We start from the raw sequence: 72,089 nt of genomic DNA, 5'->3' as shown, positions 1-72,089 counted from the left end.
TCACCACTTTCTAGGTGCATTGTTTCTTGTATCACCTCTCATCTGGAGTCTCCAAATGCAATCCACATAATGGAGGAAAACAGCAACCACAGTGTAATACAGTCCCACCTCTGAACACCCAAGCCAAGAGGAGGAACCTACACATTTGCACCATTGCACAGGCACTTCTGTCTTTAAAAGAGGAGCATCAATCTCAGGCTTGCCTCATGCTTTCCTGGTGTAGAGGACAGGCTACTGTCAAGAGGGACCTTCAATTCCTCACCAAGGAGAGGTCAGGAGACCAGATTGCCTCCTTTGACTTTAGAGTGAATCAGAACAATAAGTTCCTCCCAGGGCCAGTCAGCATAGGAGTGACAGAATCACAAAAGGGACCCCTGCACAGACAAAGGTAGCACCACAGGTGGTTGTGACTTCTTGCACTTCTGGTTTAATTCTTGGAGCCCTTTCCCCAGAGAACATAAGCATAAAACATCTCCAGGAACTCTTATTTTGCAAAGGGCCTTCAAAATCTGAAACAAATCCCTTGGCATTTTTGAATGCTTGGAATATCTTCATTTTGTTTGGGCAAGATTTGATTTTGGGGTGAGGAGAAGATATTGAGAATCCAAATTGGTGAATGATGTTAATGACTGATCTGTGAGTGACCCTTTGAAGAAAAACCAAGCATGTCTGTGTGTGTCTCTGTGTGTGCATACCCATTCCACCTCTAAGGAAAGATGAAGACAGATTCTTAACCTGGGTTGAGCCATAGACCCATGGAAATGATATGTATAGAGCTTCCCTTGGGAGGTTGAAGCATGACATTTTCTTGGATGAGTACATTATCAAGAGCAAGATTAGTCTCAGGACCCACCACAAGGACACAGGGGGACCACAGTATCAGGGACTTTGCACAGGTTATGGGGACATATACACGCACATGCTCACCCACGGATATCTAGCAGGTTTCAGAAACTGATAGCCATTCTTCTCTTGAGTGTGCCTGACTTGCTCTTCTGTCTCTGACTCCACCATGTCTGCCAATGTGAGCCTACCATCTCTGAGCCTTTCGCTCCAAGTTCCAAATATATTTATATATAAAAAATTGTAAAAGTTCTAGAGAAAATACGAAGGATTCGTGAAGAGAGGCACAGTAAGTGCAAACTCTTCAAGAGCTTCTTCCCTTTGCCTTCGTCTCATCCCGTTTCTTTTTCTCTGAGGAGTGCCAGAAGAGGTTAGAGTATTACATTAGATAATGATTCCTGACTTTCAGTTCTTGCTATATGACCGCCTTGGATATAGAACTGTGTTTGCTCAGGGAAAATGGGTCACAGATTACTAAACTAGCTTCTCGCCGTGCAGTGGTTAAGAGCTGTTTGTTTTTCAAATACCTTAATTGTATGGTCTACCAGAAAAGGGCAGCACTGAAAATTATACCTCTGCCCTAACTGCAACCAGATGGGCAAAAACAACAAGGCGTTTGAAAAAGATAAATGCCCCACAATTCCCCTGCGGTCGGTTTTATCGCCAGTTAATTTTGTGATGGCTTCTTCTGGAGCAGGGGAGATATTCCCCTGGGGTAGGAGCCGTCCCTCAGCAAAACCCAGGCAGCTTCCAGAGGGAGGGTCCCCCTTGCAGCCTATTTGGCTAGAACTGTCATAAATGTGTTGGTTTGGGAATGGGGTGATGGGTGGAGCTGCTGGGAGAGTGGAATTCGAAGCCCCAGAAGAGCAATACTTCCCTCTTCATTTTATTCTTCTTAGTGGTTTTCATTTTGCAGTGCCTTTTGGTGAATACAAAGCAAGGGTTTTAGGTTGGTGCTGGTGACTAGAGCTGAGGAGGTGGGAAACAGAGTATTGAAAAATCTAGTTGGTCAATTGGCAGGTGACAGTTCCAGAACTCAAAGTTGCTATGGGAAGAATATTTCACGTTGGCTGAGGGTCACGTGGCCCGGTCAATGGACTAGGTTGAGGCTGACCTCTGGATCTGCCTTCCTCTTCCCAGGACCATAGTGTCCAAGCTAAACGCCAGTGACCCAGATACCCTGTGGGTATGCTTAAATCCAAACAACTGGACGGCTGGACTCTTTTCAAGCCATAAGTAGTTATTACATATCATTTTTTGTAGTATATAGTAAATATACTGGACTCAGAGTTGGGCAGTGAAGGAGATGTGGGGAAGAAATCCGGAAAGAAATGTAGAAAGAACTTATTGACCCTCTTTTCATGAAACAGCGTGATTTGGGGGGAATTGGTTGAAGGGTCTCATTTTGGAAAAGAGCTCTCCCTCTCCCTCCGCATCCTCAATTCTGCACCCAACATAACCAATGGGAAATCCCTGAAAATGGTGGGCAAGGAATTTAAGCTGTTCTGAGCATCTGTATTAAAGAAAATAGATGAGTTGAAACAGTGAGGCCTGGGCTGTTTTGAGACTGAAATAGATGGGTAGAGCTAAAGTGAAATGGCCATACAATTCACATTTCTTCTTCATTCCTTCTGGAACAGTCTCTATTATAGACTTTGGGTCTTTATGCTGACCTAATTTCTGTATTGATCCTTTTTATACATGACAAGAGAATCCATTTTGATATAATTATATAAGCATGAATTATATCTTATTCTAATTAGTACTCCATTCTTATGGATGTACATGATGGTGGGATTCACTGTGGTGTATTCATGTAAGCAGGCAGGAAAATGATCTCAGATTCACTCCACGTCTTTCCTTTTCCTGTCCCCCTTTCTTTCCTTCATCCCCCTTTTTCTAATATGCTGAACTTCTATTCTTCCCCTTCTCACCCCTTCTTGTGGGTTAGCTTCCACATATCAGAGAAAACATTTGACCTTCCTGGTTTTTTTATTTTCTTTTTTAGTTTTTGGAGTTGGCTTATTTCACCTAGCATGCTTACATAATTTGATTATTATATGCAAACTGTCCCCACTACCTTCAGAATATCTTTGCCTCTCAGAAGTCTCCCTTGATACCCTTGCTCAAGAGTTCCCTTCCACCAGAAAACTCATCAGACTATGGATATTAAAAGCATCACTTTGTTGTATGTCAGTTATAGCTCAATAATTCTGTTTCTTTTTAAAGGCTTGAACTTTATAGTATAATCTTATGTTGAGTCATAATCTTCCTTGAGACTTTAAAAAAATTACTCATTTACATACAACAAGATACACAGTTCTCTCTACTATAAAATTGATGAGTTTTGATAAATGTTTATGTTCATATGGCTGCCATCCCCAACATGCTCAATCACCTTAAAAATATTTTTGCTTGTGTGTACCTTCCAATGAAACTCCACATCTTGTAAAGCAACACTTCTGATTTATAATCACTACATATATTAATTTTGCCTGTTCTTAAACTTATAAAAAATGGAAGTACACAATAAGAACTTTTGCGTGTGTTCTGTTTCATTCAAGTTACTGGTCCTGGGCATATTGTGACAGTTAATTCCTTTATATGACTGCATAGTATATCATTGTATGAATAATCTACAATTTGTGTATTCACTTTTCTGTTCAAAAACATTTGAACCACTTCTAATTCAAAGCAGACCTGAACCTTCTCAGATAAGTCTTTTTGTAGATGTATGTTTTATTTTCTATTGGATAAATATATGAGGGTTGTATTGCAGTATTATAGGAAAGGTGGATGATGTTTAATTTTTTGAAATGTAATTCACATACTTAATTTGAAATGTAATTCACATACTTAATTTAAAAAAGACCTTTTCTTATACTTCATTTCTCACTAGACATGTGGGTTCCCTCCCCCACCCCACATCCAACAATTCTCCAAAACTAGGTAGGCATCCTGCAATTCAATTATGACACTAACTCCCTGTCATTTTGCAAACCCCACTAGATGAGGACTCAGTCTCACAAAACTGTTCCCCATTTTAGGTGCCAATCGCAAGCAGTAGGTTTCCAGATACACACATTCTGACTTAAATGGGGGATCCCGTGGCTTTGTCCTTTGGTTCTCTCATTTTCTATTACAATGTACAGTACTCAGAGAAACATTTATGTTTACTGGTTTGTTATTAAGTAGATGATAAAGGATACAGATGAACAGCCAAGTGGAGAGGCACATAGTATGAAACTTGGAAGGTTCCAAGCACAGAAGCTTGTATCTCACCGGGTCTGAGTATGCTACCGTCTGACACATAGATGTGTTCACTTAAAAGCTCTACAAACTGCACTTTAGGGATTTTTAGGAAGATTTCATCACGTCGGCCTGATGGGTTATTAACTCAATCTCTAGCCTCTCTCCCCTCCCTGGAGGATAGAGGTGAGGTGAAAAATTCCAAGTTTTTAATCATTGCTTTCTTACAGGCTCCCCCATCCTAGAACTCTCCAAGAGTCCATTGAGAGCCACCTCATTAGAATAAGAGATATTCCTAAGAAGACTGGGATCCAGGGGGTTGCAATGTTTTTAAGAGCCAATGTGCCAGGAATGGGGGTAGAGACGAATGTGCACATACTTCTTATTATTTCACACATGTAATAAAACATACTCTTCTGGTCATCAGAGAAATGCAGATCCAAGCCACAATGAAATACCGCTTCATATCCAATAGGTTGACTCCAAGTCCATGTTCTCCAAAACACGGACAATAGCAAGTGTTGGGAGAAATTGAATCCCTTACACCTTGCTGATAGATATGCAAACTGGTGCAGCTGCTTTAGAGAACAGTTTGGCAGTTCCAGATTAAACAATTTAGTAGTTTTTTGTATATTTATAAGGCTGTCCAATGATCATGACCATCGGATTCCAGAATACTTTCATCACCTAAAATAGAAACCCCATACCATTATCAGTCATTCCTTACTCCTGTATACCCCCAATCCTTGGATACTACTAATTTATTTTGTGTCTTTATATTTTCCTTATTTTATATAACTTGAACCATACAGTATGTGTTCTTATGTTGTATGGATCCTTTTATGAAAGATAAAGTTTTCAAAACTCTCCTGGGTTACAGCATGCAACTTCATTTATTTTAATTGCTTAATAATATTTCATCGAATGGATGCATCACATATTGTTAATCCATTAACCAATAATTGGACATATTTCCACTTTTTATGTATTTTGAAGAATGCTGCAACGAACACTTATGGACAAGTTTTTATTTGAACATAAGTTTTCAGTTATTTGGGGTATGTATCTAGGAGTGGAAATGCTGGATTATACAATAATTCAGCAACTGACAAAGTCTTTTCTAAAGCAGCCACATCATTTTGCACTTCCACCAGTAAAGTATGTGGGCACCAGTTCCTCCTAGCACTTGCTGTTGTCTGTATTTTAATAAGAGCCAAGTGCATTTCCCTAATGATGGATACCTATGATGTTTATATATCTATCATTTATATATCTTCTTTGAAGAAATGTCTTCAAATACTTGATATCCATTTTGTAAGTAGGTTGCATGTCTCTTCATTATTTAGTTATTCTTTATATACATGTGAATACATATGAATCTATGTTTATGTGTGTAGATATACATATTGTTTGTTTTCATTGATTTGTGTAGGAGTGTGTGTATACAGATACCTGTATCAGATATGTGATTTTAAAAATTTTCTACCAACCTGTGGGTTGCACTTTAACTTTCTCAATAGTATTCTTTGAAGTGCAAAAGTTTTAAATTTTAATAAATGAGTCTTATTTATGTATTTTTGTGGTTGTTGTTGTTGCTTATACTTTTGGAGTCTGGTATATGATATTGTTTAAACCAATGTTATGGCAATTTACTCTTATGTTTTCTTTCAAGAATGCTCTAGCTTTAGCTCTTATATTTAACTTTTGATCATTTTGAGTTAATTTTTACATCTGTTGTGAGGAAGATATTCAACTTCAGTCTTTTGCATATGCATATCTGGTTGTCCCAGGATTATTTGTTGAAAACATTCTTCTTCTCCCCATCGAATTGTCCTGGCACATTTGTTGAAAATCAAGGAAGCAGAAATTTACAGATTTACTTTTGAACTCTCAGTTTTATATCAAGGTCAATATAAGATGTGTCTTTTGCCAGTAACATACAGTTTTGAATACAGTAACTTTGAACTAAAATTTGAATTAGGGAGGCATGAATCTTCTAACTTTGTTCTTTTTCAAGCTTGGTTTGGTTTCTAGGCCTCTTGTGTTGCCATGTGAATTTTATTATCATCTTGTCAATTTTTGAGAAGCAGCTGAAATTTTGATAGAATTACATTAAATCTATAGGTCCATTTGGCAAATGATTTTATGTTAATATTACATCTTATATTCCATAACCCAGACATTTTTCCATTTATTTGGGTCTTCTTTAATTTATTTTTAGTGTGAAAGCTGTGTACTCTTTTGCTAAATATAGTTTTAAGAATTTTATTTATTAATGCTATCATAAACTAAAAATTGTACTCAGTTTTCTTTTCAATGTCTATTTTCATTGATTTATGTATATCTATCTTGCATGTTAACCATTTGTGGTGTATGCAGACTGCTTAGGATTTTCTAGATATAAGATCACATCATATGCAAACACACATAGTCTTTAACTTTGATCCAACATTGGTGCCTTTTATTTCTTTTTCTGCCTACTTTGCTTGGCTAAAATTTTCAGTACAATGTTGAATAGAGGTAGCCAGAGGAGACATCCTTGTCTTTTTTCTAATCTGAGGAGAAAAGCTTTGGGGTTTTCATTAGGTGACATTGGCTTTGGGTTCTTATAGATGCCCTTCTAATCTTAGTTGGTTTTTATTATGATTTTGTCACATGATTTTTTACATCTATGAAGTTGATGTGTGATTTTTGTCCTTTATTCTGTTCCTATTGTGAATTACGTTGATTAATTGTCATATGTTGAGTGAAACTTGAATGCTTGGGATAATCCTATTTTTGTCAAAGTGCATAATCCTTTTTGTACGTTTCTAGATTGAGTTTCTCAGTGTATTTTGAGAATTTTTAAGCTTATATCCATAGGGATATTGTCCTGCATGTTTCTTTCCTTGATATGTCTTTGTGCCAAGTTAACACCAGCCTCAAAGAATGTATAACAAAGTCTTACATCTTCTGTTTTTGGAAGAATTTGTTAAATGTTTATGCTAATTATTTAAATATTTGGCAGAATTCACCAGTGAAGTAATCCAGTCCTGGGCTTTTCTCTGTGGGAAGTTTTTTGATTACTAATCCTATCTCTTTACTTGTTATAAGTCCATTCAAGTTTTCTTTGTCAGTGAGCTGGTTTGGGTAGATTGTACATATCTAGAGTGTCCACATCATCTAGCCTGTCTGTTTTGTTGGCCTAAATTGTTCGTAGTTGTCCCTTATAGTTGTTTTATTTCTGAAAGTTTAGTAGGAATGTGATCTCTTTCATTCCAGAGTTTAGCGATTTGAATCATTTTTTTTTTCATGTCAGTGTAGCTGTGGGTTTGTCATCTTGTTGATCTTTTTAAAGAATTAATTTTGGTTTTGTCGATTCTCTATATTGTTTATTATTGTTTATTTCATTTATTTCTAAACATATTATTTCCTTCCTTCATTTGATTTGGTTTGGTTCTCTCTTTTTCTTCTACTTTCATAAAGTGGAAAATTCAACTACTGATTTACATTTTTCTTTTCAATTAGATGTATATACAGCTATAAATTTCCCTTTGAACATTGCTTTGCCTGCATCCCATGATTTTTGATGTACTGCATTTTTTCATTATCTCAAAGTATTATTTGATATTCCAGGTGATTTCTTTTTTGACTGATTGATTATATAGATCATGTTTTCTTGATTTTCATGTATGTGAATTTTCTAAATTTATTTTTGTAATTGATTTCTACTTTTATGCCATTGTGGTTGAACAACATGCAGACTTGTTTCAATTCTAGTAAGTTTAACACTTAAATCGAGATTTCTTTATGGCCTAATATATAATATATCCTGGACAGTGTCCCATGTGTACTTGAGAAGGTGTGTATCCTGCTGCTGTTGGGTGAAGTACTCTATGTGTGTCTGTTAGTTGCTTGAGTCTTTAGTTCCCTTGTTGATATTCTACCTCTTCATTTTTCGATCCATTAATGAAGTTGGAGCATTGGTATCTCCAATTATTATTGCTGAATTGCCTTTTTCTCCCTTAAATTCCATTTTTGTTTCATGTGTTTGGGGCTCTGTATTTATTTTTGTTATATTTTCTTGATGAATAGATTCTTTTATTATTATAAAATATTTTTATTTGTCACCAGGAACGATTTTTTACTCTTGAGTCTACTTTTAATTTAATTCAACCACAGGCAAAAATAACAAAACAACAACAACAAAAAAAACCTGTGTTTCTATACAGCTTTGTTCCATCCACCTTCCTTTGGGTCATTATCATCATGCAAATTATATCTTTATATACCATTTGCTGATTTGTAAAATTTTTTAGACAAAGGAGTTACACGCAAAAATATATTAATAGAGATTTTCATATTTACCTGCACAGTTCTCTTTCCTTGTGCTTTTCATTTCTTCAAGTAGTGAATTTTCATTTCCTGAAGAACTCATGTTAATATATATTGTAAGGCAATGAATTACCTCAATGTTGGTTTATCTTTTTTCTCTTACTTTCTTCTAAAATTTTGATGAATAGTTTTACTGAATATAGGATTCTTTGGTGACATTTTTTCTTTCAGTACTTTAAAAATGTCATTCCATTGGTCTTTGGTTTCCATTATTTCTGGCGAAAAATCAGTAGTATACTGAGAAGGCCTCAGTTGTTTCTTCTTATTAAAATATGTTTCTTTTATTTTGACTTTTGGCAGTTTGATAATATATGTAGTTATGGATCCCTTTCAGTTTTTCTGGCTTAGTTTTTAAATTTATGGGATATTTAGAGTAATATTTTCATAAAATTTCTAAATTTGGGATCATTATTAATATTCATCATTATCAATATTGCTCAAATATTCTTTCTCTCCCATTTTCTTTCTCCTATCCTGAGATTTCCATTTGTGCATATTGTTACTAGTGTACAGAACTCCTATGCTCTGATTATTTTTCTTTGTTCTTCTTTCTTCTGTTTCTCAGACTGGATAATCTTCAATTTTACTGATTTTTTTTTCCACCTGCTCAAATCTATTGAGACCCTCCAGTAAATATTTTACATCTATCACAGTATTTTTCAACCTAGGAATTGCTATTTTTATGACATAATTTCTATCTTTTTATTGATATTCTCTGTTTAGTGAGACAGCCTCTGGAATTATAGACATGGTTTCCTTTAGTTTTTAAAAATGTGTTTAAAATAGTTGAGGCAGTTTACAACTGCCTCAGCTTCACTTCCTGTTTGCCCAGCAGCAGCCAGCCAAAAATGAGAGCTCCGGCATTCTTAGGTCTTCTGAGCACGCACGCACAGTCCTGGGTATGTGCACAACCCGATGAATGCATTTGGCCTTCTAGAGTCTCAAAAATATGTCACTGATTTTCAAAACCTTACGCAAACTTATTCTGTAGATGTTCCAATTCATATTTTTGACCAGTCTATTATTTCCCCACTCTGTTATCCACTGCTTCAAGCAACCACAAAGATTAAAAAAAAAAAAAAGTCTTATAACTGTTTTCAACAAACATGACTAGAGGGGAAAAGGGAAGAGACTTCTTCTAGAAGATTTACAATTTGAGATTTTGCATTTAGATCTATTGATCAGCTCAAATCACTTTATATGCATTGTGAGGTATATGTAGAGTTTGGGGGGGTATTATTTTAGTTCATGATTTCAGAGGTTTGGTCTGTGGTGGGTCAACTGCATCTCTCTAGGTCCAAGGTGAGGCAGAACATGGTGGCAGAGGGTATTTTGGAAGGCCACTTCTCTGTTCACATGGCTAGGAAGCAGAGAGAGCTTGTTGGTTTCCATATGTTTTATTTGTTTCAGCATTCTTTAAAAAGTTTTGGATCAGAATCTAGGTTTTGCAATTAATTTATTTAAGCAAATCCACTAATCTTTCTACTTGAATTTGCTTGGCCCTCTGTGTCATTATCAATTGACATGTATGTATTAATCTAATTCTGGAATCTCTAATCAGTTTCATTAATCTGTCTATCCTCCTATTATTTCTATATCATATTAACTACCAAAGATATGTAGTAAGTCTTGAAATGAAGTTATGTGAGCTACTTGACTTTTTTTTAATTCAAAATTGTTATATATGACAGCAGACTGCATTACAATTCATGTTTCACATAGAGCACAATTTCTCATATCTCTGGTTGTATATAAAGTATATTCACACCATTTGTGACCTCATACATGTATTTAGGGTAATGATATCCTTCTCACTCAACCATCTTTTCCACCCCCATGCCCTGTCCCTTCCTTTTCCACCCCTTTCCCCTATCTAGAGTTCATTTAATCCTCCCATGCTACCCCTCCCATCCCCACTAAGAATCAGCCTCCTTATATCAGAGAAAACATGAAGCATTTGATTTTATGGGATTGGTTAACTTCATTTAGCATTATATTCTCCAGTTCCATCCATTTATCTGTAAATGCCATGATTTTATTCTCTTTTATTGCTGAATAATATTCCATGTGTATATATACCACATTTTCTTTTCTATTCATCTATTAAGGGGCATCTAGGTTGGTTCCATAGTTTATCTATTGTGAATTGTGCTCTGTAAACATTGATGTGGCTGTGTCCCTGTAGTATGCTGTTTTAAAGTCCTTTGGGTATAGACCGAAGAGTGGGATAGCTGGGTCAAATGGTGGTTCCATTCTCAGATTTCCAAGGAATCTCCGTACTGCTTTCCATATTGGCTGTACCAATTTGCAGCCCCACCATCAATATATGAGTATGCCTTCCCCGCCACATCCTCGCTACCACTTATTGTTGTTTGTGTTCTTAATAGCTTCCATTCTGACTGGAGTGAGATGAAATTATAGAGTAGTTTTCATTGCATTTCTCTGATTGCTAGTGATGATGAACATTTTTTCATATATTTGTTGATTGATTGTATATCTTGTATATTCTGAGTGGTGTCTGTTCAGTTCTTTGGCCCATTTATTGATTGGACTATTTGTTTGTTTGTTTGTTTTTTGGTGTTTAGCTTTTTGAGTTCTTTATATACCCTAGAGATTAGTGCTGTATCTGATGTGTGAGTGGTAAAATTTGCTCCCAAGATGTAGGCTCTCTGTTTACCTCTCTGATTGTTTATTTTGCTGAGAAGAAGTTCTTTCGTTTGAATCCATGCCCTTTATTGATTCTTGATTTTAATTCTTATGCCATATTATTAAGGAAGTTGAGGGTTAATCTGACATGATGGAGATTTGGGCCTACTTTTTCTTCTAGTAGGCACAGTGTCTCTGCTTTAATTCCTAGGTCCTTGAACTACTTTGAGTTGAGTTTTGTGCATGATGAAAGATAGGGGCTTAATTTTATTTTGCTGCAAATGGATTTCCAGTTTTCCCAGCACCATTTGTTGAAGAGACTATCTTTTCTCCAATGTATGTTTTTGGCACCTTTGTCCAATATAAATAACTATAAATATGTGGGTTAGTCTCTTTATCCTTTATTCTTTACCATAGGTCTACCAGTCTATTTTGGTGCGAGTACTATGCTGTTTTTTTGTCACTATTATTCTATAGTATAGTTTAAAGTCTGATATAGTGATATCACCTGCTTCACTCTTCTTGCTAAGGGTTGCTTTAGCTATTCTGGGTCTCTCATTTTTCCAGATGAATTTCATGATGGCTTTTTCTATTTCTATGAGGAATGTCATTGGGATTTTGATTGGAATTGCATTAAATCTATATAGTGCTTTTGGTAGTATGGTCATTTTGAAAATATTAATTCTGCATATCCAAGAATAAAGGAGATCTTTCCATCTTCTAAGGTCTTCTTTATCTTGTTTCTTTAGCAATCTGTAATTTTCATTGTAGAGGTCTTTCACCTCTTTTGTTAGGTTGATTTCCAAGTATTTTATTTATTTATTTATTTTTTTGAGACTATCGTAAATGGGGTAGTTTTTCTTGTTTCTCTTTCAGAGGATTTGTCACTTATATACAGAAATGCCTTTGATTTATGGGTGTTGATTTTGTATCCTGCTTCTTTGCTGAAATCATTTACTAGTTCTAGAAATTTTCTGGTGTGGAATATTTTGGGTCTTCTAGGTATAGAATCATGATCGGCAAATAGTGCTAATTCGAGTTCTTCTTTTCCTGTCCATATATCTTTAATTTCTTTCATCTAGTTGCTCTGGCCAGTGTTTCAAGAATTATGTTACACAGGAGTGGTAAAAGAGGGTCTCCCTATCTTATTCCAGGTTTTAGAGGGAATGCTTTCAATTTTCCTCCATTTAGAACGATGTTGGCCTGGGTCTTAGCATAGATAGCTTTTATGACGTTGAGACATGTTCCTGTTATCCCTAGCTTTTGTAGTGTTATGAACATGTATGGGTGCTATACTTTGTTGATTGCTTTTTCTGCATCTATTGAGATGATCATATGATTCTTATTTTTAAGTCTACTGATGTGATGAATTACATTTATTGATTTCCATATGTTGAACCAGCCTTGCATACCTGGGATGAACCCCAATTGATTGTGTTACACTATCTTTAGGGGATCTCTTTGTATTCAATTTGCCCAAATTTTATTGAGAATTTTTGCATCTATGTTCATTAGAGATATTGGTCTGAAGTTTTCTTTCTTTGATGTGTCTTTGCCTGGTTTTAGAATCAGGATGATATTAGCCTCGTAAAATGAGTTTGGAAGTGCTCTTCTTTTTCTATTTCACAAAACAATTTGTAGAGTATAGGTGTTAGTTCTTCTTGATGGGTATTGTAGAACTCAGCTGTTCCATCTGGTCCCGGACTTTTCTTGGTTGGTAGGCTTCCGATGGCGTCTTCTTTTTCATTGCTTGAAATTGATCTGTTTAAATTGTGTATATCATTCTGACTCAATTTGGGCAACTCATATGCTTCTAGAAATTTGTTAATGCCTTCAGTATTCTCTATTTTATTGGAGTAAAAATAATTTTTCAAAATAATCCAAATAAAAGTTTTCAAAATAATTTCTAATTATCTTCTGTGTTTTTGAAGTGTCTGTTGTGATATTTCCTTTTTCACCAAGTATGTTAATGATTTGTGTTTTCTCTCTTCTTCTCTTAGCATGGCTAAGGGTCTGTCAATTTTATTTAATTATTTATTTTTTTGAAGCACCAACTTTTTGTTTTCTCAATTTTTTCAATTGTTTCTTTTGTTTCAATTTCATTGATTTCGGCTCTGATTTTAATTATTTCCTGTCTTCTACTGTTTTGGTGTTGATTTGTTCTTCTTTTTTTAGGGCTTTGGGATGTAATGTTAGGTCATTTATTTGTTGAATTTTTCTTCTTTTAAGGAATGAACTCCATGGAATGAACTTTCCTCTTAGTACTGCCTTCATAATGTCCCAGAGATTTTGATATGTTGTGTCAGTGTTCTCACTTACCTCTAAGAATTTTTTATCTCCTCCTTGATGTCTTTTGTAACCCATTGTTCATTCAGTAGCATATTATTGTGTCTCCAGTGTTGGAGTATTTTTAATTTTGTTATTAATTTCTAATTTCATTCCATTGTGATCTGATAGTATTCAGGGTAGTATTTCTGCTTTTTTATATTTGCTAAGAATTGCTTTGTAGCATAATATATGGTCTATTTTAGAGAATGATCCATGTGCTGCTGAAAAGAAGGTGTATTTGCTTGTTGAAGGATGAAATATTCTATATATGTCAGTTAAGTTTAAGTTATTAATTGTATTATTGAGTTCTATAGTTTATTTGTTCAACTTTTGTTTGGAAGATCTATCCAGCGGTGAAAGAGGTGTGTTAAAGTCACCCAAAATTATTGTGTTGTGGTAAATTTAACTCTTGAACTTGAGAAGAGTTTGTTTAATAAACACAGATGCTCCATTGTTTGGGGCATATATATATTTATAGTTGTTATATCTTGTTGGTGTATGGTTCCCTTGAGCAGTATGAAATGTCTTTCTTTGCCCCTTTTGATTAACTTTTGCTTAAAGTCTACTTTATTTGATATGAGAATAGAATCCCCTCCTTGCTTCCACAGTCCATGTGAGTGGTATGATTTTTCCCAACCTTTCACCTTTAGACTGTGTGTGTCTTTTCCTATGAGATGAGTCTCTTGGAGGCAGCATATTGTTGGGACTTTTGTTTTTCTTTTTTTTGTGTGTTTTTTGTTTGTTTGTTTGTTTTTTGGCCCAATCATCTAGCTTATGTCTTTTGATTGGTGAGTTTAGGCCATTAACAGTCAGGGTTATTATTGAGACATGATTTGTATTCCCAGCCACTTTTGTTTATTTTATTTTATTTATTTATTTTTGTGTATGTGGTGCTAGGGATTGAACCCAGGGCCTTGTGCATGTGAGGCAAGCACTGTACCAACTGAGCTAAATCCCAGCCCCATTTTTGTTATATAACTTAACTTGATTTCTTCTTTGATTAGCTTTTCCTTTAGTGTAACACCTCCCTCTACTAATTTTCTTTGTTGTTTTTCATTTTCTTTTCATAGAATATTTTGCCAAGGATATTCTGTAGTGCAGGTTTTCTAGCTGTAAATTCTTTTAACTTTTGTTTATCATGGAAGGTTTTTATTTCATCATCAAATCTAAAGCTTAATTTTGCTGGATACAAAATTCTTGGTTGGCATCCGTTTTCTTTCAGAGCTTAATAAATGTTGTTCCAGATCTTCTAGCTCTCAGGGTCTGGGTTGAAAAATCTGCACATAACCTAATTGGTTTCCCACTATATGTAATCTGATTCCTTTCTCTTATGGCTTTTAATATTCTCTTCTTATTCTGTATGTTAGGGATTTTCATTATAATGTGGCTTGGTGTGGATCTGTTGTGATTTTGTACATTTGGTGTTCTGTAAACCTCTTAAATTTGGTTTTCCAATTTGTTCTTCACGTTTGGAAAATTTTCTGATATTATTTTGTTGAATAGATTGTTCATTCCTTTGGTTTGGAACTCTATGCCTTCCTCTATTCCAATAACTTAAATTTATTCTTTTATGCTATCCTATATTTCTTCAATATTCTGCTCATGTTTTCTTACCATTTTCACTGTGTGGTCTGCATTCTTTTCAAGATTATATATTTTGTCTTCATTGTCTGAGGTCCTGTCTTCCAAGTGGTCTAATCTGTTGGTGATGTTTTCAATTGAACTTTTAATTTGTTTTATTGTTTCTTTCATTTCAAGGATTTCTCTTTGGATTTTCTTTAGAACCTCTATCTCCCTATTGAAGTAATCTTTGCTTCCTATATTTGCTTATGTAGCTCTTTGTCAAAATGATATTTTGCTACCTGTATTTGCTCTCTTATATCATCCTTTAATTCACAGAACATTTTAATTATGTACATCCTGAATTCCTTCTCTGTCATTTAAACTTCTGTGCTGGCCATGGATTCTAATAATGTGGTATCTTGATTTGTTTGGGGAACTTTCTTCCCTTGTCTTTTCATGTTGCTCATGTGTCTTTCTTTCTAGCTTGGGGAATCCAAGGTGTTACCATTTTTACCCTATAGGTTTGTAGTGCCCCTGTAGGTTTCCAATACCTCTCCTTTGAGGGGAAGAACAATGTTGACAGATCCCAATGTAAATAATATACCATCTAAAAACAAATAGTTGTTATTAATATGTTTACAGTTAGGTCATAATGCACAGAAATGGTGAATTCAATTATTATCTACAATATAATCATTAGGTTTGTAAAAAGGTTTACAGTTTTTGATGGTGGACAAAGAACTGGGGTGAGGTATAGGAAGATATGCTGAGGAGATATGAGATAAGGATATAGAGCTACTATATCTTAAGAAGTGTGAAAGAGAAATGTAAAGAAGAAGGCCAGTAGCAGAAGAATAGAGAGGTAGTAATTTTGGGTAGACAAGTAAGAAGGAAGACAGTAGAGTACATTAAACACACACACACACACACACACACACACACACACATATATATATATATATATATATATATAAATAAAAATGTTAAAATAGTAAAAATTGAAGAGAAAAAAAGAAAAAAACACAAAACAGGAAAAAAAAGAATACACAATACAGTTGTGTATTCATCTCAGTCCTCAATATCCTAATTGATTCAAAGTATTTGGCTTCACATATGTTGGGGATGTGAGGGTGAAAGAATAAAGAGGGAGAAGAATCAAAATCTCAAAGGAAGACATAAGGATTGTTTTGGTTGAAGATCAGTATCTTTCCTACTTCCCTTCTTACCTATTGATGGGGTTGTCTGTTCTTAGTTGGTATCTCTGCCCTCAGTATGGTGGGAGTTAACAGGGTGTGAAAGTTGGTCTTGGGTGCACCTGAAAGTGGGGTATGGCACTCACCGGTCCCATTGGGAGATTGCACCTCAAGTTCTCCTTTGGGGTCTGCTCTTGTGATGTGGGTACCGAGTCTTATCTCCTCATCTTGCCTGTAGATCTCACAGTTCCTGCCCTCTAAATTATCTCTAAAGTGTATCTCCTTCACCCTCTCCCTTTCTACTTTTTAATCAGGAACCTTTGGGAGGGGGTCTTGTGTGTTGAACTCTGGTGGCTGCACACCTGTCGTAGAGGGCATTTTGAATTGGGCAGTGACTCTGGGCTACTGAGAATTGGGGGGAATTAGAAAACTATGGGTACCAGGCTATCCAGTGTTCCAAACTAGTAGTTACCCCGACTAAAGATGGTGATGGAGGTGACTCAAGATGGCAGTGGATGCTTTCAGCGATGGGGTACCAGGTAGGATGGGGGGAGCCGGGTGATGGCGTTGTGCAAAGTGTTCAGAGAGGAGCTCCGTGGGTGCAGTGTTGTGGCTGTCAGCTGTCTTCAGAACCTGTGATGTCCCCAGGTGCAGGCAGGCTACCACGAGTAGGGGACTATGGCAGTAGCTGCCACGTTGGTAGATGGGGGTCCACACAGGAGTGGCGGCCAGAGTTCCTGCACGTGGGTAGTGGCTGAGTGTCCTTCCTGAGAGCGGTGCCTGGGAAATCTGTGCTGGTGCTGACGTGGGTGGTCCTGCTAAGGCACTCGCGAGCCCTGGAGTCGGGAGTCCTGCTCTAGTTGAGGCCCGAGCCCTGGGCGGCTCGGTGGCCGATTCCTGCCCCAGAGCAGAGCAGCTGTGGAGGGGTCCTCTATCACTCTCAGTAAAGCAGTATTCCCAACAGTGAGACCCGGTCCCTGAGTGACACAGAATGCTGCCTTGCTCTGGCCTGCAATCTTCGATCCCCCTGCAAAACAGAGCTACTTGACTTTGTTCTGTTTTTTATAAGTTTTTTTTTTTTTTTTTTTTTTAATGATTTTTGGGGTTTTTTGTTTGTTTCTCTTTTGGCTAAGTTTGTTAGTTTGTTTGGTTGTTATACACATTTTAGAATTAAATATGAATTTCTCAAAAACTGGTATAATTGAAACATTTTACCATTGGACCAACACTTCCCCATGGGGCAGCATGGTGACCATAGTTAATAATGATACATTGTGCTTTGAAAAATCGCTAAAGAGTAGATTCTAAATGTTCTCACCACAAATGAATGGTGCGTTTGTGAGGTAACAAATATGTTAATTACCATAATTTGGTCATTTCACAACATACACATCTACCAAAACATCACATTGTTCCACATAAATATATACAATTATTATATTTAACCATTTACGGATTTGGTGTTGAGGACAGAACCCAGAACCTCACATTTCTTAGGCAAGTGTTTTTCCACTGAGTTACATCCTGGCTTCCAAATAACCTTTTATTCATTTATTGGTACATTATGATTATACATAATATTGGGATTCATTAGGCTCTATTTGTATATCCATGTAACATAATCTGATCTACCCCATTCCCCAGTACCTTCTCTTTCCTTCCACTCCTCCCTTCCTCAATCCATTTGCTCTCCTCTACTGAGCTCCCTTCTGTGTTTGCTATTGTTATTTTAATTAATGTGTGATTCATTGTGGTATATTTGTTTACAGACATAGCATAATTTGGTAGATTTTATTCCTCAGCACTTCCCGTGGCCTCCCATCCTCCACTCCTCTCAATCCTCTGCCTCTGCTCTATTGGTCTTTTCGTTTTATCTATTAAGAAACTCATGTAATTGATTTTTGTATTTAATATTTTTTGTGGATGTATTGAATTACATCCACAAATATTATTAAAATATTATCAATTTTTCATTCCTGTGATAAACCTCACATGCTTTTTTAATATGTCATTCAGTTTGATTTGCTGATTTATTTTAAAGAATTTTTGTTCATGTGTTTTCAAGGAGATATCAGTATTATTTTTCTAATAGGATTTGCCATTTCTGATATTAAAGATATTAGGATTTCTGATAGTAAAGATATTAGGATCATATTGTCCTCATAAAAAAAATTGAGCCTATTCATTCCTTCTCTCTTTTCTGAAGCATTTTCCATATGATTGCTAATTATTTGTCCTTATCAGTTTACTGGAATTCACCAGTAAAACCATCTGGGCCTGGGGATTTGAGGGGGAAAGATATTTTTGTGGTGAATTTAGGTGAATTTAATTTCTTTAATAGACAAAGAGTTATTGAAATTTTCTCCCTTTTCTTTTCTCAATTTCAGGGAGCTGCATTTTTAAAGGAATGTGTCCATTTATTTTAAAGATAAGTGTTCTTTGACTCTCAGCTGAGTTGACTCTCAGTTTTCAGTTGGTTAATGTTGAGCAAAATAGATCTGCCTCTGGGGTTTAACAGGCCATTGATTAGGCTATTGAACAAGATCATGCTACATGTCTCTCTCTTTCCATGGTGGCACCGAGTCTAGGAGTGGCAAGGGAGCAAACTCCAATTAGGAGGTTCTTTCTAACTTTCCATTAGTGTCACACTTGCTAGTGTACCGTTGGTGAAAACAAGTGATTTGGCCCATCCTGATTTACAGAAGTCATTTGCTGGGGGTCTGCTGGAAAGAATACAGGCCTCCCCCCCCCCCCGCGCCCCCCCACATCTTCCACTTTGGCTCTGGGCTCTGGATATAGGAGGAATAACATAAGGCTATAAAGGGCCACTCATTAATATCTCCAGGATGTTAACAAAAGCATGTCTGATATCAGAAGGATAACTGGAACAAGCCCTATATCATCATTCCACTAATGCTTTAATTTATGATAGTTTTTTCTGGTAAATAAAAACTACTTAGAAACTTCTAGAAACATGTTTGATTCTTCTGACAGCAAGAATATAAACTTTTCTATTGTATCTCCCTGTTCTTTCTCTTTCCTCCCACCAACCTGTTTCTCAGCCCATTTGATGTTTTTTAACAAAAGCCTGTCACTGACTATCCTAGCTTTCATCCCTGGGAATGATTAGGAGAACTGCTAAATACCTGTTGATCTATCTGAAATAGGGCATAAGGCATAAGTCCAAAACTAAGATCAAAGAGATCTGACAGGCCAGGCTAAATCCCCAAATTCAACTTCAGACTCTTTTAGATCCAGCCTATAGCACAAGAGGAAATGCACCTACTTGAATGCACACCATGTCTCTGCTCATGATCACCTCCAAACACCATGAGCCCAAACACACAGAGAGTGACTTTGAAATATGCTGTGCAGGGTGGAGGAGGGGCAAGGAGGGAAAACAGAAACTCTACCTCCAGCGCCCAGTATCTCTGACACTGTGGTGTTTCTCTTGTTAGTTTTGTCCCTACTGTTCCAATATTTCTCTGAGGTAGCATTATATTAGAAGAAGCTCTGCAATGGGTGATTGCTGTGTAACAAACCCCTCCTAAACCCTGCAGTTAGAACAAAAAACTTTTACTATAGATCAGGAGTCTTTGGGCTGCATGTGCAGTTCTGCTGACCTGAGCCAGCCACAGTTCATGGGTTGCTTGAGCTCATTCATAGATTTAGTATCAGCTGCAGCTGCAATCTGTATATGGGGTAAAAATGGGAGTTCATATCCCACTTGAATCAAAGTGTGAAATATGATATATCAAGAACTATGTAATGTTTTGAACAACCAACAATAAAAATTAATAAAAAACATAAATTAAAAAAAAAAAAGAAAAGGGCTGACTAGCTTAGGATGGCCCTGGCTGGGAAAACTTGAACTTCCTCAAGTGTCTTTCACATTCCCAAAGCAGGATAGCGAGGGATATGATCATATCTGTGGCAAAGGAACAAGAGCGTCAAGAAGGGAACAGCAATTTACAAGTTTTTTTGTTTTTTTTTTTTAAGATTCCGCTTGACTTACTTATTAACTCAGTGGTCACAGCAAATCATTTGATTGTACCCAGAGAAAGAGTCAGACAGAACATCATGCCCAATATTGTTCTAGTTAAAGCCAGAAACATCCAAGTAATTAATCTACCATCTTCACTGAGAAAAATCAGGGTGGTGAGTGCTTAAAATACACAATTATTTGTCACATGATTGGATTGTCTACAATTCAATTCTTATCCTTAATGGTTCAAGTCATTCCGGGGTGGGGGGTGATTTATTCCGCTGTTTGGGGTCAATGTGTCTTTCAGAGATTCAGAGTAGCTTGGGTTGGTCAGGGGTGCAGGGAATGGGGCATGCAGTGACCACGTCCTTTAGTGTTGCTTTGGGGGGACATGAGTCCTGATGCAGTGGTCGCCCTCTGACTTCTTTCCCTTGGTCTCATGTCAGCTGGCAACCTAGAGAACTGTTGAAGACAGTTTCTTACTTTGAAAAGAACTGGCCTTCTTATTCAAAGACTTTCTTGGGCAGCCTAGGGTCCCCACTCTTCAGCTCCTAATTCCCTTACGTGTATAATAGGAAAAATGAATCAACGTTCAGAGGAGACTCAGGTTTACTAGTGTGAAGGGGTCAGGGAATGAGGGACATTGACATGAATACAGGATACTGTGTTCCATGTATGAGGAGATACTGAGTATGATCAGACTCTAGAATATTTCTCCAACTTATTACTGATTAAAAGCTGTAACCACAATGTAGTTGGTATGGATATTACAAGAAGACATTAGATTAGATGGTAAAGATGATCTTTTAGTAAAAATAAATAAATAAACAGTTCTAAGCATTGAAATATACCATTCTGGATAGTTGGAGGTGTTTCTCTCTCTGGGTGGTACTAAGGTCTGGAATCCCAGCCATCTGTCTAGATTGGGTTTGGAAAAGAGTCTTTGGATCAAGAAGGTAGCTCTGCTCAGAACTTTTGAATTGCATATGCTGGGACTGGTTCCTCATTCCTGGCAGCTCTGCCCTTCCCCCGCCGTTCTGTTCACCCACCACTGCTTCCAACCTTTCCTGGACTCTGAGGTGGTCCTGGAGTGGCTCTTCCTGTATTTTTCCAGAACACAGAAACTCCAGGGTCCTCATCCCACCATCACACCAACTGTGTAGTAGCTGAGGTCCTCAGAGATCCTCAGCCTGCCTGCACAGTGAGGGCCCAAGGTGTTCCCGTTCTGGGAAAGAGGTGTGAACCATAACAAGAGGTGAGAAAGTGCTGTGAGAGCCAGACCAAGGTGGGATAGGACTGCAAGGTTTTAAAAGTGGTCTTCTCTCTCTCCCTACTCATGAGAGTGTCAAAAAGGTTGTCCTACGACATCCATGAAGCCACTGCCTTTGGGAAATATCCAAGTGTTTAACTTATCTCCTATTCAGAAATAAATGCATTTCAAGAATTTGCTAGGTGTCCAATCATATCTTTTTCATCTGACTACACCGTGGGCATTGGGAAATACTTAAAAGAAGATAGAATAGTGTTTCAATGCTAAAAGAAAAGAATGGTCAACCCTGAATGCTACACTAAACGATATCTTTCAAAAGTGGTGGAGACGAGACGTAACAATGATACACACCAGTCTCAGTCAGTGATGAATACCCCTGGAGAGTCTTTGTGCTGTCACCACATTGACCTGAGGAGTGTGGGGCAAGAAGTAGGCATCTGTGACCATGGATCCCTGAGCACTAAGAAAATGAAAGGATCTTTCTCACTGTCATTGGTCCTGAAACTGTGAGTAGCCATACAAATGAAGTCCAAATTCGGAAAGGTTTCAAAGAAGCAAAGGATCTCTTTTGAATGGCTAGGGCCATCTTTGAATGGATGGGTGGTTTAAGCTTCTGAAAATAATGTTTAAGTGGAATCGGGCAGCCTCGTGGCAAGGATGCTGTAGAGGTGATAGCAATATATTTCAGGAGAGTAGAAAAAGTCTTTGTAGCACTCCTGCACCTTAAGGTTCTTGCATTCTGATTAGACTTCAAGAGATGAGAGATGTGAGCTGGACGGGAAACTGGCCCCCAAGGGGTGTAACCTACCTAACCTACAGATTAGGTCACAGCTCTCCCAATCTAGTCATTTCACCTATAGTAATACAGGAGCTTTGGGAGGACACCTCATATTCCAACCATAATAATTACCCTGAGTGACGTCACTGTGTGTCTTTTGTGTCCTGAAATTTCAGGACTCAAGGCTTTTAGGATCATGTGACCTCAAGAGGAAACTGTTGATGAATCCACTGTGCATGGTTTGGGAAGCTGCCTTATTCCATAGGGTAACTTTTGGTTCCCATGTCAAGTTTAATTATGATTTCTCACACATAATTGCTGCTGCTATTTATCTGGAACATTGCTGGTTCCTACTCCACGTTACCTGTTGCCTCTGAGGACAATCAGATTTATTAGATTAGGAACAATGATCACCCAGGACCATTTACCACAGGCAAAATGTGAGGCAGCAGCAGGCTTTAAAGAGATTTCACAGGCTCTTTTTCATTTCCATTCTGTATTTTATCGAGTATTTCAATGGGAATTTATGTGGTGTGGATGCAGGGTGGGGTGGGGGAGGGCATTACGAGGAGTGGTGACGGATGGAAGGAAATAACTGACTGCTTTGCCTAAGATTCATATGCTTCTGGGAACTCCACCCTGGAGAAGATAATAGCCATCTGTTCCTCAAGTCCACTGGGGAATGAGTGAGGGGATGTCGGTTAATAACATGGCAGAGGGGATCAAGGCACACAATGAATTTCACAACTGACAAGTTCCTAGGACACTGGAACCATTGACCAAGTGCTCTGTGAGTGGGGTGACGTGCCCTTCTCTGGAGGCCATCAGACACATCTGTCTGAGGGAATATAAATGTGGTGCTACCCGGAGGGAGAAGAATGGACAAATTGATGGTGGGATTCCTGCATTCCAGTCTGGTAATATTTATTTTAAACCTCATTCCTGTCTTGAGGAGGGGGTTGAGAAGATATCCCACCATGATTTTGAAGCAGTCTTTCTCCTTTCACTTAATTCTCATGGGAAGGAAAGAGGACAGGAAAAGCTTCTCAGGGAAGAAAGTGTCATTTCTTTGCAGAAAAGGACATGTGGCTCACACTTCAGTCATTCATGTAAACTCCGCGGATCTAAACACGTAAACATTTACACTGGAAAGGAACAGCAGCCGCGGTTTCTATCCCCTCTCATAAAATGTGTGGGACGTGGGGAGTTTGGATTTTTCTCTTGACACATTTTAATGGTAACCTAAGAAAATGGGCTGAAGGACTGGAAGGACTTGAAAGGATCTTGAACATCATCTGGTGGATGAAGATGAGTCACGAAGAGGAGGAATGAGCTGAGGGTCACCAGAGTCGGGCAGGAGAGGAGGAAACAGGATTGAAGCAGAACAGGAAGACTTGTGAAGTCTTGAACTCCTAGGAAGAGAGGGCAAAATGCTGCCCTTAAATGTATAAAACAGAGGATGGTTCCAGTGACGGGCAGCGGCCTGCAAAAACTGGGAACACAGTTTTCCCATCCAGGATGCAAGAGAAATGGAGAAGGAGAAATAGAAGCAATTAAATCATGTACCTCTTAAACTTGATAAGCATCGCCTCAGTCCATACATGCCCAGGTAGCTCTGTTTCTTTGGGAAATGCTCACGTTTACAAACTTGTAGGTATTTAAATAGTTCAGTTTGCATTATCTACAAGTTTAATTCCCAAACTGGAGATTAAAGGAACTGTGCAGGATTTATTGAATAGAGCACATTGGCCTCCAAAGGAGAAACTTTTCAGAGGATTTTCTGTACTCTTTCTAGTTGTTCACCTTCTCTCTCACTCCCTTTCTCTCCTTCTTTCCTTTCTTTCTGTCTCTCTCTCCCCCTCCATCCCTCTCTCTCTTTCTTCTTCCTTCCCTTCCTCCTTCCCTCCCTCCCTCCCTCCCTTCCTTCCTTTCTTCCTTCCTTCATTCCTTCCTTTCCTTCTTTCTTTCTGTCAAAAGTCCACAACTAAACTCACTAAATGCTTTGAAAGACATAATTCTACTCTAATAACTAGTTTCTGCCATGGAACTGGTGGCCACATGTCCAACACCAATCTGTTCCAGTAAATAATTAAAACAAAATTACTTCAACCTAAAGAATTTCTCATTTTCCAGGTATATTTAAAGGGCTTCCACCTTGATGTTGACTGTTTTTCTGATTTTTCTAATGATAATAACTATCCCTCTGCCCAAGGAAGAACACGGACCCACTCCTGGTGCCAGGAGTCACACAGGCAGCCTGCACTCACAGGCAAATGCTCTAGCGCTCTTTCCAGGACAGGGTGGCTGAAGGATGCAGAGATCTAGCCCCTAGGGCAGGCTCAATCGTCAACCCCCTGGATGACTCAGATCTACAGTTTACCCCATCAGCACCTCTTTGCCTATTCACCACAAACACCTCAAAGCATTTTGAATAAAATCCTAGCTAACGATTGAACACCTTTATCAGAGAACTCTTCAGGGGCCATGCAAGTGTTGGTTTCTAAGACTTCAGGTGATTTCATACTCAGATGGCAAAGCAAAACCAGAGGTTGTGTAGGATAAGGGTCAGGGCACAGGCTTTGGAATCAGACCTTCCTTTTGTCACTTACCTGCTGTCCCTCTGTATTGCTCCCTAGCTGTGTTGTACGACTTCTCAGTCCGTTTCCTCAAATGTAACTTGTAATAGTGATTCCTTCTTAGTCCAAGTACTAGCAGCTGAAGAGAAAGAAGATGTGGCACAGACTCCCAGTCTGGCAGAGGTGATGGGGAGAAGAAGCTGTGCCACAGGTGTCACATAGACCCACGCTATGCCATCTTCCTGTAGCCTGTGACTCTATCATCATTGGCCTAGTGCATTACCAGACTCTTCATGGGTCTCCATACACCGTGTTTCCTTACCCCAATCCACCCGGCACGCTGCTATCAGGTGTCGCTTGTGGCTTTGACCCAGAATGCCATGATCACAAACCTTTCCCTGTCTTCTTGTCCCTCTTCCCTATTCAGAGTCAGCTCCAGAGTGTCTCTGCCTTGGCCCTGCTCCAGGACCCTTCCTACTTTCTGCACATGCTCTGTGAATCTCTGCTTCCATGTTCCTCTAACTCTTGCAAAATGCTTCCCTCTCCCTTTTGCCAATCCAAAAATACACTCTAGATCTCAAGGCTCTGGGCAAATCATGCGTTGTTCCAAGAGTTTGCCCACCAGTTACTACATGCCATGCCTATATCTTTTATCTCTTAATCATTTCTCCATCTGAAATTCCCTACACAGTTTAGCCTGTAGCTAGTCTCTAATTGTATCACATAATAACAGTAATAATTGCAACTACAACCATCATTTATTCATCTCCTATTATGTTCTAGACAGATATGTTTTTATTTTAGTGCTCATATTAAATTTGTAAGGTAGGAATTATTATCCTCATTGAAATTAGTGTCTCAAATAATATTGTTAGTAAATATTATTTGAGGCAGGATTCAGTTCCAATGTGCCTGACCGGGCTATGTTGTCTTTTCCCTGTTGGTAAACAAGGTAAACTTCCAGAGATTTAGCACAGGATGTACATTCGGTAGTTACTCAGTAGATCCTGGATGACTGGCTGAACAGCAAGGAGGACACAGCTTCCTTCGAATATGCCCTCCCTCGAGTCTCACTTGGCAAGAGTGATAAGGAGGGGAGTGAATCTTTTCCCTCCTCTCACCTCTGCATTTTTTCTATACAATAGAAAAATGCGTGCAGAACAACGCGGTCAAGACTGATTTAGGTATCAGAGAGGAAACATGTTCTCCAACTCAAATTTTTCCTTTCAAAGAGCCAGCACCGGTACTTGTCCCTCCCTGGTTGACATTTCCAGCAACCAGGTAGGCTGGCATGACCAGCTCCATTGAGCATTGCCCAGGCAGTCTGGGCTTGCTAGAGGTGCCAGTAACATAGTAGGGCTACAAGAAAGGAGTCCAAGACCTACATCTGACCAAAAGGAGAACATGCCAGAGCACGCCAGAGTTTCCCCTCCCCAGCAGGCTTTACCCTGTGTCCTGAGTCAGTTACCTCCCTTCCCTCCAGCCACCTACTAGGCGTCACAAGAGACACTTCACGCACACCATCTCTTTCTAAAATCCTCACCAGAAGCCCACCTGATCCTATCTGTTCATCTACAAAATGGGAATATTAGGTAACATACCACCCAAAGTCACCCAGAAAAGAAGGCTGATTCTAACAGGTCAGTCCATCTCTACTGACCATGAGTCTCCCCACTGTGCCACACTGTATGCTTGGACCTCACACTAGGCGGCTTGGGTTCTCATTCAAGCTCAGTGCACCACTCAGCTTGGAAATACTCAGTTATTCCTCTTCAAAATACATATATGCTAACCACCTCAGGGAACCTGCTTCTCAGGTTACTTTTGGGAAAATGTGTGCAGTTATATGCAATGAATCGAACACCCGATGGGATGAGAGAAAATGATTGTTTATTTTCTATTTATGTATCTGCACACTTATATCTCGCTCCTTTAACTACCCTAAGATGTTTGAGGCGGTGGCCACAATGTATGCACTTCCCATAACCTTCCCTGACTGTGCAGCTTGAAGAATCCAGAAGGTGCTCAAGACATACTGAGGGTGTAACATGCTCAGAATCCAGTGGGCCAGCAGCTTGGGAGGCTGAGGCAGGAGGATCAGGAGTTCAAGGCCAGCCTTAATAACTTAGCAAGGCCAAAAGCAACTCAGAGAGACCCTGTCTCTAAATATATACATGGGCTGGGGATGTGGCTCCATTGTAAAGTGCCCCTGTGTTCAATCCCTGGTACCAAAAAAGACAAAAAAAAAAAAAAAAAAAAAAAAAGAGTGGGATGCTGAGGTCTCACACCTCTAAGCTCAATGCTTAGTGGGGCCCAAGACAGAGAGTTGAGTCCTTGTTTGTTGTTTCATTGTAAAGGACTCTATGGACAATCATGTTTTTCTGCAGTTTTCTAGCTCCCCATCTCAAAAAAAAAAAAAAAAAGAGAAATCCCCAAAACCAGTTTTCCAACAAAAGCCAAGGTGAACAGGATGCCAGTAGTTTAGGATGTTGGATGGTTTCTTGCTCTAAACTAATAGAACTTTTCATTTTATGAAATTTTCAAAAATTTCCCAAATATTTTCATAATAGTTTGTAAAATAATACCAGTTAAGATGTCCAAGGAATATTGGTAAGGAAGCTGCATAAAACCAAAAACTCTGGTCTTTTTGGTTTTAAATTCCAATGTGTATTGGCCTGAAAAAGAAATTGAAAGCTGAGGTTAATTAGGTTCTGAGATGACAGTACTCATTCTTCAAAACACTTACAGTACTTTTTTGACTCTGCTTTGTTTGCTCTTTCCCAAAACTATGTGAGTTAGTTAGGACATGGATTATCTCCATTTTAGAGATGAATATCCTGTAGTCTAGACTGGGAAGCAGCTGCCGAGCCCTGGTAGAACCTCTGCCTTTAGCTGCAGCCCAGGTCCTCAGGCAGGTGGAAGAGAAGGGCAGGTCAGACTGGGGTGGAGGGAGGCCAGGAAGGGAGATGGTAGGCCCTGCAGTTGGGCGTGCTGCCTGCGAGGCAGGACTCTTCCTCCCTCTGCTCCATGCTCAGGACCACTTTGTCCCAGCTGGCTGGCTTGCTTTGAGCTCAGCACTTAGAAGGTCCCCTCTTGCTTCCAAGTTGGCCATTTATTGGTGGGAGTTAGGTGCCAGAGTTTGCTGCTGGTGACTCTCTTTCTCAGCACTCTCCTGTGGTGTCATATTTTCTCAATTTGTTCTTAAATTCATTTTACTGACCCTCCCAGAACTCTCTAATCCTTTCTCAGGTCAACAAAAGGGGGTTTACCAAGGACTTCGACACTGCATTAGATATCACCAGATTTCACCAAACCTGGGGACCCCACTCTGTAACCAGATGAGCTTCGTAAGCTGCTTCAGTGCATCCCTCCCACTCACCTCCCGGTAACAGATGAAGTAACAAAGACTTAGGTGCATTGAGGGATTCCTGCCTATGAGCCTGTAGAGAACCCTCATTTCCAGCTTTGCTCATCCCGTTTCCCGGTGCATACCTTATATCCCTTCCATGGCACCCTCTTTTAGAAGATGCATTCTGTATCTTGCTTAGGAAATCCCAATGCCTTTGTCCATGTTTCTTCCTCTGCTTGAAATGTCCTTCCCCACAGAAAATTCCTGTCTTAAAAATTAGTCTGTCATTACAGCTTCTCTGAAGCCTCCACCCAACTGAGTCAGATGAACTTCTCTAACTTTTTTAGTGTGTGTGTGCGTATGTGTGTATACATTGTGTGTGTGTGTGTGTGTGTGTGTGTGTGTGTGTGTGGTTGTGCATACAATACTCTACCACGTTTGCAGATTGGAGAGCCTTGATCTGTTTTCCTCATCAGATTGAAGGCAGATTTGCATCTTTTGTTTTCTTTCTTTAAAGTTCACTACTATCAAGGTCAAGGTTGTGCTTAATGTTGAGACTTCCACATGTGATACTACATGACCAGCCGTCTGGGGAGAGCATGGAAGCTGCACATCAGAGAATTCAGGACTCCATTCCCTGAAGGGAGTAAAGGCACCATGGCCAAAGACTGCTCTACAATCCCCCTAACAGTACCCTATAAGCTACTAATCTTAGTAGCTAATCCACAACAACTACAAATGTCACATAGCATGTCACTCATACTAGATTTCTATCAACTAATGAATTTCATGTAATAATGCTTATTTATTATAATATAAATATATTAATTTGTTCAACAACAATAATAAATATTTACTAGGCTCATGCTAAGACATTTATGGGCATTATTCATTGAATACTTATATCTGCCTTGCAAGGTGAGAATTATCATTCATTCATTCATTAGATGAAGAAATTGAGGCTCAGCAAATGTAAGCCACCTATAAAAGAGAAGTAGCTGAACAACAAAGAGCCACCTCATAACTATATCTAAGATTCCAGGGCTCAGAGTGAGCAGATCAGGGTTAACAGCTCCCATTACCATCTGCTGCCCAAGTAAAGCTGATTTTGCTTTCAATGCAATATTCTTCTGGGCACAGCATGCCCAAAGAATTTTACTTAATTAATATTATTCCCAAATGAAGATGAAATTGATTATAAAAGTAGCATATGTTTGCTGTAAAACATTCCAATGATATGAAAAATATAGAGAAGACTGTTATACAATGATTTCTACACCTTGAGATAATTACTGCTAATAATAATAAAAGCACCCTAATTGGGTGCTTTTCTGTGAGTATTATGCACACATATATCACGTTTTCCTTAAGTGGAATAACAGTACATGTGTTTGTACTATTTTTTTGGTCTTAGTTTATGGTAGCCATATTTCCACTGTTAAGGTATACAGACCCATATCATTTTTAATGAGTGGAAGTATTTCAATAAATGGATATATAGTACCCCTCCCTTTATCCACATGGGATGTATGCTAAGAACTTCATTGGATTCCTGACACTGAATAACAATAAACCATATAACTAAGTGCTTTTTTATATTAATTATGTGTTTATTATACACCATGGCCATAACATTTACAGTTTAATTGCAACAATAGAACTAGCACAGATTTTTTTCCTCCATATCTCATGGATTGAACATTATTATTCTTACCATAGATATTAACAATCTCAGCATGCAATGTTTTTCTTTCCTATTGAGAACTTTCACATTTCACCAAAAGGAAGCACTTTATTGCCTCTTTTTGGCATATTCAAATTTCCAGCATCACCACTCTTGCACTTTGGGGTCATTATTAAGTAAAACAAGGGCTACTGGAACACAAACACTGTGATATCTTAACAGTGAATTTGATAATTGAGATGCCTCTTAATGGTTAATGGTTGGGGGGGAAGGTAGCATATACAATGTGGATACGCTGGACAAAGGATGACTCATATCCTGGGTAGAATGGAGAGGGGAGGTATGAGAATTTACCACACTTCTCAAATAGTGCACAATTTAAACTTTTTAAATTGTTTCTTTCTAGAATTTTCCATCTAACATTTTCAGACCATGGTTGGCTGTGGGCAACAGAGACAGAAGGAAATGAAACTGCAGACAATGGGGGATTACTGAAATAAAGAGGTATATATGTTGTTTCCCATGTGTTACTATGATGAGCAATACTAAGATAAAAAAAAGTCATAGAAATTTACCTTTTCCATTTTGGTGAGGTTAAAAGGTAACCATGAGAGTCTCTGTTTTAATTTGCATTTCTTTGATCATTAAAAAGGATGAACATTTGTTCATAGTTCACTGACCTTATGTAATATTTATTTCATGAATTTTTATTCCTTTATTTATTTTCTGAGTTGGGTGTCTCTGATTTTCTTCTTGGTTTCTAGGAGTAAATTGAAAAAGATGGGAAGCTCTGTCCTGTCATATATGTTGCAAACAGGGATAGAAGTAATCTCAGAGATCATTTAGCTCTCCCACTTTAAAGGTTATTAGACTGTCTAGGGAAAGGAGGTAACTTGTCATTGTGTCATAGTTATAGCCCCGATTTTTCCAGTGACTCATTAAGATTTATTGACTCCCAGACCACTTGTATTTCTGGTATACCACCCTGCCTCTTCTCATAAGGCAAAATACATTTCTACTTGGCCAGGAACTAAAATCAATTCCTGTGAAAAATAATGAAAAGCAGACTTCAGTTTGCCTTTTAGTTGGCTAATTTTCTCTGCCTCTTTTCATTTTCTACCAGAGGATTCTTTTTACTAAAGAGCAGCAGAAGGAAGTACTATGCAGAAATAGCCTGACAAGCATTGCCACAGGTGTTCCGTGTCGACAAAGGAGACTAGTAGACATGGAAACCTCTGGTGGGCTTTGCAAGCCTGGTGAAAATTTCTTGGACTTCAGAAATTTTTGGTATAGTAAATTTTTTTTCACCTACTGTATATGGTTATGCAGAGGCTCCTTGGCTGCTCTACAGTGGTGCATGAGGGCTACTCTAAGATGTCCTAATAGCTCCGTGCCCCTCCACTGGGAGGAGATCTGAAAGCGGCTATCTTGATGGGACACACACTGGCATCTGTGTTTCATGCCTTTCCCAAGTGGAACTGCATTTACTTCTCCTGGGTAGCAGGGAGGGAAATGGCAAAATTCAAAATTAAGAATCAAGATGAACAGAATGTACACTTGTCTCCCAACAGTTTGGTGGAGACTTCTTATTCCTCGTTCATTGTGGGAGGAAAATATTCTTAGCACAAGGTTGGGTGGAGCTGGTTTGAGGAAGCAATACATAAGGTCAATTGGAAGGGGAAAAAGAGAATAGAGTGGGGGCGGGGAAGCTATCAAAGTGCATCTGTTGCTAATAGATGATTCCAGACTTCCTCTCTTAAGAAAGATGGGGACATGTGGAAAATCTGCTTGTCCATTTGTGAACCGCAGAGAGGGAGGGGGAGAAGACCCAGATTCCCTACAGGGAAAAAAGTCAGGGGAGAAGGAAAGCAGGTGTTTCCTGCTTCCTGCGCCTTAGAGGAAAGCGCAGAGCTCTGGGAGGGAGGTTTCCACAGCGGTGCAAATTGGGGGGAGCCATACTTTTCCATCAGCTTCATTCAGAGGTGACACATGAGCCCCCAGTTCCCAACTTCCTCTCTCCCTCATTGTTCCCTTCTCTGGTGCTGGAGCTCAGGCGCTCTCTCTCTCTCTCTCTCTCTCTCTCTCTCTCTCTCTCTCACACACACACACACACACACACACACACACACACAGGCTCCCTAGCTTCAAAGATCTAAAAAACTTGTGAAAATTTTATACAGACGTATCATATAAACATTTTCTTTCATTTTTACATCTTTTTTTCCTCAGTTTATCTGCTTTTAAAAAAAAAACTTTTGCATATCAATCGATCTTTGTTTTCTTTCTCTTTTGTACCAATGAGACTGTGGATATTCATGCCTAATGTTTGCCCTTTCTTCACCTAAAATTAAAATAAAAAGCAAAATGGAGTGTGTAAGTGGAATATCATCTTGAGCTTGCACAAAGTAACCCTAAAAGGTCCTGGATCATTGAGCTCGACCCCTCTACAAAATTAAAAAACCACCACCAACAACATCATCAACAACAACAACAACAAAACCTAAGACCTCCAAGGAAAGAAAATGTTAATATTGCATTAATATATTAGCAACCATCTTCTAAATGTCTGTGTGCTCCTGCTCGCTCTCGCTCTCTCTCTCTCTCTCTCTCTCTCTCTCTCTCTCTCATCCTTTTTCTCTTTCTAACAGTGAAACATCAGGAGAAAAGTAATGAACTTTGTGTTTGTGTGGGCGTGTGCCTGCATGTCATATAGCCACATATTTAAAAACAACCAAAGGATTTTAAGAAATATATTTGGAAATTTTAGACAAATGAAGAGTTAAAAAGGGAAGAGAAAATTGGAAGTTTCCCACTGCCCAGGGATGAGGAGAGTGAAGAGAGGAGAAACGGAGAGAGGGTGAGAAGGAAGGGGCGGAGAAGAGGATGAGCTGGGCGCGGGGCTACAGAGACACGCCATATATCATCCAGATGTTTTGTCTACAGCAGACCAAACATCAGGCTTTGGGGAAGCATTTGGAAGACACAATGCCCCTTTCACCATGCAGAAGGACAACCGGCCGGTCGCCTCTTTCCCTGTGTGGATGTGTCTCTCCTTTTCAAGCCTTTTTGTGGTCAAATTATAAAGGCCTGTTTAGTGGGTGGGATGACGTCACGGCAACCACAAAAGCTTATATTTCCTGCTACTAAATACACAGCCCCTGCTGACGAAGTGGTCATTACAGAGCCAGCTTGTTCTGCCGAGGTCACCCCGAGTGGGGATAAAGGCACAGGGGCGGGGGTCCTGGTTGAGAGAGCAGGGCCATTATTCCCAAGTTTGTCTGCCTGCCTGCTGATCCTCATCTTGCTGGGACCAAAAGATGAAAATAGAAGTCCCTTTGTGCTTCCTCCAGACCTTTGTCTGGAAGGGTGCTGGGCGTACCGGGAGGCAGCGCAGTGGGGAGAAAAGGACAGGCGGAGTCCGGGTCTCTGATTCTAATCGCCCCACTTCTGGGCAGAGTGATTTTACTCCTCTGGTTTAATCACTCCCATCTCCCATTTTATTAAAGAGAAAAGAACCTCATCTAGGGATCACATGGGTCACGTGTTTTAAAGTGACCTGTTGGGGAGTGCTTTTCAAATGTGAACATCATTTCTTTAGTGTTCCCACTGTCCTTGGGATAATTAGGAGCTCTTCTCTCTTCTGAGAGGAGTGCATCAAAGGTAGGTTTTATTTTTTGCAAATTCTTTTTTTATTTCATATGCTCATTTTTGCAGGCAGCATTGGTAAATCATTTTTTTAAGGAAGAAAATAAGTGACCATAATTGATAAGTTGAGCCCAGGAAGCCAGACCAAGTACTAGAGGACCATGAGGAATGAGAGAGGATCCAGATGAGTTCTCTTGGAAGAAACAGCACTTGGGTCGTGTGTAGGGCATGAAAATTTGGTTGGCAGAGGTAGGTTAATGATGATGATCATGATGGGCCATGACCATGAACCCCAAGTACCACCTGGCATGAAGCCAGAACGTCTGGGGACTTGTATGACAAGTCTTTGGCTCTCCAAATCTCAGATAAAATAAAATTTTATGATTGCAACTTTTAATATTTCCCACAAGTGGTTTCATTTCAATGTTGACAGAATTAGAAAACTACCATTCAGTCAAGCTCAGATGACATTTTTCTACTCTCAGTTCTGAACCTTTGACAAAGCAGAGCTCAAATTCTCCATATTTTTCTCTTTCCTTTTCCTCCCTTGATGAAGGCAGACTACACGAAGGGCCTCAAGTCGTTGAAGGACTTTGAACAAGTCTACATGGCATTTAGTGAAGGGAAACATTCGCCATTATCCATGTAATGCAAGTGTTCTGGACAACCAGTCTGGAATTCTAACAACTTCCCGTAGGCCAAGTGTGTCCAGGTTGGTCCTCTATATAAACCAAGGAATTGAAAACTGCCCTGTCCTTTGGTCATGTGTACCCATTAGGCACTTACTGGAGACACATTTTACTCTCAAGTCCACTGGCTAACTTCACGGGCCCAACAGTATGCTCAGTTCACCTGATTTGAGGCTGGACCTGTGAGGTGTGTCTCAGTTATTCCCCACAAGCTGCCATCTCCTGTCTCAGGAATTAATCATACTTCTCCTGGAGCATATCCTGGCTAGGACTAGAACTATTGCTTTCATTTCCTAATTTCAAAAATGTGTGTTTGATCTTATTGAGAAGATAGGCCAGAAAGGCAGCTTCAAAAGTCATGCCATGGGGGGAAATGCAGAGAGGACGGTCACCTTCTTTGTAGTGCTTGGGAATGCCCCTCAAGTGTTTTATTACTTCCAAAGAGCTGAACTCTGCCTCGAGAAATGACCCTCTCCCCTCTTTCTTGATACTGTAACAACATCTCGTTTGATCAATCAAATAACTCATTTCTGCAACAATTGGAACCTATTTATCTATCATCTATCTTTAGAGAAAACTGTGTCCCATGCACAGTTAGGATGCCTGAGGAGCCATTTTCTGTACCATACTAAGATAACTGTTGAGAACAGAGAAACCGAGGACTTCAGTGTTGAATGTGATCTCTATGATCCCAAGCAGTTGTTTTGATCTGCACCCCCACCCACCCTGCACGTATTGATTCACATTTGGCTGAATTAACTTGATTGGCTACTTTAGGATTGTAGAGACACTTCTTAATTGACAAAAATAACCTGTTGATTTAATCCAGACTAACCTAGAACGTAATTGACTGTTCTTGCCTTTTTCAGATGGAGCAGTGAGTGCATAGACTAGAGTGTATTTATGAGAGGGGTTTAAGTGTGCTTTCGTTAGGCTGAGACGACGTTTCTGGAAATCTTGTAAAGTACGGAACACTTCAGAAATAGAACGAATGACTTGGGTGATGCCCATGGGAATGTCATAAACTAGAGAGTATCCTGTGGCCAATGCGAGTTTTATCAAATGTCAACCTTTCCAAAAGCAGATGCAAAAGACCATCTGTCTAACTCTTGCTTTTTACCCCTGGCTATTACCGGGGTGTCCATGTTGCTTTCAGAACTCACAGCCTAAAGAACCACCTTACTTTTTCTTAGAACTTTACTCCTTTCCTTTACCCTTTTTCTTTTGTCTTCCCTTCCTCCTTCACTCCCTCCCTTCTTCCTTTCTTTTTATTCTTTCTCAAATTGCACATGCATTGGGGGTATTTAGCATAACCCGAGGCTGGAATCTAAATATGTTTCATAGCCAATAACTTTGCATGTCACCTACGATTGCACACCGTGTCTCAGACACAGATTTAGAGCACACAAGATGTGGCCATCTACTATTATCGCAATCAGTGTATTGCCAGTACTGACCCCTGCTTTGTGCCAAGTTGAGCTAGGTCCATATAGTAGTCTAGTGCCCTCTTGTGGCCTCCAAACCAAGAATCTTGATCTCCTTTGTAGAATCGGGGTTATTTGTGGAATCATCAGCCTTCCTATAAGGCTATTATGAGTTTACTCATATCTTCTTCTTTCTTTCCATTAGTAATACTATCCTGCCCCACAAAGCACAATAACTGATGGTAGACCCCTTCTTCTCTGAGCAAAGGATAATTCTATGGAATGTGGAGTTTAGTTCAAGGTTGTAGTTTCATAGGGAACTTCAGAACTTAGCAAACTGTGAATACATGGTATGTGTCAAATAAATGTCGATTGAAATCTCTTCACCAACTTGGTGGAGTTTCCATTTGTCCATTCACTCTTAGACTTACACACTCCTTCTACAATTTCTACCGTGACATGGTTTCAAATAATTTGATATATTTAATTTGAAAGCAAAAGAATTATGGTGATATAATAAGCGAGCTCAAAAGTTCAAAAGTTAATCACGTGAACAAGTTAGGTATCTGACACTGCTCCAATGAAGCACAAATTAATGTTATAGATGTTGGTTTAGTATGATAAGGGACTTTTTAATAATCATTGTAATTATTTGACATTGGAACATGTCTAGAGATGAACTTCCAATTCTTTGATGGTCAAGCAAGGATGTGTTAATTTTTGATATAGAAACATTAGCAGGGATTCTTTTGTTGGACTAAATGATCTTTATAAATTCTAAAAATGCAAATTTATTTTTTTATCAGAGTTCACAAATACATCCAAGGAAGAATATAGCTACCTTTAGTCAAAGGATTATGTTGCTTCTATTCATTTGGTCTATTAAATAGTTACCCATAGTTAGGAAATTCTCTCTAATGTCCAACATGGAGCCTTTCCAATGCATGCACAACTTTATGTCTACCGCTGCCATTTCTAGGGAACGAAATGTGTGTGTGTGTGTGTATATGTATGTGTTCATCCAAGCCCATCTTTATAATTTACCAGTTTCTGATTTTCTAAATTGCAATAAGACCTTTGGCATTTTCTTTCAAACCTGAAATTCCATCACTTACTACTTTTTGATTGTAGCAAACCTCTTACATTTGTGCCTAATTGCATATGACATCAAATTTCACACTGGAAAATTTTACGCCTATTTGTTTAATTGTGGTCTTAGACCTTGTGATGAGTAGATTAATAAAGTACATATGTATTAAAAGTGTATCTCTTGGGGCTGGGGATGTGGCTCAAGTGGTAGCACGATCGCCTGGCATGCGTGCAGCCCAGGTTCCATTTTCAGCACCACATTCAAACAAAGATGTTGTGTCCGCCGAAAACTAAAAAATAAATATTAAAAAAATTCTCTCTCTCTCTCTCTCTCTCTCTCTCTCTCTCTCTCTCTCTCTCTCTCCTCTCTCTCTCTCTTAAAAAAAGTGTATCTCACTCATAGCACTGCAAAAAAAAAAAAAAAAAGAGTTGGAAACAATTTGAGAAGATGATGACTGAAAAATAAGAGTTTCATTTTGACACCCCAAGTTTCAGAACAAAGAAAATCATTATCCTTCTATAGTTTACATCAACTTAAACTGAGAGCAGAGGAGATGGATTATCTTTCTTTCTTTATAATTCCCTACTTCTTAAAGAGGTGGAATGATTTCAGAGGTATAGATGAGTTGGGATTTTGTTGCTTCTATTCATTTGGGTTTTTTTTTTTTTTGTATTTAATCAGTGCAATAGTCTCTGTGCTTGTCAATCTGTACCATTAACCCTTAAAGGGGACACAGCTAATCCACTATGTCTTAAAAAGGGCTAAGACTCGTTTCAAATTAGAAGCCACTGAGTCTTGATCCTTTGGAACTGTAGTTTGAAGAGGGTTTAGGAAACTACTTCCCCTTGCCTTGCTTGTCCACCAAAGGTCTTGTCCTTCTCTGCATTGAGATGGGAGTGTGAAGTGGTTTAAGGGTTTTCCATGGAAAAATCTGATCTATCCTTACAAAATCAAAACTTCAAAGATCTTGGGCTTCAAGGGAAGTTCTGAAGCAGGACCTAAGTGGGTTTAAAATTGCCCTTCCTTCTTCCTGAAGGTAGTTGGTTCCCTTCCCTTTCATCCTGGCAGAAAAACCAATGAACTGTGTCTTAGACTTTGCTGACAGCCCCAGGCTATAACAGAAGAATTCTCACCCGTTCCCATCTTCACGAAAGAGACACACTGAATTTTCACCAGCCTGTGAAATAAACCACCCACCTGGTCCGTGGAACCATTTCAAGGCCAGAACAGCCAACCATCCTCAGCTGTGCCATATGGGAGAGAAGAAACAGTGTTTTTCTCCATACGGATTTGTCACACATTAGTAAGAGGCATTTTTTTTCTGTCCCGGTCTAATGCCTGGATTGCTGAAACATATGAAATGTGTTTGACTGAACTTGCCAGGAAATTGGATATGCACTTCATAAAGTGAATCAAAACTAAAACTCTTGGGTCATTCTGTCCCTACCTCATTGGAGAGACATCCCTACAAATGGACAGCTAATCTCTTTAATGAGCCAAATACCCAAAGGCTCTTCTGGGAAAAGAGTCCAGTTTTTAACTGCCTCTTGTTGCACAGCTATAGAACACGAGATTTTAGAGCAGGAGAAGATCTTAGAGCTCACCCCTGCCCCCATGGTGGCCTTTGCTTGCATGTGAACACTAGGTCCTTAAGAGGGGAAGTGACCACTGTGTGCTGGGACTAAGGGACTCACATCCAAGGTTTTCACTCTCAATTCTCTCCTCATATATTCACGATCCTTCCTTCCTTCCATCACTCTCTCTTTCTTTACCTCCCTCCCTTCCCATCTCTCTCCCTTCCTTCCTCTTTCTCTCTTTCTCACTCCCTTCCTTCCTTCCATTACAGCACATTTGCTGCTGTTCCCTTCCCTAACTTATCACACAGCTTCCACAGTCAGTGGGTAAAGGGTTGTGATTTCCTTACTATGCCTCCACAATAAAACTTGTATTGATGGCCTAAGTATTTTTTTCCTTTGTTGTCATCAACTTGGTTCATCATTATGAAACTAGAATATAGGACGAATCCTAACATAGGTAGTAGAGATCTGGGTCCTGTCCTCAGATTCTTCATTAAAAGACACATCTGTTAATTAATAGCAGAAAGAAAACTGCCAGGTTGGGTGATACACATTTGACTCCTTTCTGGGATCTACATGTACGAAAGAAGATTGTGTCATTCCAAAAGGCATACTAAAATCCCTTTGAGAAGGGAAAGAGGCACAGCCTTCGTTGATATGATCTTCTCTTGGATGCCAAAGAGAATTCCCCCAAGTTCCCTTTCAAATGGGGTCCGTAAAGACTAATCTATAAATGCTTCTTTGGAATCAGAGACTCTGTGTTTGGATGTGCTCATGAAGTAATATCGATAACAAGGAGATGGCCTGAGGTTCTTCATGTCAAACCTTTCATTTGAATTTATTTTGCTGTATATAAAAGACTGGGCCCCACTTTAATCTAAAATAAGGATAACAGCATCCTCCTCTGAAGGTGGTTGTGATTAAAGGAGCTGGAACATGAAAACACAGAATAACTGCTCAAAATATGCTATCTAGCATCCCTTTCTGCATTTGAGAGTCATTTAATCCTAATTGTTGCTTTATTAAACATTTTTCTTTATTATAGGGACCCAAATGAACCATCACAGAAGGAGGCCTGGACTCCCATGAATTGTCCTAGAAAATTCATTATCTCTGGAGTTATTTGCACTCGTTCTGAGTTCCTACCATAACACCTGCAGGAAGGTTAGTGAAAGAGGGAGGGAGCCTCTGGAGGCAGAGAGAGGAGAACCATGGGAGTAGCAGTAAATACTACCTCCCAAAGTCAGGACTATCTGTTGGCAGACAGGTCTGTGTGTGTGTGTGTGTGTGTGTGTGTGCGTGTGTGTGTGTGTGTGCTTGTTGTGTGACATGCACACACGTGAGTGGAAGTACCTGCGTGCATATGTGCTTCTCTCCTGCTTTGCTTAAACTTGCTGTCAAAAGCATTTTCCCCTTTCATTGCAATATGTTTAGCATCCACTAAATCAAGGTTAATGGCCATTCTCAGCCTCCAAGAAGAATTGGAAGCATTAGCTGATTAAATATAAATGTTAAGTTTTAGATGCTCAGTCTATTAAAAACCTATGAAGACAAAGGATGGAAAACATAACATGACACCAAAGTTCAACCTGTGGGAAGCAGGACTGGCTGTCCTGGTGTCCTCAGCTTAGGCTCATGATCCCCCGGAACCCCACCTCCTCACCTCCTCCTCACTCCTGCTTCCACCAGGAGTGTGTGGTACCCAGAAGGGCAAAATGAGATCCTGAAGCAAGCTTTGAGGATACAGAATCTCCAGTTATAAAATCAATGTCTTCTGAAGGAGGCAACACTTTCTGTTCCATGTCCCAGTGATGAGACAATCAAAATAGTAAGTAAGAGAGACAGAGAGAGACATCATGTCAGCCCTTTGAGGTGGCACCTCTAGTTTTCTTATTTGGGGTCTCCTGTAGGGGCTTACCAATGACTGAGGACATTTAGCTGTTGATGCAGTCAGCAGAGGATTAAACATCCAAAGGGTAGCTGGGGTCTGGTGTCCATCCAGGATTCCTTGATTACTAGCTGGGCCCTCACTCAAGTGGTACTTTCATTTATGAAATAATTAAAGTCCATTATTGGAGTTTTGTCTTGGGATCAGAAGAATGAGAAAATTCCAGTGTCCAATTTTTCATATTATCTCTGCTTCTGTCCCTTGTCCCTTCTAAAAATGAAGCTTAAAGAGATTAAATAAATACCTTTGTCTAAGGCCACATGGCTCATTCAGAGTTGCAGGGTGTCTCCAGAGCTGTTTTCCTCTGCTGCTTGCAAAAAAAAAAAAAAATGATACATCAATCAACTTAAATATAGGTGCATTAATTGAACTAGGATGAATAGATAGTTTATAGGTGGAGATAAATGGAAAGAGAGTTTGTCTGGAATCCAATTTTTAAATACATTCTTTCCCCAAAAGCTGCAGGGAAAAGACTTGGAAAAACAGGGTCCAAGATAGCATTTGTCAAATGTTAAGGTGCATAGGAAGCGCCTATAGATTCTGATTCAAAGGTCTCCCGTGAGGTCTGAATTTCCAACGTGCTCCAGAATCATGCTGGAGCTGCTGGTCTATACTGTACACTCTAAGCAGTTAGGATCTTGGTATCTAAGGTGAAGCTAAGAGCGTGAGAGATATGAACTCAGCAGGACACAGTGGTACACACCTGTGGTCTCAGCTACTTGGGGGGCTGAGACAGGTGCATTGCTTGAAGGCAACAGTTTAGAGATAGCCTGGACAACATAAGAAGACCCTGTGTTTTAAAAAGGAAAAAGAAAGGAAGGAAGAATACAAAAAAAGGAGGAGGAAGAAAGAGACAGAAGATGAGATAGTTCATAATCACTGCAGAACAAATCATTCTGGGGCTGTGGGCCTAACCCACACGGTTTGTTTTGTCACTACACAGGGCCATGGGTAAGGCGCCATATTGTCTTTTTCTCCCTTTGACTGACCTCCAAGTCATTGGGCCTGCATCCTACAGAGAGATCAGTCAGCCAAAACTGAAGAAAGATCACGTTTCTGCTTTAGGGAACTGAACCTTGATCAGACATTTTTAAAGATGATGGTTTGGGGAATGTCAGTGAAAATACACTTGGCTTGATTACCTCAACTCCACTGGTAAGCAACAGTAGCAACCATGATCACCATTGTCTTAATGGACATCGGACATCTGTAAGGGGCTGGAAGCAGATAATATATTGAGCTCCTTTTGTTCACAGTATCTGATAGACAAGATTGTGGACACCCATGAGATATTGCAGGACTCTTGACTAAAATCTTAGTCAAAGATGAGAGCTGTGTCTCATGAGCTGATGAGATCCAGTGATCTCAGGTGACTTATTGAAAAGCAGAAGAAAAAAGAATTGTTGAAGCACATAAAAATATAATTTTGACTGTCTTTGAGTGAGGATATTTTACATGGGTCTTTCCATAAGGTTGTCTTTTGCTGGTGGCAATATAAATTGATTAAGCTATTTGGAAAAGGTTTTCTCTCTCATCAAACCTACTCCTTTATATCTAAAGTCCTAGTTGTTTCTGCAATGTCTCATTCTGATGTTCATGAAACTAGTGCAGAGCAGCAACCTGATGCTGCCTGAACCTATGCCTGTTCTTAGAAGCTACAGAGCATCAACTGTCCACGGTTCAAGGTCCATCAAGGTTATAAAGTTCTGAGAGTAACATGATACCCACTTTTGTTTTCCTTTCATGACCACTGGAACCTCCTATTAGCTTTCAGGTAGAAAAACACAGTGACATTTGTAAAGTCAGGAAGATGTGAACTAGAAGGCCTATTCCATCTCTTTGTACCTGCGAGAACTTCACATGGCACTTACCTCTCAGAGCTAATTTCATGTCTTAATAAAAATTATAGCACATATTATGCAGGATGCCTGTAATGAAAAACTCAAATAGAGGGTTTGACTGCATCTGGAACAATCCTTGACTACATAAAGTATACCTGGCACAGCACCCATCTGAGATCTTAGGGGATGTTTTTAAAGACTAAATGACAGTGTGCTTAAAGAGCTAAGAATTGACTCTTTCTTGTTATAGTTTTCTCCACACTTTCCCACACATATTTCTTTTCACTTGTTAACACATATGTTCATTATAAATAAACCAAGATAGGAAAACTCAATGGAATAGTGAAATAACTAAAATCCATGCATTCATCAAACATGCAGGCTAAGACTTGTTCCCTCGCACTGTTCTTTCAACATGTCTTTCAAAAATATTTAATAGTGTCATTTGATAATGGCACTTTTGAAAAACTTAGATGGTTCTTCCCCCTCTCACGTAGTTTTTGACAATCCACAGTGCAGAATGCCACTATATTTTTCTTATTGTTTTAAGCTTTTCTGAGCAAGTTGATTCTGAGACTCATCTTTAGAAAGCCCCTCAAAAAGTTTAATTAGACAAGGAGTCTCACCACACAAAAAAAATAAAGATGTGAGGTGATGGATATAAAAATTAGTTTGTCATACTACACTGTACACATGTGTCAAAACATCATGTTGTATATGCATACCATAATTACATACAATCTTATTGTCGATTAAAAATAACAATAAAAAGTTGCTTCAGTGGTGATTTCCCCATCTGTAAAATCAGGAAAACAATAGTATCTAACATACAGGATTTTTATCACTTTAAAAGATGTGACATGTATGAAGCACTCCACACGAGGCCTAGTGAATAAGTACTATGTCAAAAATCATCATTGACATTATTTTGTCTGTATGTCTTTTCCCTTTTCAAACGTCAAAAACTTTGAAATCTTTAATGCAAAATTGCACTTTTTTTAAAGTGTTGTTGCTTATAGTTTCATGCAGTTTATTTAGAGAAAGGCCAGGCTAGGCTCAGTGAGTTGCCACAGAAAATACAAATATAAATAAGTCTTTGTTTGCTTACTCTGATAGCCAGTGTTCATTCCGACTTTCTGTTCTCACTGGGGTAGTGTTCCTATCTCTGCTGTCAAGTTCAGTGCTGTGTCCTGCACCACTACATGATGTCCATCAAAACCTTGGGACGTTTTCCTTCTCCTTCATTATCTTCTGTATTTTCACTTGTTTCAGGCCTACTCTGTAACCCTACTCTGTTTTTAATTACTGAACTATAGTTCAGTATAAATACACTTTAAATTTTTTAAAGGTAGATGGATTATGACAGCAAAATGACTAAGAGTGTTCTACACATATGAGTTATCAAGGAAATCATCAGGTTAGGAAAAGGAAATATCCGTACACATGTGACTATAAATAACACATTTAAATCAAGCACAATGCTGGCAGGAAGTTGAAATGATTTGCAAAAGCCAATTTTTTTTTTTCAGTCAAAAGTAAGGGAAAACAACTCCAGTTTGTATGATGAGAAACTCAGAATGTGCCTGGATATGTGTACAAATACACAAATCAGCTGAGCAGGCACACCAGTTAGCTTTTGCTACATCACAAATCTCCCCAATAGAACCATTCATTTAGCGCTTGATGCTGGGAGCTGGCGATTTGCAGTGGGCTCAGCTGGATGGCCCTGCTGGCCTTGTTCTTCGTCTTTCCACAGCAGCAGTGGACTTCTAACACAGTGGCTCAGGGTTCACAAATGTGTCAATATGGAAGCTGTTGGGGCTTCTCGGTGGCTGGACTCAGAAGTCCTATGTCATTACTTCAGTTGTGTCTCAGTGGATAAAGCAAGTCATAAACCAATCCAAGTTCAGTGTGGGAGGGGGCTGCATGAGGACATGCATATCAAGAGACACGGTCCATTGGGGCCACTTTTGGGACCAAGGATTACATTCTCTATATGAAGCTAAAACCCACCCCACTCCCCTTATTTTTTGTTCATTCTGCTCTGCAATCTGTGCTGCACAGAATAAATCCATTTTGTATGACAGGCTTTCAGATGATTTGAAACAGGTCTTATGCTTCTCCTTATTCCCAAATATCCAGGAAAATACTCTCAGTTTCTACTTAGCTCTTACTAAAGGAGTGATGCAGTTTTGAATTTTTGAATCACTGTGGTCACTTTGACATGGAACAGCCCTGATTTATCAATGTCCAGCTAAGACAGTGACACTCAGCACTGAGCAGAACAGTTCAGATGAGAAGAAAGTGGCAGGAGGCAGAATATCACCCCCCAAAGATGTCCATCCCCCAAACCATGGAACCTGTAGAAACGTTGCCTTAAGACCTTGAGAGGGGGTGATTATTCCAGATTATAGGTAGGCACAATATAATCACATGGGTCCTTAAAAGCAAAAACCCTTTCCTGGTGACAGAGAGAGAAATGTGCTTTGAAGAGGACCCAGTTTGTCCTGCTGGCTTGGGGATGGAGGAAGCGGGCTGTGACCTCAGGGGTATGGTGGTCTCTAAAAGCTGAAAAGGAGTCTCTGTTTATAGCCAATGAGAAAACAAGGACCCTGGTTCTTTAAACCTAAGGAAGAGAATTCCAACAGTAACCAGAAAGAACAGAAAATAGATTCTCTATCCACAGAGTTTCCAGCAAACAATGAGTCCAGTGAGACCTGTGCTGGACTTCTGAACTCCAAACTGCAAGAAAAAATAATTTTCTGTTGTTTCACCAAAAAAATTGTGGTCATTTGTTATGGTAGCAATAGAAAACCAATACGGAATGTTAGGATCACTTTTGAGCAGAAAGATACCCTGTACTTTTGGAGAGAAATGTGACGTAGGCATGTCTTTGCATTTTGGCAACAATACTATTAATTCATACAAACTCACATTCAACACACATTGCTTTTTTCTTTTCTCTTAAGCAGCTGCAATTTTGGATGTTTTTCCCTTTAATAACCAAATGCAAAATGGTACTGTCATCCAAATACTTCAGCCGTCTCCGCCCTGTTCTGAGGTGTTGGACACGTGATCGGCCCATCAGTGTGAGCACAGCTTTCAGAGCCCTTCTGTCACCCGGAGGTGATACTCTTCTCCCCTTGGGAGGTACTTTCGCCTCGTTCACCTTCCTGCTCATTGATGGCCTAGATGCTTTTCAAGGTGCAGCTCAAATTCCATGTCACTCCAAGATCCTTGTCTGAGAACATCAGTGATTGGCTCCCCATCGGCTCCATACAGGTTCCCCAGTCATGCTGTGTATATGGTACAAATTCACTTAGATGGTAACTTTCTTTCCTCTTCAATTGTAGGCCATTTGAAGACAGGAATTGTCTTTTTAAGTTTCACATCCACTACATTTGCTGGCAGGATGCCTAACATTGTAACAGGTGTTTTATGGAAAACAAAAATCTATTTAGCAGGTCTTAATTGAGCCCAGAAGTAGAACTCTAAAACACCCATTTTTTACCTTAAATGGGTTAAGAAAAATATAGATGTGCAAGCAAGTATATCCTTGCAAATAAGCAATTTGTCACACAAAGAGGCAGAGATTCTTCTGTGGGAAAAGTTCTGACTTAGAGAAGTAGACGTAGACTTTATTGCTCGTGAGAATGCAACGTTGTATACTTGAAATTGTGAACATACTAGATCTTGGGCTCCTTGGCAACAGAAATTGGGTCTTTAACTCAAAGCACCTAGTATGATGTCCAGGGCAGACGATGCCTGTAAGCTCTTTGACCATTCGTTCATCTGATTTGTTATTGTTTCTTTACGTGACACCAATTCAGCCCATTTGTCTCACATTCATCCATGTCCTTTCAATGCTGTGATTGTCAGCACCAGTGTCAAGCATAAATGGAAAACGAATCAGTAAGGATGGCACTGGCTGCCAACTAGGGAAGTCCCCAATACAAATCAAGTCAGCTTCTGGGACATTTATGTATCATGCAAAAAGGAACCGAGAAGGATGGCAATTCCAGAATTGGCTCTTCAACCACTCCATAATAACATTAGGGCCTCTTTACTTTTATCCAGAAGAGTCTTTTCAGTTTTCTGATCTGCCATCCTTAGGGTAACACCTCTCGAGGTCACAAGAAGGCTGCCTCATTTCAGCCATGACACCTCCCCACAGAAAGAGAGGCTGCATCTTGAAGCAAATGAAGGAATTATTCCCACAAACCTCCCAGAAAACTTCCTTTATATATCTGCATCTGGCCAAAAGTAGGGACACATGCCCACTCCAAAGCAATTGCTGGCAAGACCCTGGGATCACCATGCTTGTGATGTGAAACAGATGGCTTTGTGGAGAATGGTATAATTCCCCATCCACAGTGGGGTTCTCTTAGAAAGAAGGAAAGGGGGGAAATTCTGGAAAGACAGCCAACAAAATCTACAGTCTTTAATGCCAGTAACTAAACCAACACTATATACATATATATATATATATATATATATATATATATATATATACTCATTTTATTTTCCTTTAAATTTTCTGTGGTGTTTCCTCCTCCAAAATCAGCCATGCTTTTCTTGAACTATGTTAGGAAACTAAAAATCACTTACTGCTTTCATATCCATATTATTTACTTTATACTGAAATGGAAGAACACACAAATACGCACACATACGCACACGATTGTCATTTGCCAATCCAACTCTCGCCATAGTTTTTGAAAATAAAGAATCTTTGTGAGTTGCCAACCTCTTGAATTTCCATCCTGTGTCAGAATTTGCTCCTCTGCCTTCCAAGTAGAGAATGATGGTTTATGGCTCAGATGAAGCCCTTGAAATTGGGATCGCTTAATGGAAACAGACATCTCCCCTTCCAGACAAAGTCAAGATGTTTATCCCACAACTGAAATTTAACTTCTTTTTGCAATTTTCAAAGAGTCTCCAAAATGGAATGTGAGTTCAACAAAATGCCCTGCAGTACATTTTTTTCCTAGTCAAGAAATAATTGTAGGAGACTCCTTTATTATTTTTTAAATGTCTAAAAAGTGGATCTTTTAATTTAATTTTCGATCAACAATGAGCCAGTCTTTGCCATCCTTAAATCATAACTCTTGCTTACCATTTGCAAGCACATTTTATACTTTTCAAATCATTTTTACATTATTTACATTTGGTTCTTCAAGTGGGTAGAGTCAGTTTTATCCTTATAAATGGGGAAGCTAAGATGTTACTTGACTTGCCCACAAAGCAGGTGAGTGGCCAAGTCTGTCCTGATGGTGAGGAAAGATATCATTCTTTAACTTCACACCCTTGAATTACAAGTAGCAGCATGTTAATGTGTTTTCTCCTTTTGTTTATTTTTTCCAAACAGTTTAATGAACCAGTTACATGGTAGTAGGGATTAGGAAAGCCCACAGTGGATTAATGAAGGTGTAGAAACTATCTTTCCTATTTTACGTCTGAATATTGAAAATAGTCACTTAACAAAGAGAAGGTAACTTCACTCCCATTTACAGGGGGGAAAAGGTAACCTTTACCAGATCAGCTGACCCAACTGAAACTAAGATTATCATCTGAGTAAGATGAATGCATCTTTTAAGGGAGGGTCTTTGTTGGGCGATTTCTGGCACTTCCTGTGAGACCACAGGCATTTTGGAGCTTTACATGGTACACATTACTGGGGGTGTTTTCCTTTTTTCTTCTCTGGTCTAATCATTCCCTGGCCATGTGTGCAATCTGAAGCCACTTTTACACAGCAGAGGTTCAACCTGCAGACCTGTGGAAAGGAGCCTCCAATTCAGCTTGTGAACCTCATCTCCAAGAGTCCTTGGTTCATGGACCTTAAGTTATGGTTTCCACATGAAGTCACCGGATTCTCAATGAGTGACTTTCTACCTTAATTAGCTCCCCATTCACAAGAGAACACAGCTGCTCAGGAAGCCCTGTTGATCCAGCGTGGGGCTCAGTGCTGCTCTGGCAAGCACATGCTTCCTTACTGTATCTCCAAGCAAACACACACGGACCCGCTTTCTCTCCCAGAAGCCAGCCTGGATACAGCGTCCTGCTTCCCAAGACCTGGAATGGGCTGGCAGCACCGAGTCGGAAATTGTTCTTGGTGTCTCCTCTTTTCCTCCTCCCTTTTTTCCCTCCCCATTTGCTTAGAAAACATCTCATCATGAGCAGAGGCTTCTCTTTCCAGACGTTTTGGTAGGTTTTATCATTATTAATATCAACACTTTCCATCTTGGGCAGCAGTTGGCTCTGGTGACTTTTGCACATTTGAGCTGCCAGGAAGATCAACCCCACCTTACAGAGGAAGAGGGACTTAGGATGGGCGGGCACTCTGAATGTCACCTGTGGGGCACTGGTCTGGACATGGTTCGAGGCCAAATGCTCACAGGTGTGCCAACCTGATTTGGGGTAGAGTGGTTCACAGAAAAAGAGACTGAAGTCTGCAGTCAATGAGCCAGATTAGGAGGCATGTGGAACTGAACTTGGATCATGAGAAGGGAAGGCACCATTCTCTGATGGGAGTTTTTGTGCATGTGACAAAGAGACATCAGAGTTTATTTATAAAGCACAGTGCGTGAAACTAATCAGTGAAAGTTTAAAACACCACAATTTCCTTTGCCTAGCCCTACAGTCTAATAGGTCGCAATAGTGGTTAGAACTCTACCTTCCTCATCAAAGTCTTTCCTGGGCTTTATTCAAATAGTAGAAACAGTTCTCTCCTCCTGTCCTCTCCCCTCCTCACTGCACAACTCTCCTCCTTTCTCTCCCCCTCCCTCCTCCTCCTCCTCCTTCTTCTTCCTTTTCCTCTCTTCCCTTTCTCCTTTTCCCACTTCCTTTCCCTCCTCCTCCTTCTTCTTCCTTTTCTTCTCTTCCCTTTCTCCTTTCCCCCTTCCTTTCCCTCCTCCTCCTCCTTATTTCTCTCTCTCTCTCTCTCTTCTCTCTCTCTCTCTCTCTCTCTCTCTCACACACACACACACACACACACACACACACACACACACACACTTCCTCTGTTTTGAGCATGGAGTAGCTTGGCCACAGTGCTAGCCCATGCCAAGGTTCTATCAGTCATGAAAACAGCAAAATATGTATTTACTTAGAACCTAAACGCTTTCAAATTACTCGCTGAGCCAAAAATCCTATGGAAACAATCAAAAGGTGGCAGTTAAAAGACATTAGATCTTTCAGCTTCATTTCCAATAAGCTCATGTCCCTAATTTTTAACAGACCTCTAGTCAAAGAACGCTACTTCAAATGATTTTATGATTTCAGGTATTCTAACAACAACAAAAAATAGCCAGACCATGACAAGCAAACTGGTCATAGAGCAGGTAACAGAATTCAACTTGGCACATTCTCCTCATTTGAAAAAGTGTAAGTTTTAACCAGTCAGCTTCCTCCTCTGGTCCTGAGTTTCCTCATTTCTAGGAGGAAAGATGGCTAAAAATACCCTTTTCAGTCAAATAGTCTATGTTATAAGAAAGGAAAGAGGACATGGGAGCGTCCCCATCCCCAGCCACCTCTTCCCTTTCTCCCGCCCCTGTGCTATGGGACACTGCTTTATTTCATAATTTATGGTTCATCAAATGAGCCATGTTCTCTTGCCCCCCAGCCATGAGCATTCTCCTTTTCCAAGTTCAGTTTCTCATGGACTGATTGATCCTTATAAATCCTATCAGTATCACTTTGTATATCACTTTCCCTGAGAAACTTCCCTTGACTTCTTGACTGAGGTTGGGAGTCCATGATTAGGTGACCCCCATAATATTTTGTACTTCAATAAAGCATACATCTTATTTTATGTATTTTTTTCATTTAATTGTCTGCATACCCCTTTATACCCCAACCCACCCAAATAGAAACTCTAGGGGAGCAGGAATACATGTTGGAACTTAAAAATTGACACTTGGATTAATTAATTAACTGATGAACACATGGCATTAACCACACATACACACACACACACACACACACACACACAAAATAGCGTACTACTGATGATCGTTTGCTTCTAGTTCAAATTTTTACTTTAGATGTTTTTTCAATCTTTTTCCCCACTATGAGACAGATGTTCACATCCATCACAAGAGAATCATCAGTGAGAAAGGTCATTAATTCCACCAGGGATAAAATGATGCTGACTGCAGCTTCAACCTCCTTTGACTTTCCAAGAATTGCTTTAAGTACATTCTGTTTTCGAAGATCAGCCTCTTTCTTTCTTCCAAGAGCTTGTCCCAGCCTGTTTGGGTCATCCCTGGCCCTGGTTACTGGGGGGTGTTGAGTCCAGCAGTTTCTGAGCCAGTTCTAGCAGAAAAGCAGGGATTAGGGAGGCTGGTGGAAGCAGGATGTGAGATTCTTGGCCTCTGGATACTCCCTGATTATTATTTTTTAATATTCTGAGAACAGATTAGGATGAAGCAAATTAGGGAGAAGTCATGAGATGCTAGCCACGCTCAACTTCTCTTCTTCAGGCATGACCTTGGAACGGGAATCGGACACATCCTTCAGTAAGACTTGGGTCTGCTGAGCACGGGCAGAACCAAACCAAATGCAGCCCGTGAACTGATCTTCTCCTCCTGCCTCCACTTACTAATAAAGACTGTGTTGATCGACACGGGTAAGGAGGCCTGACCACCAAAGGCAAAGTGAGTTTGCCATCTCTCCTCCAGATAATTACACCAGCTTTCCTTACATGAGTACTTAGGATTCCGTGCCAGAACCAAGAAGGATCCTGCCTTTACCTCACACTGGAGGAATGTAAATGTTGAATAACCAGATCCAAGCTTTGAAGTTATGATAGCAAAGGGTGAAGTCCTGGTGTTAGTTCTTTATGGTGACCATAAGAGACACCCCTCGCAATCCTCAGATGAGTGCTAGACGTGGATCAGAGGTGAGAGAACTCCTATTTATATGGGACAGGGATGATCAGTTTGTCTGTCATCCAGCATGATTATTAATAGTGTCCATTTTGCTTTAAAAAGCATCTCACTAGATGACTGACTTGATAGCCACCCTGGTAAAGACCTGGTGGAATTCATTTTCATATTGCTCCCTTGAGGGCTTCTCTGAAACAACAGGGAACACAGACACACTTCCTCAAGGGCACTCACTTGCTGCTCATCTTTTTGTCTTTCTGTTCTTCTCCTTTTCAAAAGCCAATGGCAATCTTCCACTCTTGAGCCTCATTTGTACTGGAAGAAACACATTTAAGATCAGAAAGAGGGGATATGGCAACCACCCTATCCCCAATCCGTTGGTCAGATCTCACTTTTATCACACACCCCGCCCCCCGCCCCCTCCCCCCGCCATGTTTCTTTCTAAGGAAGTCGTTTAGAACCATTCAGATAAAGTTCAGAACATTCCAGAGTGCTCTGGGGAACAAGTGAATATGTGACCCAAGAAGGAAGAGCGTGGTAAATGGCAGCTTCCTGGAGAAGCCAGAGTGGCTTCCAACACAACACGATCCAGGCATGTATGGTGAGCCCACAAGGCCCAAGGCAGACCCCCCAAGTTAGGGAAGCAGCAGCATCCAGTCCAAACCAGCAGAACAGAAAATGCCTGTACATCTATCCGCTAAAGGGCTCCAGCCTGCTCCAGGGGAACTTCAACAGACGGGATAATTGATGAGGAAACGTATATTATCAGCAGAAGAAAAGAGGAAGAAGTAGACAGCAAACATTTTAGATTGCCCATGACATGCACCTTGAAGGATGGAGAGAAACTACTGAGAGAGGCCTGAAGGCTTTGCTGATCCAGGTTGGAGGGGGAAGTGCAGGTGACTTAGTCAATCGGAAAAGGACAGCAGTCAGCGTGGCTGGAGCAGAGACAGTTCGGGTGTAGACTGTTCGAGTTTGGGATGCTGAGGTTTAGGGTGGACAGTGGCGTAACTGCAGAAGGTTTTGAACGATGGGAAGGAACGCTCAAAACTGAGCTGAGTAGATCAGGGCTAGAGGGCAGCCTGTGCTGAAATGCCTGGAGTCTGATGGCCACTTTCAGGACCAGTCTCCCCGCTGCTGATTTCCAGGAATGCTTCACCTGAGGTCCCATCACGGTCCCCAGTGCCTGGTACCCTGACCTCGAGGTGGAGCGCATCCTCAGGACCCCACACAGCTCCAGAGTTCCAGCTAGGGTTGGCTGAGGCTTTGGTGGTGACTGCTCCGCGGTTCACCTTCTCCTGCCCTGCACTGCATCCCTCCATCCCCCCAGATGTTGCTATTGAGCACCCTCCAAGGGAAACTTGCTCTTGCCACTGAAGTCTGTTTCCCAGAGAGTGAGATCTGCAGCAGAGGGACATGTGGGAGTAGAGAGATCCGAAACCAGGATTCCAATTAATAAGCATTAAACGGTGGGAACTTTAGCCTGGAGGTGCCCCTGAGCATCCGCAGGAGGGAAAGGATAGAGGTGACTGGAAACCTGCCCCTCAACTTTCATCTCTAAACCCTCGGGACAGTCCCCGACCACCTTTCTCCAGCTTCTTGCCAAAACTTTCAAATTCATTTCTTTTCTGGAGACTTAGATGTATAATTTCCAAGACTGGCAGCATATCAGAATCACCCCAGGACTTTCAAAAACATATATAGCTTCAGAACTCCACTGAGTGCTATTCAGTAGTGCTCTGTGGGAGGGCCCCTGAAAAATTCAATATATATTACTGCTTTAGTGTCCAAAGTACACACACTTTCAAGTGCATTTCTCATTTGATTCTCTCCTTCTGTCTCTTACACACACACACACGTTGTTATTATTCCCCCCAATTTAATAAATGGGGAAACTGAAGCTGAGAGAAGTTTAGCAACACATCTTAGATCACTCAGCAAAATAAGAGACAAAGACAAGATTTAAGATCTCCAAGGCCTCCTGATGTTCCCGCCACCGTGCCACACAGCCTCTTGCACATGCGTCTCCCTTTCTCCCTGCCTAGGCTGAGCTCCTGCCTCAGCCTATCCCACTTTTCTCCATAACACCAACACTGAGAGGTTGTCAGGCCCAGGCCCAGGTGTGCACTGGGTTTGTGCAATGCTCTTATGCACTCTGGAGCTGTGTGGGGTCCTGAAGACGCATTCCACCTCGAGGCCAGGTACCCGGGTACCTGTCCACCTGCAGCTGCCCAAGTGGGGTTGTCAGTGTGGTGCTTGCAAAGTGCTCTCAGACAACCTGGGACCCCAGGGAGGGCTCCTGATTTACTCATGTCCTCTGGGCCCTTCAGCCAGTGGTCATGCTCAGCTCCAAGTTTGAGTTGTATTGTTATTATTTTTAAGTGCCTTTTTGTCCTATTCATCCAACCAACTGGAAACTCTGAGAGGAAAGAAGTAGGCCATGAGTACAATTTACCAAACCTTTCTGGCCCCTTTCTGCTGTCCTATCCTGTCCTGTCTCTTCCTGTGCCATGTACCCCGGCTAACCCTCACTCCATCTTCTCCTCTCCAATTGGAGATCTAACTTTGATGTCAGTCTGAATTATATTTCCCTATTCTGATTCCCAAGACTCTTAGGATCAATGCAAAATATTAACCTAGTTCTACAAGGTTTTAACCATTTTTGTCCCCATCCCATTTTTCCAACTTCAGCTGGTTCTTTATTCCATGTCCTCTCAATGCTTTAGCTACACTGACTTATTTCATGTTCCCTTATGCCACATGATCTTTGCACATGCTGTCCCCTTTGCTGGGAATGCTGTTTCCCATTACCCCTTCTCTCTTCTCTTTCTGGGCTCCGTAGAATCATCATTTCCTTAGTGAATCTTCCCTGAGATCCTTTTAACAAATCCACAACTCCTGTTACTTGTGTCTATGATGGGGTTGCCTCTCCTGCTACTTAGCTACCTTCCATATATTCAGTCCCACAAGGGCAGGGCCTTTGTCAGCTTTTTAACCAACCAGTGGATTCCCAATGCCCAGCAAAACGTCTGTCCAGGGAAGTCTCTCCAATATTTGTTAGGCAAATGAATGAGAGAATCCAGGGCTGAATGAATGGACGGACGCATGCCTAACACTCTCCAGGGTCTTGGGCATGACAAGGGGGAGCAAACCAGGACACAGTTCCTACCTTCGCGGAGCTGCTGACGTAGTTCTGGTTAAACATGAAGATTGAAAAGTCAAACGTGGCTATTTGCAATGTGTACAGACTCTCCCCTGACCCCCTCATGGTACTTCTGGGGGTGGCGATTTCAGGATCTGAGGCATTTAAAAACTGAATCCAGGTTGCTTTGTTTTCAGACATTTTCTCCAATGCTCGGATGCCAGGATTCAGAAAGAACGAGTCCTTTTACATTGAGAACGAGGCTGTGGTGGGCGAGTATTCATTTCCCTTATTGCGAAGTTCCTCAGTTTTCATGCAGGGAGTTACCTCTTCTTCAGGCGATGTCCTCAAGGTGGGACTGTCCTTCAAGTGGTGGGTATGTGGCCCAATGACACCAATGGGTCTGCTGATCTGTCCTCGTTGGGCTTCATGGAGAGACTGTAAATGGACTTGGAACTTCCCAAGGCCTTTCCCTGCTGAGTCGCTGTATGAGTCCTTAAATGACTCTCTTTCTTGATAAATGTTATTCCTCTTGTATGGACCCAGAGCTCTTCAATTGGAGTTCCACTAGAGCAGGAGTGGGCAAACTGTAACCCACAGACCAAATTCAGAGTCTGCTTATTTTAATACACAGTGCTTTATTGAAGAACATCCATCCACATTCATTCATTTAAGTGGTGTCTGTGGCTGCTTTCCCGCTACACCAGTGGAGAGGTAGTTGCAACAGAGACCAGGTGGCCACGAAGCTGAAAATATTCACGGGAAATGTTTAACACAACCCCTGTTCTAGAGAATGAGTCCCCGATACCTAAAATGTCTACTGTATGTGAATAATTGATTTCTGCGCATCTAGAATGGTACTACAGAGCTGATACCCTTGGGAGACTTGAGAAAATAACCGCATCACTGTCTGGGGCTTCATTTTTTCATGTTTTGATTGAGAAAGGCTTCTTGGCCCTGAGGAATCCCAAACGCTTCACCTCTGGTGCTCTGATCTAACTTCCTAGGACTCTCTGATTCTGTACAACAGCTTTTTATTATTCTATCCAAGGAAAATTGTTGGAGGTTGAACTGGGATTAGGACCCCGGAATTCTAAATCTCTCTGAAACTCAGTCACAGCCTCATCTTCTACACAACAAAGAGATTGGACTAGGACTTCTCAATTCTCTTGCAACATTCGGTAATCCATCTAAACAAAGGCAGAATTAACCAGATGTACAAACACCAGTAAGAAAAGGAATTCTGAAATAGACCTTAGAAGTAAAGGGCCATCTAACATTATGTATGATGGGGAACATCAGGAAAGTGTGTGTGTGTGTGTGTGTGTGTGTGTGTGTGTTAAGCAGAAGCAAATATTCACAGTAGTTCAAATACATTCTTGTCTGGAGCCTAGAGAATAAACCAAATTGTCTACAATGTCTCACTTGAATACTGAACTAAAATCCATGGTAAATAGCCTATTAGTGAGAAATTTAGGGACCGTCCCTAAGCAAAGTTTGTTTTACTTTTTACTTTCAGCCTTGCTCCAAAAGCTGAGTTGAAATTATAGCCTAGAAAATGCCTACTTAAATTCCTTTAACAAGCAATCCCCTCTCAGTTGACACAAGTTGGGGCCTGTCCCCTCACCTCCAGCAGGCCATCCATCTGCGCTGTTTGCAGTGGCCCCAGGCTACAGGTAGTTTAAAGCCCCAAGATCAGATTGCTGCTCAGTCTTCTCCTGTAGACTAAATAGTCCTGATTTTGTCAGCAGCTTTTCATACTCCAGGGCACTCCGGTTAACTCCTTCAGCACTGAGCTGTGTGTCTGTACCATTACTCCCTACATGCCCTGGCTGGGCTTCTTCTGGAAGCCCAGAGACCAGCCCTGGGACTTGCTGGCTCCAGGCCCCCTTTTCTTTCCTTTAAAACTATTTTGATGATCATGTGTTGAGAGCTAATGACAATTGTCTGCCCAGAATGCTCAAGCATAAACTTGCATCCAGGCAGGAGATTGATGAAATTAACCTCAAAATCTAGTACGTCCATCCTATAATTAAGGCCCACTAATGTCTGGAAAAAAGAGGTCAGCAAGGCCTACTTCTGGTCTCCACAAATTAAAGGGCTCCAAAGGAGAAACTTCCTTTCTTCCAGAGGAGAATTATTTTTTAAACGGTACATTAAATAAATATTTATTGGTTACGAGTGCTATGCTGGGCATTGTGCAGCTACTTGTAGGTGAACAGTGGCCAGGAGAGACCAAATCCTGGTCCTCAGAGTGTTTACAGGATAGTGGGGCAATTCTCTTAACTAGGGGTGATTTTATCCTCCAGCAGCCATTTGACAATGTCTGGGGACATTTGGGGGTGTCACAAATTGAAGTTGCTACTAGCATCAAAACTAAGGCTAAGAGTGCTGTTCATCTTCCTACAAAATACAAGATAGTCCCCAAAGAGTCATCCAGCCCAGGATGTCGAGGTGCTGAGGTTGGGAAGCCCTGCCCTAGCAAGGTGGGTGTCACTAATGGAGGCAAGCAGCCATTAACTTGCACTCTGGACCCAGAGATGGGGAGCAGAGCAAAACTAGGAGAAATCATTTATTATTGCCGTTGCACAGAGAAGAGGTGAGCTAGAAACCTCCCCCAAGACCCTCGCCAGTGGCCCTGCAAAAGAAGCAAAGCGCACTTGCTTTAGGATGTCGGAATGAAAGGGCCACTACGGCACCTTCAGGCACTGCCTCTGACTGGTGAGGGTTGGAAGGTGAGAAGAATGGGAAATAAAGTACCGGCTTCCATCTGCACGCTGTGCGTAGCTTGCCGTCTTCTGTGTTCAAGCTGAAGTTTTGCAAAGTAAAAGATTCTGGATTAGCTGACTTTAACACAAAATGGTAGGGATGGTGGAGTCCAGATATTTTAAACACACACACACACACACACACACACACACACACACGATCCCATGTATTTGTAGAGCATGTTTTGCATTCCTTATGACAGGTGGGGTTCTATAAATGAAGCAAGGAACAGCTGCTTAGCATAATAATAAGAATTGTAATGCATTCCGCTGTCGTGTATTTAAAAAAATAAAATCAATAAAACTAAAAAAAAATAAGAATTCAGACTAACCCAATTGAAATGGGCCAATAAGCAATTTTATTTGTTGGAAATGTTCTTTTGATTGCATAGAGCTGTGTTTTCTTGTTTCCTTCTTATAATGGAAGGTAATGGCTGTATATGACCTGTTTTGAAGTAGTAAGCCAATATATTATTATTCTAGGAAATAAAAAAAAATTATGTCCACAATGTCAAGCCAAATTGGACAAACTGATAATATACATTATTAAGAACAATACTTTGTGTGTGTGTGTGTGTGTGTGTGTGTGTGTGTGTGTGTGGATTTTTTATATTGTACTTTAGTACAGGGTGGATTAAAACAGCAATTCCCTACCCACCTCTTCTGGCTCACTCCCCCATGCCCTGAGTGAACATCTAATAATAATCTTACTTTTTGAGTATTCAGCATAGATGAGGCTCTATACTCCAGCATTTTAAGTTCATTTTCTTACATTATCCTCATCATTTTGTAAATCAGACTTTTTTCTTCCAATTTTAGAAAACCGAAGCTCCTAGAGGTCAATGGCAATTTGTTTAATGTTGCAAAGTTAGTTTATGGTAGAGTCTCGGCGTAACCCAAGAATGGAAGCTCTCTCCACACTCCCGAGCCTGACCCCAGGTCCTGGCTTTCTGGTAAACAGCAGTGAGTCATTCAAGAGGCCATCTGGAGCAGGCCTGTGTGGTGACATCCTGCCTCTTGGAGGTGAGGTTAAGCACTCCGTGAACTCTGGCCGTCTTCATGTTGTTCGAGGAATATTCAGGCCCAGCAGGATCCAGCTGCTGAGCCTTGGCCACCCGACAACTACACACCCTGCTTCCCCCACACCCCGTCACCACTGTTCACCCGACGGTGTTCTAGTAGAGTGGGCGACTGGGAGTCATCTTCAGCAGAGGGATGGCTGTGGATTGGTCAAGCCCACAGGTGGTTTGGAAAAACACCCAAGCCCCAGGTTCATCTAGAGAGGAGTTGGAATTATGTCCCGAGGTACAGACCCAGAGCGGGTCCCAGAGACTCCATTTGTTGCCCTATAATAACCACAGGATGTTTTTTAGCTATTGAACAGATAAGGACTTCTTATCACTCTTGGAACTTCCTCATGTCTTCCTATTTTATTTTTTTAAATACAAGTGTGGACTTTCTCTGCTGTTGGCCACTCATCCTGAGAGTACAGCCAAATGTCTTTAGGCTTGCAAAGAGATGTGCAGCAGTCCCCTGGGACTTGTCTCTTTGCAAGATATTCTCAAGGAACCCAAAGGACTGACCTTCCAGAAGTCATGCACAGCACACAAAATAAGGTATTTCCCCTCTGAACCAGAAATTCACTTTCCTCAATCCCATGGCCTAAGCCCTAGAGGGGACCATGTGACACAAAGTCTTATGTCCCCCAAGAGACAGCAGGTCAGGCCCGGCTGAGCTGAGTCACAGTTGCTGGGGGGCAGGCATGCCTAACCCTCCACTGAGGCGACATGGTCTTCACCGTGCCTGGACACACACATGTGTTTCTTACTAAAACCAAAGGGGGACCTGAGGAGAAGCATGTTTTCCAGTGACCCACCATAACCAAGCTCACAATCTACCACTAGAACTATCTCTCATGAGGAAACAAAGTGGAGATCAACAAAACCCATCTGCCTCTGGTTCCCTCTCTTGGACCCAGGGGGCCATGTTTATTCCATCTCTGGTTCACAGCCCACCAGAAAGAGTTGACTCGGACTTCACTCGTCTGGAGAACACTGCATTAACATAAACGTGTTCTGTTACAGTTCTGGAAGCCAGAGCTGGAATCGGGTTCTGTGGGGTGTGCTCCTTCCACAGGCTCTAGGGAAGGATCCATTCCTGCCTCTGCTGGATGCTAATAGCTGCTGGCATCCCCCATCACCTCCGTGTGTCCCTCTGCCTTCCACCACACTGGCTTCTCCTCTGTGTGGGTTCCGTCTCCCTCTGCCTCTTCCTTACAATGGCACTTGTGATGGCATTCAAAGCTTACTAGAAATCTTAAAATAGTCTCATCTCAATATCCTTCACTCAGCCACACCTGCAAAGATCCCTTTCCCAAATAAGACGACACTCACAGGATCAAGGGTAAGGACCATGATGCAACCTATAACCGACACTTCCCAGCCCATTCTGCGGAGAACTAAGGGGGCCGCCAGTTCTGAGAGGTCTCAGGTTAGGGTTGAAAGCCTTTAGCACACGTGTGCATTGGCAACTCTGTGACATGTGTTCTTTTGACTTGTGTTCTATTCTGTATGTCTGCTCAGAATTTAAAGTCAGCTTTTCCAAAGCATCTGACCTGCATTTATTAATCATCTACCACCATCTACAACAGGTTCCAGGATCTCACTCAGGATTCTTCACATTTGGTGGGTAGAAACTTCTTTGTGGATAGGAAGAGGCTGTTTGTTCCATACCTTGTAGGATATTTTGCAACACCCAGCAAATAAAAACATAGGAAATCTAGAGAGAATTGAATTCCAGAGACACAATGTATAATTTTCTAGAGTAAATATGGCCTGTACAGTATTTGGGAACTTCTTATATTTAAAACAAAATTAGCCTTTGTTTACCTAAAATTTATATGTATCTTGGTGTCCTGCATTACAATTGTCAATCCTACATGGGATGCCAGGGGCATACACTCATCCCTGACTTTGGCAAAAAAAAAAAAAAAAAAAAAAAAAAAAATCTCTATAGCAAGGCCAGATGTCCCTCAGCAGGAAAAATCACTCTTGTGGAGAACTACTGATCTACTTAGTAAAATAAGTGAATACATACTCTTGTAAACTTTGAAGAACTGAGAAAAGTATATGGAATTGTCATGCACTCCAGAATTTATTGCTTCGTACTCGCAAAACTATCATACCAGAGAGCCTCAGGGCACAGGGACATGGCCGCGGCTCTGGGTGCAGCGTGTGCATCACCATTGTTGGGGGACAAGGTTTGAAGAAGACAGTCTACTTGGAATAATCCTGCCCAGCCCTGTCTTTTCAAGCCTGGGAGCCTCAGGCTGAGCAACAGGGCCAGGCATGACTTCCCATCCCCCATCACCCTCTAATTTATTTTAATGATTCTCTTTTTTGTCTTTTCTTAGTCCCAAGGCTTTGCTTAGGAGCAAGTGGCTCTCTTAGACAGGAGACAGAGCTAGCCTGTGAGGTCCCTTGGCTGAGACATTTTTACTTTGAGCATGTTTCTACTGGTGGAAAACAACTAAACAAAAGAGGGACTGAATGTATGTGTGCGTGGGTGTGTCTGTCTGTCTGTCTATCTCTTTTTTTTCTTTCCTGAAGCTTCAGCCTTCCTGTCCCCAGGGAACATGGCATTTGAAGTATCCAGGCCTCACCCAGCCTTTTTATACTGAATGATGGGTGACTCTTTCTCCCCACTGCCAGCTGCTTCTGCTCTGTATCAAATTTGGCTTTCAAAAGTTTTCTCCAACGATCATCCTGGTGTGCGTACAACAGAGACAGCAATCCGATGCACATATTGTATGTCTACATAAACAAAGCCGTGTGTATTTATAGACCCATATCAATGACAGATCTATATGGAGAGATAATGGGGGTTTTACAGATGGAGAAAATAGAGAGACGAGTCTTTGAAGTCTCTGACCCAAAATAAAATGAAATACCATATAATGCTCAGCAACAAATCCCTTAATAAGGGGGAGCTTTTATCCACCCCAGGGCTGGTGGAGTCTACAGGGAGGTTTGTAGGGGAGGAGTCTTATCCTCACAATATGGAAGCAGGATTTAGGTCTGTTCCAGAATCCCTTGGTGAAGGATGAGTATTTCATGATTTGCTGCCGAGTTCTTAGTTGCTTGGTCATTAACACTATTTTCAAAGGGTTTGCATTAACTAGCTACACATGGCCTCATAGAGCAGTCCAAAAACAAAGTTGACACTGAAGGAAAATTTAAGAATGAATGAACACATTTAGCTAAACATAACTTGTCATTTCTGGAAGCCAGAGACAAAGATAAAATGCATATATATGTGTGCATTTACATACATATACTCATTTCATATATGTGAATTTATGTCATATATATATACATACGTTAAAAAGAAAGAGAGAATGGGAATAAGATGAAATAATACTAGAAGTAAGAACTTCACAGAATTATGAGCCCAACTCTCCACCTGATCGGAGAAGGGCAAGCTTCTATTTGGAGTTTCCTATCAGCATGGGAGATGAGGCATATTTCATTTTTAGGAGGAGTCATTTTATGTACATAATCAAGCCAACTCCAGGGACAGCAGCAGGGACTTATGAACAGAGCAGACAGCAAAGAAAGTACTACATGCACTACCCACATTTTCAACTGCAACATCTCTCTTGGTCACCTCTCTTGTGCCTGTCATTTTGTAGAGAAGGAAGACCCACTGGTTCAAGGACATTTTTTGTCTTCTTATTGCCCGTAGCCAGGGATAACCTCTGAGTTTTTCTTTTTTTTAATGAGGTAAAGTTTATACATAATGGAATATGCAGATATTAATTATCCAGTGTGTTGAGTTTTAGAAAATGTGTACACCAATGTCACCACAACCAACCCAGGCCAGGGACAAAGCATTTCTATCACCCCAAGGCCAGTGGTGTTTTATAGCCAAATCCTACAGGTAATTCTGCACATCTGTTCTCAAATCTTTCTTCAGTGATATTACCTTGGCATCTTAAAAAACACCTGGTGGGAAATCAATGGCACTATCATAAATCCAGCATTTCCCCCAGAGAGCTGGTTTACCACCCATGCCTGCTCATGCCTTTCTGTGACTACCTTGGCCCCCATGGACTTAGTTATGCCTGTTCATGAACTTCATGAAAATGAAATTACATTTTATATCTTGCCTCTTTCCATCAACCTGATGTTTGTGAGATGGGTTAACTTATCAGTGGCTTGTTCCATTTTTATTGCTCAGGAGTATTTCATTGTATGAATATACTATATTTTATCTAATTTATTTGTTTAAGAATATTTGATTTTTCCAAATACTATTATTATTATTATTTTTAAAGAGAGAGAGAGAGAGATTTTTTTAATATCTATTTTTTAGTTATTGGCGGACACAACATCTCTGTATGTGGTGCTGAGGATCGAACCCAGGCCGCACGCATGCCCGGCGAGCGTGCCACCACTTGAGCCACATCCCCAGCCCCATATTATTATTTTTAATGAACCATTATTTTTTAAGGTACTACAGACATTCTACATAAGTATCTTCAGGATCCTGTGGGTTTTTTTTTTTTTTCTCCTAGATTAAAACCTACGAGTGGAATGGGTGGGTCATAGGAGTTGAAAGTGCCAGAAAGTTTTATAAAAGACTAGCACACAAGTAATGTTTAAAAGTTCCAGTTTCTCTGCATATTTGTTAGTACTTTGTGTTGCCACAGGTCTTTTAGTTTTCAACCTGTCTACTGTATGTGAAGTAGTACACACATCACCAGAGTTTGATTTGCATTTTCCTGAAGAATGCTTAGATTAAACATCTTTTTCTTGGGCTTATTCACAATTCCTGCATCTTCTTTTTTTGTTTTTTGGAGTATGTGATTAAATTCACCAGCCAAACAATTTGGACCTATAGTTGTCTTTTAGGGAGGGATTTTGATGATGAGTGAAATTTCTTCAGTGGAAATAGGGTTATTCAGATTTTTCTAATTCATTTTATATTAGTTTTGATAAATTGACTTTTCAATGCATTTATCTATTTTTCTGATTGTTTAATGGGTTTTGGGGGGGGGTTTGTTTATATTTTTGAACTCATTTAATCCTCCCCTCAAAACCTATAGCCCCTTATTAGCCTTTTAATGCTTGTAGCATATTTAGTTATAGCTTCATTTCATTCTTGATAACAATAATTTGTAACCTCCCCTCACTTCCTAGTTATTTTCGCTTCAGAGAGTTAGACCAATTTAACTGATCCATTGGAGAAATTTATTTCTTCTACTTAATGGAGGATGGCTTGTTCCAGCTTCTTAAGGTAAAAGGTTAAATCATTAATTTAAAATGTTTCTTCTTTTCTAATATGAGCTTTCAGTGGTAAATATTCCTGCTTTAGCTACATCTTATAAACTTGTGTATTATAATATTAATTCAAAATATTTTAGTTATCTCTTTTATTTATAGATGATTTAGAAATATGTGTCTTAATTTCTACATTCCTTGGGGGTTTATAGATATATGATTTCTTTTTACTCTGTGCCCAGAGATCATACACTGTAATATTTGTATCTTTTGAAATGTATCAAGACTTACTGTCTAGCATTTGGTCTATCTTGGTTCCATCTGTGCTTGAAAATACTCTGTTCTACTGTTGTTGGGTGGAATGTTCTATATATTTCAATTAAAGTCATCTGGTTGTTAGTGTAGCTCAGATCATCTCTATCCATGATGATGATATATCTAGTTGATTAAGAGAGAGAAGTATTAAAAATCTCAAATCCCAATAATGGATTTGTCTGTTTTTCCCTTTAATTCTGTCACTTTGGGTTCTTGTATTTTAAAGCATTATTAGGTACATACCCAATTAGGATTGTTTTCTCTTCTGGAGACCTGACTTTTTTATTATATTGAAATTGATAAATTGCCTTATCTTTGGCAATTCTCCTGTATTAAAGTGCATCACTTTTCTAGTATAAATATTAGCTATATTTTTGGTTTTTTGCTTATTCTTTACATGATAAACCTGCTCACCACCATTTTACTTTCACTGTGCCTGTGTAGGCAAAGTGCATCTCTTTTCTCTCTTATCCAGTCTGATAATCTCAATATTTATTTTTTTTTTAGACTTTAATGTAACTATTAGCATACTTGGCTTTAATTTGACTATCTTGCTATATCTTTTTATATCCCACCATTTTTTTTGTTCCTCCATTTCTCTTTTCCTTCCTTCTAGTGAGTTGATTAAATTTTTCTCAGTATTTTGTGTCCTCTATTGGTTTTTCAGCTGTGTACTTCTTTTTAGGAATTAAAGATGATTTTGAAAGAACTACAATCCCCGGGGATTATAACATAAAACTTTAATTCACAACTGAAGGACTAGAGTTAATATTGTGTCACTTTGCAGAAGATATAAAAATCTTACAATTGCAAAAACCCCATATCCTATGTAGTTTCTTCCTTTTACTCTTGATGTATAGTTCACATCTCCTTATACAAACCCTCTAATTAACTGACATAATTTTCATTCAAATATTTGTTGTCTTTCAAAGGACATTAAGAAAAGGGGATGAAAGTCGTTTTTACATGTACCTATGCATTTCATAGTTTTGGCACTTATCCATCTTTTGGGTTCAGTTTTCTATCAGTCACTTCTTTTAATCCAGAGGCACTTCCTTGAAACGCCCCACGTTGCAGATCTCGTACACCAGATCCGCTGGGATTTTTTTCTCGCAGCTTTTATCTGGCTCAGAGGATCCCTTTCCTCTCATGAATCACGGCTTGTTCTCCAGATACCGAAAACCAGTTCCCTCAGATATTTTGTCCAGTCTTACGATCGTTTTTAGTAGGATGGTGAATTATTGGCTAAGGCTGCCATAATCAAATACCACAAACTGAGGGGCTTAAGCAACAGATGAGTGTCTCACAGCTCTGGAGACCAGAAGTCTGAAAGCAGGGGATCGGCAGGTTTGGTTCCTTTTAGGTCCGAGCCTGCCCCTTGCTTCTTTCCTGGTCTCCACTAGCTCAGGGGGTCCTTCACTGACACATGGAAACCTCCCTGGGTTTTCACATCAGCTTCTGTCAGTGTCTCTGTGTCCACGTTTCCCCTTTTCCTGAGGACACAAGCTTCCTGAACTAGGGCCACCCTAATGACCTCATCTTAACTTGATCATCTGCAAGGACCCCCGTTTACACTTAGGTCACATTCACAGATGAGGGAGGTTAGAACTCTAGCATCCTTTTAGAGGAAACGATTCAGCCACGGCAAAGGGTAAGTCTGGAGTAACTTACTCCATGTGGCACAAGCAGTGTCTTTTTTTTGCTTGTGTCACTTTGCTGTGAATTCATTCAAGTTCAGTGGGTCAGAGGGAAGAGGGATGGAGAAGCTGAAGAAGATTGAGATTCTCCAGAGGGAAATGGGCCTTTGCTATGGACAGTACCTACTGCAGTTGACTTAACAGAGTGATCAGAGGTGATGTGTTCACTCACTCACTTGTTCAAAAACAAAACAAAACAAAACATACACCCAGCTCAGGTCTGTATCCGTAGCTGTAGGTACAGTGAGAGATAAATGCAGCCCTGCCCGCGTGAGTCTTTAACTTAGTAAACATCCACAGCCCATCTGTCTGCTTAAGTTTTGATTGGATTGTGGTTTTAAAAAACTAACCAGAGAAGGATTTTAATTATCTTTTGGTCAAAGTAAATACAGTGGAGAAAAAGATCACTTTTTATTTCTTTTACTCAGCAAATAACCTTGAATAGATAGTGAACTGAGGATGGAGATTCCAAAGGATTTCTGTGTGAAAATGTAAGGCATTTGCCAGATGAAATGATCACAGCTGATACATCTCCGACAACGTTTTTGGGGCAGGTGTTATAGTTAAAGCTTTGTCCCAGGGTTTCATAAACTGACTTCCAGACCACTCACGTATAATCGAATCAAGCCTTTATTGAAGCACACCGGTGGTGGCTGACCAGACATAAAGCTGTTCCCCTGATCAGCCCCGAACAATTGCAAGGGCGCTCCTTATAAGCCTGAAAACCACAAAAGGGATGTTCGGGGGGTCTAGCCAATGCAAGCAAGTCAGGTTACAGAAGCGGGACAGTGCAGTCAAGCAGAGGGAAGCCTAACCAAACACAGTCATCCCAGTCACCCCAGTTACAGAAACAGAGCCCCGTTACCCTAGTTACAGAAACAATACCCCATTAGGTAGTTCCGTGTTCTTAAAGGTTTCTATAGCAAAAGGAAAAGAACATCTTGCTCCAGTCATGACTCTTCTACTTGGCATGGTTGTCTTACAGGATGAAGTCATAAAACAAAATGGAGTCACATTTGCTCCTACTATCACACAGGTACTGTCCTAAATCCTGCACTCATGTGGACTCCTTTTGTCTTCTGAACAAAGTAAGTGCTGTTATTCCTGTGACGAGAGGACATTTGCCCCCTGTCCATAGTAGATCCAGGATGTGACCCTCAGCACTGTGGCTTCAGAGTCTATACTCTGCTCATCCAGCCTTTATACTATTCTAATTCCAAAATGCAGAGTGTCTGCAGAGCTGGATTTTTTTTTTAGTTCCAACAGTATCAGTGGTTACATGACTTTCCCGCCCTTGTTTCCCATGAACATATGCAACTTGGGAAATAGAGTTGTGGTAGGTGGAAGAAAACAAATGCCCTAATACTTGCCAAACCTTTCCTTCTGTGTCTTTGTGAATGTGCGGGCTAATCACAGTACAGAAAGTAACCGCGTTATGGAGTACGGCAGATGCCTTGATAACGTCTTGTTGTCTTGATAACGTCCACTCCTCTCTGTCTAACCTTAACTGTCTGGAGAACTGGGTGATTTGGGCATCCACCCTGCACTACAAGGTCATGTGCTTCAGGAGAATAGTCCTGATTGGTCTGAGTTGGTCTTGGTGATTTTATGACCCTCGCTATGTCATAGAAATATGATAGAACTCTGGCCTATAAATAATGAAGGATATGATCCTGAATCTGATTCCCACCAGCCTCCCTGTGTGACTGCAGGGAGTTTTTTGCCACCTCTTTCTTCTTTACTGTTAGGAAAGATTTCTTATCTTTAAAAAAGATACTCAGGAAAAGAAAGCTGTAATATCTGTAGGTGATGTCCGGGACTTCAGCAGCCATCTTGTGACGATGAAAAGGTGAGACTGAGGACAACACTGATGGACTGAAGATGAAAAGAAGAAAGAGGAGGAAAAAACTTGAATCTTTGACAATCCATTTGAGCCACTGAATGAACCAATTTTGAAGCCATGCCCGTTTTACACTTCTTGTCCAATGAGAAGGAAACTGAATAAATTGTCTTTATCATTTATGCCTTTTAGAATTAGAGTTCTACCTATAATCTGAATCAAGTCAAAGAATAAAAAACAAGGATTCCTAAGAATTTTATTTTTGACTCATTTCCCTCCATCCCTCCCAACACCTATCAATGTTCATCTTCTGCTTCTTAAATCCAGCACTACATATTTGGGGAGAAGAAAGCAGACATGTCCATTTTTAAAGCATCCAAAGGCAGCCACAAGGTTAGCAGCTATCTGAAGACCAAGATAAATGTCCAAATTCCTCGGCAGCATATTTCTGCATGAAATTCAGAGACACTTCAATCACGCCTGCTGAATCCCCCTTTTGGAAACTGAATTTGAAGTCACATTCAAGGCTGGGCATGCTGCTGCTGCAGAGTCCTTCCTAAATTCCTCCTGGGAGTTGCCTGCCCATGACATGAGAATCCCCCTCTATGATAAAGTAGGCTGAATTTTTTTTCTCTCTCTTTTAAGTAGCTGCTTATCAAGGCAGCGGTTCTGACGTCAGATTGCTGTTTCTCTGAATAAAGTCTTTGGATTACTTCTACATAAGCCTAAGGGTCTGGATGTATTTCTGCACTTTTTCTTGGTGCTTTACAAAAACTTAAAATAGCATCACCTCCCACCCTTCCTGGTCAACTCCATGCAACCACAACAGATTGTGAGGGGCTGGTTTGGGGCTTTGGAATCTGCATAAGTTGTGTTCAGAAATGAAATGTGCTAAAATGAAATAGGTGCCTTTCTCTTTCACTTTGGCTGTGAGGTGAGAAACAAATATTATTTTTTTATAAAGATGTCTTGGGGTGGAGTGTCCAAGGCTGTCTGTGAGCATCAGGGAAGCAGGATATTGTAGGTAAAAAATAAATGTGGGGTGTGTGTGTGTGTGAGAGAGAGAGAGTATAAAAGGAGTCTCCCAGGAAGTTATTTAAGTGTGTGTGGTTCTGACTATACCCTGAGGACAGCAAGAAGAAGCACTTTCTGTTTATAACATTATCCAGCTTTGGTTTATACCAAAGCAGGGGCAGTGGGGGAACTGATGGGTGGGGCAGGGTGACAACTTATAGGAAAATCTCTGGTTTTGTGGCAGTCTGGAGATGCCAGCCAATGTTTATATATTTAAAGTTGAGCATGGAATCTCACTAACTTTTCTGGGAATTGAAAATCGGGCTTTACTGAATCCTCTCCCTTTGCAACAGAGAAGATAAGAGATGAAAGATCCCTAAAGAGATGAGGGTCGAAGGGAATGCAGAGAATATTTTGTTCAGCCGCCTGGTGCTGTAGAGGAGAAAGGGGGACTCGGAATCGGGTGTGAGATCTTCAAGACCACACTGTGAGCTGACAGCTGAGGAGGTGGCGATGGAGGGGTCAGATCAGGAGCCTGAGTTGGGACCCAGCAGCATCTAGGGACTGCAGGTAAGCTCAGCCACCCTACCGAGCCCTGCACTCCTCACTTTACAGGATTCACCAGAGTACCCTTCTCACGGGCTTGCTGTGAAGATTAGATGAGTGAGTTCCTGGAAGGAGCCAAGTGCCTGAGAAATAGTACACACTCAACAAACTCAGCACGTATGGAGCCCAGGCCCAGGAGAAAGTCAGGGAATGCATGGGGCTGATCCTGTTCTACTCTTCCTCCCCTTTATTCTCATCCTTCCAAATGTTTAATGTTCTCAAAGTATTAGACACTTGTCCAGGGAGAAGGAGTAGACTCAAGATTCAGGCTGGGGACCTGAGACTGGAAGAAAAGAGCAACAAATCAATTTATGCATTAAGCGCTCATGGAGCACCTCGCCTTATTCCTCATCTTGTCTTTTGCTGGTGGAGGGTTTTCTTTGTGTTGTTAGTTCCTTTTTTCATGAGACTGGTGTAACCTGCCAGACGTGGGCTTGGTGACGTGTGACTGGAGAACGCCCGTGCTCTGGTGGCACAGATTTTAAGATCCATCTGCCCGCTAATGGACTTGGTGAAAACACCAGGCAAGATACCGTTCCTTTTTGCAGAGGAGACAAAGGCCAGATTGTGTGGAGGTGATGAGAGAGTCCTCTAAGCCGAGCTGGAGACTCCTGCGTATCGGATGTCTCCTGCCTGGCGGTCTCCACAAATCCTGGAGTGTTGGCTTCCCCTCCCCATCACTGCCTCCAAGAGGTGAGATAACAAAGGCCAGGGTCGTGGCTCGGAGGTGGTCACGGGAGACAGCACGGCTGTTACCTGACTCTCCCATTAAGCCATACCTCTGGTTTAGTTGGAGGCACAGGCAAAGGCCTGAGAAGGGATGATCAGGGAGCAAGCCCCAGGGGAAGCGAAATGCCGTGAAGAGCTGATATGGGGCATCAGCTCGTGCCCCATGCCGATTCATTAACCGTCCCCTCTCCCCTGCGGGCAGTAATTCCTGTGCTCACTTACAAGTGGGCAAGAAGCCACGGTGCATCCAGCATGCTCCGGCAACTTATCCAGGGGCCCCTCGTGCCTCCCAACCTCTCAGCCTTCAGGGACACTCAGGTACCTGTGCAAATTCGCAGGACCTTCTCTGCAAGTCTTAATGGGACTGTAGCAAGAGCGACGGCTGGTAGCTGGGCAGAGAAGGGGAAATGGGTCCAGGAGGGAGCCAGAGGGCTCAAGAGGGAGACAGGGCTGGAACCAAAGACAAACTTTCAACCCCTTCATCAGCATCCTGACTCAGCTGCTTCCGCTGTGGCAGAGGAAATTGTGGCTTTGGGTATTGGGGAAGCACTTGAAGATCCTAAGTTGCAAAAAGATCTCAGCCCTCAGCCTCAAACCACCAAGAGTGTCCGTTCTGCTGTAGGCCAGGAGCTGGCGGGAAGGACGGGAGGCCCTCTTGTCCCTGCGCTCGGGCCCTCAGCCTGAGAGGAAGCCCTCCTCTGTTATCTGTGGGTTTCAGTTCTTTCCCCCTTTGGAAGTCGAGGGAAAAAATAATAAGCTTCTGTGGGTTTGGGAGTGTCCTTGGTGTGGTGGGGCCAGAATAAGCAGAGTAAAATTCAGTTGTAGACATGCTGATGGTTCTGACTCTCTGGGCAAAATGACAGAGGTGACCCCAGAGGGTGGAAGCCAGGATCGGGAATTTGGAGACCTGACTTGTTCAACAGTAGTTACAGTGTCTCTCTGGGCAGAGCGCTGAGGCAGAGTCCTGAGAACAACCTTTTTTGTCCTTTTAAAATTATTTTCCTCTCTTTTTTTTTTCTGTTTTTTTTTTTTGTTTGTTTGTTTTTACTTTTTTCCTTTTCTCTTCCTTCACTGACTTGCTTAATAATGAAGGTAGAATATTAAATACTGGAGGCAATAAGTCAAATTATATGGAGGCATAAAAACAAAAAAAGGGGCAGTCCCATCATTCCACTCTCTGGAAGAAAGCAGTTGCCTTATGCATCTAGAACTCAAAGACCAGCCCTTGCTTCCTGGAGTTGACTCTCCTAAGAGGTCAGAAAATGCATGCAGAGAAATAACGATGGTGTAGGTAAAAGCTGAGACCATAGGGCCACTGCGAATAGGGCTAAGAGATTGCTGGAGGTCGGGGAGAACCCTGAGGACTGCATAAGAAAAGAACTTTTGGGGGAAAAGGGCAACTCAGGTTAGTGGTGTTCCAAGATGCTATTATTTAAATTTCTTCTTTCTCACAGAAATTCAGAATGGAAAAGGCCTTAGATGTGAGTGGTCCGGCCTTCATAGATATATTCACACCCGAGGTTACCAGCCTCTCATTGTTGCTTTTAGGTCCAGAGAATTGTTCAGAACTTATTTACCAACAGCCCACTTGGCCCCACTCCACCTACTCTCCCTGTCAACAGGAAGCCTGAATTCTTTAAAATACTTTTTATATTTAATGTTGTATAACTCCTTTTGGGTGGGAATACACAAGATTGAACTCAGGGGCACTCAACCACTGAGTCACATCCCCAGCTCTATTTTGTAGTTTATTTAATTTAGAGACAGAGTCTCACTGAGTTGCTTAGTGATTCACTGTTGCCGAGGATGGCTTTGACCTTGTGATCCTACTGCCTCAGCTTCCCAAGCGGCTGGAATTAAAGGCTTGTACCCATACCTGGCCCTATAACTTTTAATACAATGTTTTCCTCCCTTTCTGTGCAATTTAAGCAATCTGATGGCAAGTATTCTGTTTTATTCATTTTTGTTGACAGAAGGATTGAATTACTAAATTAATTCGAGAAAAGAAAAACTAACACATCATAGACCTTCCTATTTGAGGGCATGGAGGTCAGGCACAGGAAGGAGTTAAACCTGAACTTTTTCTTGGGCCACATAGTTCCCTCTGAGCTGCTGATTCTTAGTTTCCCTGTGATCCTTCCACCAGTTGAGAACAAGATTCCCCATTAACACATAGTGTCATCTATGTGGTCTGTGTAACATTGATGGGTGTCACTACAAAACCCAGCTGAAATATGGTGAATGTAAAAGTTACATTTATAACTCAATTTCTGTATCAAGGACCTACTGAGATAAAAGGAACAACAATAACAATGGAACTCCAGTCCCTCTGTGGGTCTCTGTCCCCACTGCCACGTTGGTATAGATGTAGATATAGTGTTTATTATACACATAAATACACACTGTATCTACATCTATATCTTTCCATCTATCAATCATCTACCTATATACATAGAACAGAAGCAGGGTGGGTCAGTGGAAGAGGCATCCGATCCACACTGGCAACGAAGACAATATACAAGCCTATATTGATGCATGCTGCAGAAGCACCTTTAATACAAACCAGGTCATGTTAGAGCAAAATCCACATTTCTCTGTGCCAAAGGGTTGTTCTGTGTGGATGTCAGCTATTTCTCTATGTATTAGGATTTTGAAAGGAAGCCGCACATTTTCATTTTCAAAAAAATGTTTGATGACACACTTCATAAACTCAGAAAAGAATGAAAAGGGAAAACATACAAGTTAAGAAATAATGGAATG

This window comes from Callospermophilus lateralis, chromosome 9, assembly GCF_048772815.1.
Source record: "Callospermophilus lateralis isolate mCalLat2 chromosome 9, mCalLat2.hap1, whole genome shotgun sequence".
Taxonomy (NCBI): domain Eukaryota; kingdom Metazoa; phylum Chordata; class Mammalia; order Rodentia; family Sciuridae; genus Callospermophilus; species Callospermophilus lateralis.
Note: the sequence above shows the minus strand (reverse complement) of the source record.